Genomic DNA, 72,089 nt, shown 5'->3' with positions numbered 1-72,089 from the left:
GGGGCTGGAGCCTATCCCAGCTGACATCAGGCGAGAGGCAAGGTACACCCTGGACAGGTCACCAGACTATCACAGGGCTGACACATAGAGACAAACAACCATTCACACTCACATTCACACCTACGGACAATTTAGAGTTATCAATTAACCTGCATGTCTTTGGACTGTGGGAGGAAGCTGTCAGTTCACGAAGTCTGACCTCCTGTCCTTTCCCTGACCCAGTATATTTGAGCGTAACAGAGTGTCATTGTGCACGCAAGGCGTTGTCCTCTTCTCATTGGCAGTTCCACTTCCTCCTTCACCACACCACGCCCCTGCCTCGTGTTAATCTGACTCCTTCCCGCTGACAGTGGGGGCGTGGTTCCTGTTTTGAAAGACAAGAGAACAACACAACTCCCTACACGTGCTGTACCTTACTATCTGTACATCACTTTCTATTATTTTTACCATATATGAAACTAATTATCTAAGCATTGCGGTATGTGCTCCTCAGATTTCATGTCTCTTCCTCTCCTGTACTTCTCCGCTTCTGCAAAGCAAACACATTCAGATCAGCTGAAATCATCTTAGTATTCTCATTGTTCACACATCTAAAACTTATATAGTGAAACACAACTGATAGTAAAATGCATAAAATCATTCTATTCCCAACAAAGCCGGAGTGCCCGGAGAGAACCCACGATGACACGGGGAGAACATGCAAACTCCGCACAGAAGGGCTCCCGCACCCAGGATCGAACCGACAACCCTCTTGCTGTGAGGCGACAGTGCTAACCACCACACCACCATGCTGCCCCATGCAACAACTTATTTAAATAAATAAATACAAATTATAAAAAGAATTTATGATTTATGTAAATTTAACATTACTACTCTATTGTTAATATGGAGATACATTTGGTGAAGAATGCATTATTACTTGTTACTCAAAAGTCAAAGTGTAAGATTTAAGACGTGACTTAGCACTTGCCAGTATTGACTTGGGACCTGAATGTGAATGCAAAGACTAGAGACAAAGGGGAGAGTTGCCACTCAAAGACTGTTTTACCCACATATGTAATATTTTCAGGTAAATGTGTCTATTAAAAAAAACACATAAGGAATTAAACTTAAAGGGATAGTGCACCCAAAAATGAAAATTCAGGCATTATCTACTCACCCATATGCCGAGGGAGGCTCAGATGAAGTTTTAGAGTCCTCACATCCCTTGTGGAGATGTGTGTACGTTTGCGCGAGACCGTGAGACATGGGCACCGCCTTCATGTGTGTTCACGTGCTTTCACTGGTCCGAGCGCACACGTGAACTTGGTGTACAGAGAAGCAGTCAGAGCTACAGGCTGCAGTGAGGCTAAAAACAGAGTTCAAATGCCGTTTTTCCAAACAACTTCTTATGTCGGGGCTGCAGGACACTTGGATCACTACGGACAAGCAGTATGGAGATATTTTGTGGTGTCAGTTATGTGTTTTTGGATGTTTGAATCTGGGGCGCCGTAAGCCTCCATTAGGTGGAGTTGTGCTGCTACCCCCTCTCCCCTTGAATCTCCGCAAGGGATGTGAGGACTCTAAAACTTCACCTGAGCCTTCCTCGGCATATGGGTGAGTAGATAATGGCTGAATTTTCATTTTTGGGTGCACTATCCCTTTAAGGAAGGAATTAAAAAGAAAGTTACAAAAGATGTTACAATAGAAGCTCACGTGAGTCTTAATTGTAACAGTGTGAGTTATGATCATAACACGGCTAAAAAAAATGGCAAGAACAAAACGTTTTCATGACTAATCAACAATATTTCAGGAAAGCAACTGTTTCTATGTTGATTTCATATCAAGGATGTGATCAGGTAATCAGGTAAGTTGCTACAAACTAACTTAATAAAACTTACTGGATGCAGCAGTGTCAGCAAATACACTGATTACACCTACATATTTGGCAAATCTGACTGATGGAAATTGTAAAAACATTATACAACCCTAATCTGATTTAAAATATAATCGACTGACATCTGACTGAACAGTGTATGTGCTTTTTGGGGATGCCTGTGTGTAACTGTGCATTGACCCCTAGAGGGTCAGCAAAGCAACACTCCGCAGTCTATGCCATAGCTACACAGTCCACTTATATCTGTAAGTTTTATTGACAAGCAGCTGACATACCAGTTATACATATGAAATATTCTATGTATACACAAGTTAAGCAATCAAGCAGTGCTCACAAATCAAAGCAGATAAAAATGTAACAAGTGCTGCTGCTTTGGCGTTCCTTACAGACCAGAACTAGCATACATGACGTGAAAACTCTGCTAACCAATGACGTACAGATGCATGCAGACAACCATGGGGATTTTAGCTCCACAACATACAAATGCACTTTATATTAGAAAAATAACCCTGGGTCTCAATTTTCACTTTGTATGTGCTAAACTCATTTTCCGGCTGCCATTCCCTGCGGTGTGGACCGGTCCTGATGATACCTCTCAGGGATGTTGAGTCCTGTACCAACCCCATGTTCACATGGTGACGTTGCAGTAAGAGAAAATGTGTGTGTTACAACCATAATGCATTACATTCAATGCAACTCTCTGCCTTACCTTAACCTAAACCTTAAAACCAAGTCTTAACCCTCAAATAGGCCAAAATGTCCTCACTGTGTTGGTTAAAATCATGTTGCCGTCCCCATTATGTAGCAATTACAAGTACAGCTCCTCACACACACTGCATTTCACGGTTTGCTCTTTAAGAAACAAACACTACTATTCCCACTTCTGACACGTTTTCTGACCATGTTTATGCTAAAACACAAGGTCCCTTAAACTCAACTAAGATGGCTGCTGTAAAAACAAAGCCGGCAGGCCGCTGAGCTTCAGAGTCACTTAATGATTCATTTTTCTCTAAGCAGGGAAATGCATCAGAGAGAGGAGGCACGTTGAGTTGGATTTATTTGTAGTCAAGTGTTTGAGCCTCAGCCACCTGCTGCTGCTGTATCACTTACCACTGATCAGAGTTCAACGGAAGCGAGGCTGAGTATGAACAAACATTCATTTCTCTAAAAGGGAAATCAAACGTTTCACTGCGTTTACATGATGGATTACTATCCACGAGTCCTCCTCTCCTTCCCTTGGCTGTTTACTCATCACTCACACAGACAAGATCTGGTTCCTCGGAGTCCCGCCAGGATCTATCTTTGGCCCATGGTTTGTTCAGAAATCTCTGCAAGGGTTAACTTTGCAAATTTGCAGAGCTATATTAGGAGGAATTCTGGCCGTGGCTTTTCTGCAGGCCACAATCGAGCATATCAGAGCCCTATGAAACTTTATATGAAAGTTTATATCAAAAGCATCCCTGCTAATGCGGCCATACGGAGCTAACATGCAGGATTCATTACAGGGAAAACGACTTAGTGGTTATGTGATGCAGTGTTGAGGATCAGGGTGGTTGGGGTCAAGAAAAGCTTTGAACCACAGTGATTCAGGGTCTCCCCCCTCTGCCATAACAGTTCATTAGCAAACCATGGATTTGAGCAAGACAAGAGACATTTGATTGATCAGCAGACCCTCATTATAGGAGCAGCTCAAAACACATGTGGACTTGTAACACATCTGAAGCAAATCAAACTCCAAAAATGATCTTCTGTTGTTGTCTTTTCAGTTTAAATTGCCTCTGTTAATGCTATATGTCTTCAGTAAATGACAAGGCAAAGAGCTGTGGAGAACATGAGATGGAAAATACCATTTGTCACGGCTACCATCTCCAGCAACGGTGATGAGTTAAAACGTGAATTTACTGCTGTCATGGCACTCTGCCAAGTGGGTACAATGCCATTTACTGTGAGAGGGAAAGAGACGACTCCTACACATTTGTGCTGCGATGTATTGAATACTGCTGTAGCCTATTTTAAGGCAACCCCATTCACATGTACATTACATATAGTAGTTTGACCTATTTTAAATTGTTATTAGATGACAACAACTGTTTTATATCTGTCTGTCAATATAAAGCTGGAGCCTGGGGAGTGTTAGCTTAGCTTAAGGGTAGTCCCCCTCCACTCAAAAATATGTTTTCTTTTGTCCCCTTAAATGTCTGACCTTAGTTGTTTGTCCCTAGAAAGTTGTTTTCACATTCCTCTGCTGAAGGAGGTGATGCCTGTGCACTTGCCTGAAATCTGAGACTCAAACCTATGCCAGGCAAGCGAGATTAACTCTGTCACTAATATGAAAGTCAATAGTGTGCCCCAGGGATGATGCTTTTCTGTCGGCTGATGTGGGAGTTAGTATTGCACTGGTTCCCTTGTCAAAAAACCTATCGGATTTTTCCATTGAATTTTGGATTAAATGTTTATGACACTTACACGTTTTGATCAGCAAGATAATCTTCATTAATGAATACCATTTTTGATTATTGACGCTTAAATGCAATCGCCAGAAGTAAAAAGCTAACGTTAGGCTACAGATGGACTACACTGCAGTCGAATGACCTAACATCACCACCATATAAAGACTGTAAAGCTATGTTCGCGGGACTCTGCGTGATGACATTCTGAAGTCTCCTTTAGCCAACTGTTAGCAACTACCTCTTTTTAACTCTTTGAAACCTGGAGCAACATCACTTTTCTTGTGCTGCTTTCAGATGCCTTTCGCAAATAGCCTATCTAAACCCTTGAACCCTGAGCATGTTGGTGCAATTTCTTTCAAAACCATGAGGGAAAAGGCAATGAGCAACTTGGTAAGAAATGTTTCACGAATTGCACAAAAAAAACAAAACAAAACGTAAATTATTTTTTTAAAAAAAGCTACGGAAAAAAGCTAGAGAAGAACTATATTCATAATCATCATTGTTATTTATTTAAAATAATATTACAGAATTATTGTAATTTTTAAGCTCTTTCCCCAGGTGTTTGTTTATTTGTTTGTTCTTAACTTTTTTTTCTCCATCCTTTGTTTTTTTTTACTAATTTTCTTGTTTTTAATTAATTAAAAAAAAAATTACATTTCTTTCGTGTTTAAATTTTCTCTTTTTACCGGTTTCTTGCTCGTTTTTGGGGGGTATTATTGGTGCTCATTGCCTTCTCCCCATGTTTTTGAAAGATGCCAAGCCAGATTGCTCAGGTTTTAAAGGGTTAAGACAGGATGACATTTCTTGAGTTTTTGAGTGTTTTTATTTACAGGCATATTTTTGTCAGAAAACAAAATGTGAAAATCTCTTTCTTAAGCTTGTGTTAACCACAGACCTTATTTCACCCATTCAAAAACCTTCTGACTTCGAGACGAGGGAACTGTGACAAATGGAGAGGGACTTTAATGTTGTCAAAAATTCGAGACATTGTGAGAATGTAGCATTGGTTGTCTTCTACTATGACACACTACACGAGATGAAACAATGGACTATGGCACACAACACGATCTGAGCCGACACTGTACAACGCTACATCGGGCTATAATCACACTGATATTGTGTAGTACTAACCCAGCATTTGAGGTACAGGCCAACTTTATCCCCTTTGTTTCCTGTCTTTGTGCTAAGCTAAGCTAACCAACTGCTGGCTGTACCTTTGTAGCCTCTGTAAATACAGATATGTCAGCAATATCAATCTTCTTGTGTAAATCTCAACGAGAAGGCAACAGAATCATCCTAAATACTGAGGTATTCCTTAAATAAAAAAGTACTGATTGCTGGTATTTTACATTTCTGGAAACTACAGATTTGTTATATTTGTAGGGTATGTAGTGGATACATTGAAACCTAACATTTCAGCAACATAATATGTGGTTATGTTTAAGCACAGAAACACTTTAATACGGTTGGGAAAAGATCATGTTTTTGGTTTTAAAAACCCAGATTTGGGGCACAATCCCCTGTGGAACACTGTGACAGCACATTACAAACACCCATATTTGGTGTCTAAAAAGCTTCTGGAAACTCAGACTCACTAAATCACCAGTTTCATTGTTTCTTGGTCTCTAACAGTGGTCTGCAGGTCCATCTCCTCCACCTCTGGATGCCAAAGTCAGCTCATATACTACATCAATTTGAAAACCACAAATACGCCACATTTGCGTGTTTCATAGGTATTATATCAGAAACGTACAATGCTGCACTTTCTTCTGGCGACTGCGCTGTTGGTGCAGCTTTAAAACAACCTCCATGTAAATCTTCTTTGGAGACTGACTAAAAGACAGACAGTCTGTGAGATAAGACACCAGCACAATATATCACTCAGAACATGATCTACTCACAGCAGCGTTATCAATCACTCATACGCTGTCAATTAAAGACTTTCATGGGCTGTCTGAGGCTTCCCTCTGTGACTGCTCCACCTGCGGCTGCACTGCACCAAGCCAAATCAAATTTGGCACCCAGGGAGCTTTGCTTCTGCACACATACCACAGCTCCCATGTGAATCCTGCAGCACCTCACAACAATGTCCGATAAGAGTTTGGGAGGGAAAGAGAGTACTATCCTCAATCCCATGGCCTGCCAAAGTTCTCCCATCACCTTATCAAAGCCTCAGTTACACCCAGCAAATCAACTCGGTGTGAAATCTGAAAAGTATCCCACAGCTGGGATGGCTGCGATCGCCGCGTCGGCTTTTGTTAACATAAATCAACAAGGTATTGACAAAAACTCTCACTCTTGTATCAGGACAATAGGAATCCACACAACATATGTTTCTTCTGTTTTGTTCTTGCAGTGCGATTTCCCCCGATGGTCTCACAGCTGCTGTGGTGTTTTTGTGAAACACTGTGTTGATTCCTGGAAGCCAGAGAGAGAACGGGAGGCTGGTTTGATCAGGCTGCCTGCTCTTCACTCGCGCTGTGTAATTAGTTCTCCGACACAGCGAGGTACCCCACTCCCTGACTAATGCATCCCACCTCTGTCCACCCGTCTGTGCATCTATCCATCAGTCCATCCAACAGTTTCCCCCGGCTGGCACCGCCTCTCCTTGAGGCTCAGCTACGATTACACACACCACATTTGCCACATCAGAATAAAGAGGGCTGCAAAAATGACTGACCTGTTTCTAGAGTTGTGGTTTCAACTGATGAACTGCTATAATGCTAAATCCTTAGACTCATAACCTTAGAGGTCCAGTGTGTAGGATTTAGGTGGATGTATTAGAAGAAATGAAATGCAATATAATATAATGTTTTCTTTGGTGTATAATCACCTAAGAATAAGAGTCACTGTGTTTTCGTTACCTTAGAATGAGCCGTTTGTATCGACATAGGTTCTCGTTTATGTGTTTCTACAGTAGCCCAGAACAGACAAACCAAACACTGGCTCTAAAAAACGACAAAAAGCACTGGAAAAACAATGACTTTGACTGAAAATACTTCATTCAGACCTCTGCCAATAATTCGGCTCCTGGTAAAAACCTCCAGAACGTCTGGATCAAAAAAAGTTGAGCATACATTAGCAGGTGCAGGGCTCGTGGCCCATTTGTGGGGGCCAAACAGCGTTAGTGAAACACTGACTTGCAAGGTGAAACTGCTTTATACAGTAGCCCATTTTACACTGCCTCTTCAAAGCAGAATTTTCCCGCCATTATGTCACCTTGCCATTCTGTATAAAAAGGTACCATTGCGGAATGGGGACACAGAGATGTCTTGTCTTTAAGGTGGCATCAGAGGTAGTAACAGCACCAAAACGACGTCTGTATAAAAGGGACAGCCAAGAGGGTGGGTGTGATGTTTTGGTTACGTGTTATGTGTGCGATCCACTGCCAGAGCAACACATTCTCACTCCGATCTCGTCGCATCATGTCAACATTTGGTCATGGACTTTCCACGTACAGATACGACCTCAAATGTACCTTGGGTGCGTTGGTTGTTGACGTTCTGGGACAGCGTGTCAAGTTCTGCCTGTTACATGCATTGTCCGTTTTCAAAATACGCTTCTGTTTTCACAGGAAATTTACCATTTACACACAGTCTCCTTCACAATAAAAGCACTACGTTGGCAAATTTTTTGCCTTCAACAGCTAACGCATATGATTGGGTTTAGGAAAAAAAGAACAGGGTTTGGCTTTATAATCTTAGGGGACACAAACACCACTCTCTTGGGTGAAAGTTGTTTGTTGTTGGACCCATCCACCACCCCTCCCACTCACGCTGCTTGGACTTTTGTCGCCTTAACTTAAGTTCGTGTCCCACTGCGTTTCCCCCTGATGTCATTGAGCGTCATTAAAATATAACAGCCACCGGCTGCGCATCATGCTGACGTAAGAGCTTTTTTGTCAGTGTCTGACGCCACAAGTCACTGCCCGAGCACCAAATTTCGGAGTGAGAGCTGATTGGCCGGAGATTTTAAGAGCAGCTAATAGCAGTTAGTGGCTAACTAAAGAAGAACGGCGGCTAAAAGTGTCCACAAATTGGGAAAACAATGGAGGTCCGAGAGCTCCTTATGTTCCGAGCAGAGGCCGAGATAAGCCGCCATTTAACAGGGATGGTAAATGATTGTTACTGCCATTGTTGTTGTTTATATAGCACTGCCAACGCATATGTTATGTCACACTCCAGGTTGATGTTGTTGGGTTACACATCATGCTGTCCTGCCTCTTTTGCATCTGCAATGCTGACATACAATCTAAGAATCACACACTGGAGCAGCATGACGCCGCCGTTGTTTGGTTCTGTGTAAAAATGCAAAGGCAGCATGAAGAAGGGACTTTGTAGCAGCTCTACAGCGTGATCTTTGTTGGTTTTAAACCCCTGGCCTGTTTGTTACAGAGAGGAAAGGACCTCTACCGATAATTTGACTCCCAGTAAAAACCTCCATGACAATGAACACTAAAGGAATTCTAACTAGGAGGAGTTTCAACTTGCGACCATGTGCAATTCTCACAGCTAGATGCCACTAAATCTTACACAGCGTTCTTTTAAGATAGTCCTTTTTCTGCCCAAGCAGGGCGGTGTCAGATAATCTGGTATTAGTAGTGCAAAAAACCTGCAAAAATCAGCCGCCTGAGACACTGGCATGACACTGGCTGACAGGCACATGCTGATGACTTCACCCCGGTTGCGGCTGCGACTCATAAATCACCTCCCAACATGGAGCCTTACATCTGGAGCTTTTGAGTCACAGGTTTCGTTCTGTGTTTTATCCCGACATGGACTGACAGTGATTTGTCTAATATGAAAAACTCCTGAAAACTACATTTTCCACATGAACGTATCGTGTCGATGGATCTTCAAAGAGAAGAATGTGCCCTGTATGGGCTGCTGCTGATCTTTTGCCAGAGGAATGTTTTAAATGGTGTGGCCGGGGCGTTTGATGCCTGCTATCGAGTTCCTGAATTATTTTCTCATAATATCCGGGGAGACAACGCCAAGTTATACTGCGAGTCATCTGAGTGGCAGACAGGGGAAACAAATCCACCAGTCTCTGCAAGGTTTTATTATGGCAGGTTGCCGTGCGATCGTTTCATAAATGGATAAAGTTATTGAGTTGTTTAATTTGGAAAGTGCAGCGCGTACGTTGTGTGACACATTGTGATGTCTCATCGGTCCCTCTCTGCCAGCAGAGTGAGACTCGGAGCATGAAAATATGTCTGACAGCTGTGGGGAAAACATATGCAGCTGATAAGCTTGAGTTAAAACAACTGGGTGTTCAGCTGGAGGTGATCACAAAATATTCCTACCAGCAGAGACACATTCCAGTTTTGACAGGATTCGGCTCTAATTAAGCCCCTCGAACGCAAACAACCCAAAAAAAAAGAAAAAAAAGTAAATCAGAAATGCCACGTTGTGGATTTATTTCTGTCTCTGGCAGCAGCACACGTTTTGTGTCTGCATAACAAAAATACATTGTAATGAATTCAAGAGCTCTTAATGAAGCCGAGCCTCTCTGCACAGCATGGACTCAGGACAGAGAGTGAGACAAGAACATTACCTCTAATACATATTGTACTAGTACTTCAAGTCCAGTTGGCTCCTTATTCCTCATAACATCTGCACAAATTAATACCAAGTGACACAATCATGACTGATAACATGAGTGAGGGATCAGATTTGGAAATGCTGCCACCTAGTGAACATGTTCAGCTCATAACTGAGAACACTGACACAGATAAACATGTTTAAATACAAATCTTTGCTACAAATATACTACTGCTGTACTACTACTGCTGCTACACAGTTATGAAGGCAAGAATGACCATGGAAGCCATTTTTTCTCATTATCTAATAACCCAATCTTTTTATGCAAGAATAATGACTCCTTAAGTAAAGATTTTTTTTCCGTTATTCCTCTTTAGGTTTAAAAATAAAAAAAAAGCACGTTTTTTTTTTTTTAACCCTTTGAAAGCTGAGCAAATTGGTGTGATTTCTTTCAAAAGCACAGCAATAAGCAGCTTGGTTAGAAATGTCCTACAAATTGCAATCAAACAGTCAATCAATCAATAAAGATATTACTAATGGTGATAATAATAATAATAATAATAATAATAATAATAATAATAATAATAAATTTGGAAAATTATTTAAATTAAAAAAAGTAGGGAAAAAAGAAAAAGTTAGGGAAAAACTATATCGCTAACAATTATTAATGCATTTTGAAATTATGTTACAGAATTATTATAATTTTTAAGCATTCTTACTTGGTTATTTCCTTGATTTTCTTGTTTATTATTCTTTTTGATTTATCTCATGTACTATTTATCTATTTATTAACTGATTAATTTATTTATGTTTATTTATTTTAATTTTTGATTATATTTATTGTATTTATTTTAATTATTTTTATTTAATTTTTATCTATCCTGTTTTTAAATATTCTTGTTTTAAATTTTTTCTTTTTAATAATTTCTTGCAATTTCTTTTTGGGTCATTTTGTCTTTCGTTGCTCATTGTTGTCTTCCCATGTTTTTTTTTTTTAAAGAAATCAAGCCAATTTTCTCAGGTTTCAAAGGGTTAAACATGCATTTTCAAATAGTTTTCTACATACCTACCTGGGTGGACAGCATGTGCTGAAGTTTTCAACAGAAGAAACATAAACCAATGAAAAAAAAAACCATATTATTTGAAAGTGTAAAACTCTTTATTTAGTGCTGGTAAACTAGTGTGTTTGCATGTTGTAACATATTCTAATACTGTTCAATGGAAAAGCACTGAACCTTGCTCCCGACTTCTCACCGCTGCACCCAGGGTACCTTGCATGTTGTATGTGGAAGTCCATGACGAAACATCAATAAGTGACGAGGTCAGAGTGAGAATTTGTTGCCCAGCCCAACCCGAACAAGAACCGTGGCAGCAGTTTTGGGCCATAGGTTAATATCCACTCTTAAAAAGAAGTTAATCTTCATTCATTCATTTTCTGTAACTGCTTATCCTGTTAGGGAGGGCTGGAGCCTATCCCAGCTGACACTGGGTGAGAGGCAGGGTTCACCCTGGACAGGTCACCAGACTATCACAGGGCTGACACATAGAGACAGACAACCATTCACGCTCACATTCAGACCTACGGACAATTTAGAGTCACCAGTTAACCTGCATGTCTTTGGACTGTGGGAGGAAGCTGGAGTACCTGGAGGAAACCCACGCTGACACAGGGAGAACATGCAAACTCCACACTTAAGGGCTCCCCCACCCTGGGGTTCAAACCAGGAACCCTTTTGCTGTGAGGCAACAATGCTAACCACTGCAGCACTGTGCCGCCCTACATTCAATGTTTTAATATCAAAACATTTATTTCAAACCAAGGGCTGATGTGTTTCCTTGCACCATATCTTAGTAGTCTGTTGTCTCGTGCACGACATGTTCAGCAGAGCGGTGCGTCGAATGTGCACAATGGTCAATGGCGATGCGAAGCGATCATGATCACCTGCTTGTTATGCACATCTCTCCCACTGCTGGAGATGCAGAAGCAAACACTGCCAGCCGAGTTGCCCTTTACTCACTCTCTCGTTTTCTGTCCCTCTCACTCGTGTGCTATACGTCCATCCCCCGGTTCCCCATGATATCACGCTGTCATTCTCTCTTCCCTTCTCCCTCTTTTCCTCTTGGTTCAGTCCATTAAAACTTCCATTTCCACATGATAACTGCCTTATTTCATTAAAACAACACCAACATCGGTGAGAACCTGACCCGATTCAAGCCTGGGGTCAATAATGAGACACTGCAGTCCAGCCCGACCTGGACCTAGAGGGTCAGGTCGGGCCCTGTCGGGCTTGGGCAGAGAATCAGAGCTCTATATGCAGCTTGAGCACCAAAAACGATCCATATAGAGGAAAATGGCCTTTAAATATCACTGTAGTGACCATTACGTGTATTATTTGTGTGACAGATCTTTGTTTCAGAACTTGCAATGTAAAGATGTATAAGATTTGGCTATTTATAAAACAAAACACACAATATAATTACTCATTCTTATTTCATTTATAACAATACAACCATTTCATTGTATATATTTCAGATTGTCTACTTTACTATTTTATTAATTTTATTTTAATGTCTACTTTAATATTTTATTTTAATGTCTACTTTAATATTTTATTTTATTTATTTCATTGCCTATTTTAGTATCTTATTTATATCTTCATCTTTATCTCTTGTTTCCATTCATGCTGTATTTCTATTTCTACTTTGCACGGAGCATTGGAACAAAAACAATTTCCCCCTGGGGATTAATACAGTATTCTGAATCTTAATCTGAATCTGAAGAGGGTTATGTTCTTTTTTGACCCGTGTTTTTAATATTGCAGTGTTTTCCATTGGGCAATGTAGCTGAAGACATAAATGCTACTACCAGTAGTAAAAAGTAAGTACACAGTGCTCAGCCTTCAAGGCTCTTTACTTGAGCATTTCCATTTTGTGCCTCTGTGTAATTCTACTCCACTGTCGTGTTTTGGAGAGCAGGCAGCAGGACAAGACCCAAATGCAGACAAGAGATGAGCAAGCAGCTGGACGATTTCAAAGACTTAGGACAAAAAAGGCTTACAGGCAGGTGTCCCAAAATCAGGCAGGTGATAGCAGGCAGGCAGGAAGAAGGAAAACAGGCAGCAGAACTCCAAACAAGAGATGAAGACGAACTCAGTAAGAACAAAATGAGCTGCTCAGGTATAAGAAGGGAAACACTGATTAGGGGAGTGAGAGCAGGTGAGCCTGAGGTGAGCTGGCTGCAGGAATAATGAGGAACAGGTGAAACTAATCAGGGCGGAGCAGGTGATTGAAACTGGCAGGAAAACACATGCAAAAGAAAAACATGACCATTTTTGCTGGAACGTGACTTTTGTGTATTACTAATAATTTTGTGTATTGGTTATAATTTCATATCAAGTTTTAGAACTACTTAAGGCCCGAACATACTCGGGCGGAACGTACGCGGAGTGGACTCTGCAGAGGTCCGCGTGGACTCAAAGCGGACGTCTGTAAGCCCTGTGCGCGCAAAGCTAAGATTTTACGACTGCACGGACTCCGCTCCGCGCACCAGTGACTGCTCGGCATGTATTTTTCACATCGCGGGGGTTTTACACGGGCATTTTTACAGGAAACTACAACGCGGAAGTGCGCTCGACTATGGAAGCCCGAATGACTGCGGTCATTCCTCGTGGAGTCCGTTCCGCATACGTTCCGCCCGAGTATGTTCGGGCCTTTACCTTGTGTCCTCATACCAGGACATCACATTTTGGCTTTGCTGCACCTTATACTTCATTCTACTTAACTTAGACCTGTTGTCCTCATTTTTGTGCCATCTAGTGGCAGTAAGAGCACAATACACTAATCCATGTAAGAACAAGATGGCAGCCATCTCTGCCAAGTCAGTCTGCAGCTGATCCCGACACAAAAGTGGACAAGTTCCAAACCCTGATCACATTTTATGGTTGAAACTTGTTTATAAATGTTTTATAATATTTGTAGTTTGACATGGCAACAAATTTGACCAACTTTAGCAACAGTAACAAAATAAGGCACTGTTTATTAGGAAGTGCTCGTTTGAGGACACTGGGACTTTACTGTTGCAGTATTTCACACAGGCCAATGAGGTGTGACAAACTGTCCCTCCAGATGAAAAGGACGCTCCTAGCTTGGAGTATGGAGCAAGGAAAATTCATACAGAGTTACAAAATGAGCAAATCACAGTTTAGTTTTTGCACAGCCATGATCAGGCATTGAAACGAGCAGTTTGAGACTTGAGCAGTGACCTCTGACCCACAGAGTTACAAGACATTGAACAAATGTTGCATCGTTTGTGATTTGGTTTTGGTGGCACAAAAATGTTCAGACATTGACATAAACAATTTTACACTTTATTATGCACTTGTGGCGATTAAGAATGTACCCAGTGTTACCCAAACACCTGTCTAAAGAAGTGCATATTTAGCTGGCAGATTGTAAGGGAGCAGGCAGAGTAGTCCAAAATGAAGGTGCTACGGCCACAAAATCTTGATCACCACGTGTGTAAACGTGAGTGCGAGGGACAGACAACAAATGGGTGAAGTAATTCAGCTACACAGGAGGAAGCCTGACCGTGTAATGCTCTGTAAGTAAGACTGAGAATTTTGAACTGGATCCTAAACTCAACAGGAAGCCAGTGACGGGATTTTAGTATAGAGGTAACGTGAGAGCGTCTGCTTGATCTAGTTATTTGTCTGGCAGCAGCGTTCTAGATTGCTTGCAGTCGAACACAAGCAGACATATTCAGTGAGGAGAAAAGTGCAATGTGAGATGAGATAAAGGCTTATTAAAAGACAAACCATGGTCAGGTCCAATGTTCCATATGAGGACATCATTTAGTTCAAAAACTACTTTCTATTCAAAGACAGCACTTAGTTTTTTTATACTTATCAGGTCCTACTAATCCCAAATAGATAGGAGAAATTAAAAATGCGTACCAAACAAAGGCTCAAGTCTCAGGAGGATGTAGTCATTAAAAGTAGCGACATCTTTATCAGCCATGGGTGTAGGTTTCCTGACAACATTGGGGTGACAAATATGGAGCGAGGGCTTTGGAGGGGGGTCACCTGCCAGAAGACCCAATTTCTGACATTCTGGTGAATTTTGATGCATCAGTTTAAGGTCTTTAATTTTGTCAAAATAAAAGCCTTCTTCTATTTTAATGGTTTTATCGGGGTAAACAAATGCACATGTTCTAAATACTGAGGGGGACGTTTGCTCCCCATCCCTCGAAATCTACAACTATGTTACCAGACGCAACATTTAAGTGAAGTACACACATATATTATTATGAAATGGACCATTCTGCATAATGGTTGGTACTTTAAGTATATTTTGATGATAATACTACATGACATTAGAATTATACATATATATATATATATACATAATAAAGTTGATGTGAGCTTTAAAGGCATGAAGTTTCAGCTGCAGAGCTCTGCAAGGTCGCAGTTCCGTCTGCAGCCACTTGGTGCTGCTCTCTCAACATGCATCATGCTGCTGCAGGTCCTGCATGACATTTAGGGATAACACACTCAATGGATCAAATACTACAGAATCATTTTTTCATGAAGTACACTGATAAGTCAATAACTTGAGTAAAAGCCTCATATTTCTTATTAAATCTATGCCACACTCACAGAGGAGGAGATGGAGATAAAGAGAAGTAATTAAGGTGGACTTTATGCCAGGAGGGAATAAGAGTATGATCTAAAACTGTGAGGCACTGCAAGCTGGGAACTGTCGTATAAAACTTGGGACACAGTAGCTGTGAGTGTGGGAATGCCTTGATGAAACTGTCAGAGTGGATTCTGGGAACAATATCCTGAGCTGTTTGCTTCAATATCCCGGCTCCTTTACGCTCTGTCAAGTCGTGCCCAGCAACATCCCAGAATTCATCACTATTGTCAGAGCGGCGCAGGGAGCAAAGGCTGATCCTGCGTCTTGGAAGGAAATTCCACATTACAGTTTTCACCTCCTCATCAATCAGTCCTCACCGAGGCAGCGCCAAGCAGCTCGGGCATCAGATGAATGCTGACACCCCCTAAAAAGAAATCCTGTGATCATCATATACATTTGGAGGAATTAAATGCTTGTGGGGAGCGTGCAGCCCTGGTGGCAGGAAATGACAAACATTTCCAAGGCTGGATAAAAAGCTTGAATTGAACCCAAAAAAATGTAAGCAAATGTAAAACCAATCGAGTCAAGGAGGGAAAACAGCACGAGGCAGATATATATTTTCTACCCACTCCAAGACAAGCACGAAAGCCCATTACAGCAAGTACCTATTTCCCAAAACGAGTGGGGGAAATGGGTAGCTTTGAAGCAAACATCTATCAAACATTTTACAGATTGCTCAAATGAGCAATCAGGGGTATTGATGTATACAGACTCTTAAGTACAAATCTGTGGTTTTTCATTCAAAGGGCTTTTTACTGGCAAATCAAATGAGCTGAGCAATCTTTTTCCAGACGGAGCGGAGCATCGAATGCCATCTAAAGTTATTTGATGACATCAAACATATACACAGTCAGCGCAGGGGGGATGGAGGTCACTCTGCACCGAGTTGTCAAACTAACGCACTTCCTATGGTTTGATTTAGCATATTTCTAAAGTACGTCAAAGGTCAGAAAGGTCTGGAACGTCAGTGGATCTGTCACAATGCCAACACTATTTCTGAGTTGTCAACTTTTGTGACGCATTTCCACCACAGTGCCCGAGTGCCCGTTCAGACTGCAGGCATGTGGAAGTTTATTAGAGCTCACTGGGATGCACTTGATTAATGAGGCCGTCCTGTGGCTCGCACAAATACACAGAGCACAGATGCTTTGCTGGTTTTATTTTGTTTCTGCGTAATGAGCACATAAGGAGGATCAAACATAATGCATTACAGTTACGATCAGAATGGAAGTGCACAGTTATGAGCTGGGAGGAGTAATACAATTGATAAAGCAATTAAATCAGGGCGTCCATGGTGGCGTCCTCGCTTCGATTCCAGCTGAGGACCTTTGCTGCAAGTCAGTCCTTTCTCCCTCTGACTGTCTAATAAAGGCAAAACACCCCCAAACGGCAGCCAAATCATAATATTTAGAAGCACGTACATAAAGAAGAGATACTGTGATGTTATCTTGAGTGGTTTGTCTTTGCTTAAAGGAACAGTGTGTAAGATTTAGGTGGATTAAGGAGTGAGGATTGCAGATTTCAAACAGCTGAAACTTCTGCTAATGAGAATCCCTTCAGTGTTCAGCTGAAATATCCACAGAGGGCTCCTCTCCAAAACAAGCAGACCAGGTGATTTAAACTGGTAAACACACTGAATAAAGCAGTTTCATGTTACAAATAAGTGTTTTTCCAATGCTGCTTGGTATGTCGGAGTGGGGTTGTTAGCCTGATACCTGCCACTGAATGCTTACCTTTTTTCTCTTATAATTTGAGATCTAAGGAGGTTTTTACCAGGAGTGTTATTATCTGCAGAGGTCTCTTCGTTGGTAAAAACACTGAATACAGAAGTTTAACGTTGAAGGGAGTTCAAGTATCTTGGGTCACGAGTGAGGGTAGAATGGTGCGTGAGATAGATCAGACACTGCGCCAAACCGTCAGATAAAGAGGGAGCTGAACCAGGAGGCAAAGCTTTCGATTTACTGGTCCATACGTACGTCCCAACCCTCACCTATGGTCATGAGCTCTGGTTAATAACCAAGACAATGAGGTCGTGGATACAAGCGGCCGAAATGAGTTTCCTCCATGGGGTGAGGAGCTCGGACATCCGGAGAGAGCTCGGAGTAGAGCTGCTGCTCCTTCACGTCGAAAGGGGCCAGTTGAGGTGGTTCGGCATCTGATCAGGATGCCTCTTGGGCGCCTCCTCTTAGAGGTGTTCCAGGCACGTCCCACTGGTAGGAGGCCCCAGGCAGACCCAGAACACGCTGGAGGGATTACATATCTCATCTGGCCTGGGAACACCTTGGCCCCACAACCTGGCTTCAGAAAAGCGGCTGAAAATAGATGGATGGATATACACGAGAGAAAACATACTTATTATATTAAATTCAATTTCTGGAATATATATATGTTCATATCCCCCTAAATCATACACACTGGACCTTTAAGAGAAGGAACTTATTTTTCACAATGATCGACAAAAGTAAAATGAATGGATAACCAATTGAGGTTCTGCCATAACTACATATGTAATAATATTCAGGCTGGATTGAGCACAGCATAACTTCTGCATGTTTCACATGACACAGCAAATATTGTGAGCATAGCGCTGAATATACCACGTCAAAGTGGAAAAACATCTGTGAGCATCGAGTGTCTGCTAAGTGTACACCGCATTGTCATTTTTCAGACATGAGACCCACTTGCCTACCACTTGGGGTTGTGTAAACACACAGTGCCCAAGACTGCATGTTTGAGTACTGGGACAGCTGCTGAATGCACTTGGTGAGTGTGCTGCTGGTTGATATTTGTCCCACAAAGCATTGCATATTGCATAAAGGGCGCTCCCTTTGTGCGATGCTGCAGAATAAAGGTGCTGTGTGTAACTCTGGAGAAAGGTCGTCAAAAACTATCGCTTTGGGCTGGTAGTCGGATCAAACCCCACATCAAAGTGTCAGTATTTGACGACCTGAGATGAGACTGTTGTTCTCCAGAGTTAGTTACTGCACTTTTGAGTAAACTGTGGATAGTGCTGAGACCTATGGATGAGACAGTTTCAGGAAGATAATGGAAAACAAAGATGATGATTTCTTGTATACTGTATCAATTAGTACATACTGTATAGAAATAGTAGGCTATGTAGGCTATAAGGATGGGACAATGTAAGATCGAGTCACTATAATGAGCACAGCTTGCGATGTGGAGGATCCACCTGTTGGTTCCTGGTGTGCTGGTCAGCTACAGCAGCACCGGAGGGAGAGTTAGATAAGCATAAGAACAGGACTGTGTGCCGGTGTTGATCTGCAGTCGTAGGGGATGTGAATGGAAACACATCCAACATATACTAACATCAGCCACACATGTCGATCACCAGGATGTGGATCCTCATCCCACTGCTTTCAGGCAGCAGTAAGCAGGATTTATACTTCTGCGTCAAATTGACGCCGTACCTACGTACCTACCCCCCACACCCAGAAATGTATCTATACATCTTGGCGCACAGACCTCCTGTCTATCTTTGTAAGCTGAAACCATTTCCCTCAGTGGAAACAAAGCTTTTATTTACTTTAATTTCACAGATAAGAAACAATAAATTGTGAAGACAATAAAGCCTCCACAAAAATAGCATTTTAAGTCTTGTGTGTGATTTATCCTGGCTTCATATGAGCAGAGGAAATCTCCGCTTGTCACTAGGCTAATTTATACAATGTAAAATGCCATAGGCTTGTGCTAATAACGTTAGCATGTTATATTTGTTTGGAAAACGTGTTTAGTATAAGACAGTTGTTTTCTTGTCAGTGAACCTTTTGAGCTGTAATGCAGCCGAATTTTGTAAAATTACCTTTGTTAAATGTTGCTGTTGTCCCTGGCTTCATATGAGTAGAGGAAAAGTCCGCTAGCCGCTAAGCTAATTTATACAATGTAAGCATGTGGGGAAAATGTGTCCAGCAAGTGTTCTGTCTGTGAAACATGCGAGTAGTAGCTGCTGCTGTAACTGCAGAGTGACAGAGACACTTGGCACACAATGGCGTAGGCCACGTGCGTAGGCTACCGTGTAGGCTCTGTATAGAGCGTAACATTACATTACAGTAATGTTCCAAAAGTAATGCGTTACCCGCAACACTGCCTAACATTAAGTACGTACCTTTACGTCAAGTATGTAAAATGATGACACCATTTGCAAGGGGCAAATTCATTAGCTATTATATGGACCATGGTGTGAGGATACATTGATATATGATGCCATTTCACATAGTGAAGTGTGTCTTCTCTGTGATGCAATAAAATTTTTCTCATATTTACAAAATATAAGCTGAAGTGATTCCAGTATGTTTTATTTTCATTTTGAGAGTTATAAGCAGAATAATGTTGCAACAATATCATCAACTGGAATCATTTTGGCCAAAATAATCTTGACAGTTGTGTCTAGAGTGTGTATATAACTGCAAACACAGTCTGAGCGAAGAGCTGCAGGGTAAAAGTCAGATATGTGTGAACATGAGCAAGTGAAATCAACACAAAAATGTCTTTTTGGAAAAAAGATTCTTTCTCAAGACGGTCTGAGGTCCTTCTGAACGGCTCTGAACAGCTGTACCACAGCATCCATCCACGCCTCCCTCTGCTGCTGACTGCTGACTCGAACCACCGTCTGAGTGGCGTACACCAGGGTCAGCACCGTCCTCTCAAAGTCCTGCCAGCTCAGAGGCTGCCGGCGCTGGGCGAGCTCCGCCGTCAGACGACGAATGTCAGAGAGCCTCTTGGGCAGGATGTCCTCACAGATGACCTCCAGCTTCTCCACGCACCTCAGGGAGGCCAGCTCCTCGTCTGGGATCAGCATGTCAAGCTCTTCACCTTGGATCTGCATCCCAGCGAGCAGGATCTGAGAGACACAGGTCCATCAAGACAACTTTTTATTGACCTCTTTGTGAATATGAATACATGTTACTTTCATTGTCAGGAGAGGTTTGGGTAAACACATACTTCTCATCTCTGCACATGATTAGCAGGACAGCAGCGGTACATGGTGTTTTCATTTTTCCACAGAAAAAGATGTGACTTGGACCAGTCTTTTATAAATTCTTAACATATTTAAAGCAAAGCACTGAGCCTTTAACTATTTCAGCACCCACAGAATCCAAACTGACCTCAAACAGCAGGTTGACATCCTCCACAGAGCGCTGGAACGTGGGGTTGATCAGCGAATACGTTCCACGCTTTATCCTATATGCAGATGGATACAGAGCTAGAACACACAAGTACAGGAAATTGGATTAGAAGATCTTCCTCGTGCTCAAGAAATTAGGCACCGCATTATCCGACATTAATGCATGTGGGTGGCCCAGAGGTCGAGTAAACACAGATACATTACTGCTCAAATATTATGCAGGTGAGATGGAATCTGGATCCAGCTGGGCAGAGGGTAATTGGTCTTCAACCTGAGCCACGGACGCTCCGATATTTACAAGTGGTGGTGGCCGGTGCATCCAGAGGTGAGATATATTCGCGCTCACAGAGGGGGCAGGTGCTGCTGACCTCATTTGGTCAGATTTCAAAGTGTCGGGCCATATGTGTAGCAGAGCAGGAACCACGTAATCTGAGGAGTCCAGATAGGACTGGAATGAGAACCCTCGCTCTCAGCCAGTGTGCTGTGGCCACATCTCTATGATAAAATACCATGAAATCCATATTTTACCGGAGGTGATAACCAGAAGCAATTCCACATGGTCACACACCTCTGATCCAGGGGAAGTAACTAAATACATTTACTTAAGTATTTAGTGTGAGTATTCTGTGTTTTAACTCACTACATTTAATAGCTGTAGTTACTTTGCAAGAAAATAAACGTATTAATAAGAATATGATTCATTCAGATATGATTCATAGAGTTTAGTCTTAAAGCAGTATTAAAGGAATAGGTTGACAGTTCGGGAAATGTGCTTATTCGCTTACTTTCCAAGAGCTGAAAAGATTAATGTACCTCTCATATGTGTCCGATCAAGATGACACTACAGCCAGCAGACACTTAGCTTAGCACAAAGACTGGAAATGGAGAAACAGCTGGACTTCTTTTTGTTCTCTAATACTTCAACGGACAGTTCATCTCCAAATCCAAAATACATATTTTCAAGCAGGAACTAATTTCTTTTTACTGAACTACACCCACCAACCATATCACCACGCAGAAGGAAGTGCACGTGATATAACCACAACCTCTTAACATTACATTACATGGTGGCGCAACACATTTCATCATCAAATACATCATCGAATACCCATGCTTGGTCAATGGCCCTTCACATCAAATACGGTGCACTAGGTTCCCCTTCAGCGTCAGTTTTGGACGATCAGGGACAGCGTGTCAGTTTACGCTTGTTACTTCCATTTTCACAGGAATTATACCATTTTTGCTCATTAAATGCACACAGTGTCTTTTCAAATAAACTTAGAACAAAGGTTTAGGTTAACTTCCTAAGGTTTAGGTAACAAAAATACATCATGGTTTGGCTTATAATAATTACAGTTGTTACTAATATCATGCAAAATCACTGTAAAAGGTGAGTGTACCAGGAGGTAATGATCCACAGGTGAGAGGCATAAGCTTGATGAGGTGGGCATGGTGGACTGGCAGGAGTGGGAAGTGTGTGGACAGGTGATTGGCTGGCAGGTAGGTGTGGAAAACTACTGAATGAGCAGAGGAGATGGCCTATATGGCAGGTAAAAAGTGCCCACTGTGACAATCACTAGTGTAGTATAATACAAAAACTAGCATACTATGTTGATATTCTAATAACTCAACTGACATTTGGTGTCACAGAGCAGATGAACAGCAGGCTCCTGGGTGAAAGTCCGGTGTATGTGGACTTTCTTGCTCTTTCTACTATGGCAGTTGCCTGGAGCTTCAAAACTGCTGCCTCCGCATTTTGTAGTGCTGTTAAGGGTGCCTCTGTGCATCGGTATCTGACGCCAAGGGCTCACTGACCAAGCCTTAGTATGGATGAGACCGGGTTGGGTGGCAACATGGTTTGGTTCACACACTAACCCCCAAATTCCACCAGATGCGTGTTGTTTGCGTCTGTGCTCTGGAACGGCAGCGTAGCCGATACGTTTCAATTCTAGTCAATGTGTGTGCTTCCACCGGCTGCGGCTGTGCTGCGTTCCGGCTCCGTCACAGCTGTGGCGGGGTGGAGCCCTCCGCAACAGATACGCAGGACTTCTATTTTTGCTGGATGCCGGAGCACAACGCAGCAATTCAGCACAGAGCGGATCGTGCGGGGCAGGAAGTTGCGCAGAGAAACAAAATAAAACATCCGGTTAATTTTCAAAATAAAATACACAGTGTTCACGGCGGATCATGTTTCCCTGCACTACACCTTAAAAACTATATAATGGGCAGAGGCAGGCCTGAAGTCAACAGGTCAGAGGTTTTCAGACGTCATTTCACCCCGTTGACACCATGGACGAGGAGATATTAATCATGGAGGTGCACCAAGATGTCTTCCGGCGGAGCTGCACCGCTCCGCACAGCAGCCGGTGGGTGTTGACGGATGGTGGAGCATGCAGCGGATAACCAGCGTTGCTGTTCCGCAACGGACACGCATCCAGTGGAATTCCGGCGTAAAACTCTGGGTTAGGTTGATTAAAAAAAGTGTTTTTGGTTAAAACAACTATGTTTATACATAAGTATGTCATAAAGTGACATAAATGAGAGATTAGAGAGATTAGTGCTAGGTTAACTAGCAGCAGATGCATGCTTCCTTCTTCAAGGTGAAACGTTTGGCAGGTTTAGTTTGGTAGAAAGAAAATGTTTCTGGATTTCTGTAAAGAGACATTGCTGTTGAGTTTTTCAAATGTATTTTTTTGGCACTTTGAACACCACAGGCTGAGTGCCATCTAGTTCCATTATATTGGAGAGAAGGCAGACATCTCTACAGCTGATATCTCCAACACTCTGCAACTCACACCAAAGTAATCAAGACGATGATAACTTGCACTGCAGGTAAGAGGAAGAATGTGTTTTTGATTTTGAGGTGAACTGTCCCTTTAAAGGATTTAACTACATCACTCATCTTATCCCTGTAATCAAGTGGCATTGTCTCTGAAAATAACTGAAATTCAGTGCTGTAAACTCTAAAAATTAAACCTAAAGTTAGATTTTTTTGTAGCTTTGAGCTTCTCAAAGAGACGTCTTTTAGTTCACTGGCTAAATTCTCTAAATTCTTAATGAAATCTGGAGGGCATCGGCGTCCAAGGAATGATTTATGAACTAGCAACACCATATTTGCGTTCTCATTTTCTCTTAACAGCCCTGTGTGATAGTGAGCAGATATTCCCACTGGTAATGGAAGGTCTAAGAGAGGTCAAGTCTAAACAAGGCTGGAATAATAAAGCAGAGGGGGTCACACAAGGATGCAGAGTTACCCCATCTGCATTTTCCATACTGTTTATAATACTGCTGCCCAGACTCTTTAAATGTGTTCATATAACAACGCCCTCTATTGTAAGAGCCTCCAAGACCAACTTGATATCTGTGCTTCACGAGAGTGAAGTGAAAAGCAAAGCTGATTAAAACTGAAAGGGGATTCACAGCAAAATGAAGTAAGTTAAACCTTCCTTTGAGCTCCTCCAGACATCTCGCTCTTTTTTTCCACCGCTTCGCATATGCTGTTGCCATCCCTGGCTGGACGTGTAAGCCAACACACAGATCACACACACACAGATCTTAATGAGGTATACAGTATGAACACTGGGCTCCATTTGAATTCGGATCCAATCCTCCTCCTACCCTACAGCGGCATCTACGGTGCGCTGCCTCGCCAATTCTGCTGTAATGATCAGCCCCGCTGCCCGGAGCCTCGCTGGCCAGATACATTTAGGCTTTATAGCATTTGTGAGGCCAGCCAAAGCCACATGCACTGGCTGATCTCCACATGTACCTGCTTCCTGCTTGGGTGACTGCCAGTCTCAGCTCCGGCTTTGCTTTCAGCCACCATCCAGAATGTAAAGAATATCTGCAGCTCTGTGTTCCAGAGTTAAAATAATAAAACCAGCCAATTTGGCACATCTGTGCAATCCTCAACATATTGTCTCAAACCTTTCACCTCGCAAGTCTGCACTGGGGTCAAAAGTCCACGGTCTCCCAGTGCAATCCCCCAAAAACCAGCCAGCAAAACAAAGTCTGTAAATCCTTTTTCCCCCTGCATCGTCTACATGAATGGAATAGTTTGCTATTTGAGGAAATATGTTTATTTGCTGTTTTGCCAAAATTTAGATGAGTACATTGATTCCAGTCTCATGTCACAGCCAGTTAGCTTAGTCTAGCATTAACAAGGCTGAACAGCCAACCTGGCTCCGTCCAAGGTTGCAAAATACAGCAACCAGCACCTCAAAAGTTCATAAATTATCATATTAAATCTTGTTTGTTTAGTCCATACAAAATTAAAGAAAAGTAAAAATGACATGCTGCCATACTTTACTGCTTTCCCCGAATTACTATTTCTTGGCCTGGTGTATGGTTTGCCTGGAACAATATAATATAATATAATATAATATAGTATTAATTAGTGATTTTAGGTACTCATAAGCAATGTGATTTTCTTGCAACTTGTCACATTTTACCACTTGGGCAGAAGCCCTGGAGTCACTATAATGATGCTGGGGGCAGCCTTTTGGGTCGCTAAAAACACACCTAACTTTCAGTGGTAAAACATGGCTGGAAAGGTAGCAGCATGTCTGGAAAAAACACCCAGCTTTCAGTGATAAAAAAAATGTGGGTGGAACAGTAATGGTATGTCACGATAAAACACCTGGCTTTAAGGTGCACAAACACGGAAGGAAAGGCAGCAGCATATTGCTAAGAAAACACCTGGCTTTTACTGCTAAAAACATGGCTGGAAAAGCAGCGCATGTCAATAAAAAATGCCTCACTTGTAGTGCTAACAACATGGCTGGAAAAGCAGCTGCATGACGCTAAAAGCACCTAGCTTGTAGTGCTAACAACATTGCTGGAAAAGCAGCACATGTCATCAGAAAACACCTAGCTTGTAGTGCTAACAACATGGCTTGAAAAGCTGCATGATGCTAAAAAACACCTAGCTTGTAGTGCTAAAAATATGGCTGGAAAAGCAGCTGCATGTCGTTAGAAAACACCTAGCTTGTAGTGCTAACAACATGGCTTGAAAAGCTGCATGATGCTAAAAAACACCTAGCTTGTAGTGCTAAAAACATGGCTGGAAAAGCAGCACTTGTCACTTAAAAATACCTAGCTTGTAGTGCTAAAAATATGGCTGGAAAAGCAGCTGCATGTCGTTAGAAAACACCTAGCTTGCAGTGCTAACAACATGGCTGGAAAAGCAGCTGCATGACGCTAAAAAACATCCGGCCTTGAGGCGCATGAATGTGGCTGAAAACGCAGTGGTGTCACTAAAACAGCTAGTTTTAGTGATAAAAGCGCAGCTGGAAAAGCAGTGGTGTGTTACTAAAAAACACCTGACTTTGAGGTGCACAAAGTCGGCCAGAAAGGTAGTGGTGTGTCGATAAAAAACACCTCGGTTTAAGTGGCACAACTGATGGTTTTATTTTTTTTTTTTTGGACTCAAACATGAGTCTCCTGGGTCAAAGTCCTGTGCTTGTTGGACCCATCCACCTCCCCTTCTACCCACCCTAGATGGACTTACGTGCTGTTTAAACTAGGTTCTTTGCTCTGAGCATCTAATAATGACATGGATGGGTTTACATTGGAGTTGGTGGAAAGCCTGGTGCGTCCCACATAGATGCAACAGGGTGCCCCACTGCCCAAGTGATATAATTTATGCAGAGACTTGTCTGAGGAAATGAAACCACACGCTCTGTGGCAGAGGCCGCACAAGGTGCTTTCACACCTGTCCTGTTTGGTTTGGTTCAATTAAACGCAAGTTTGTTTGCCCCCTGAAGACACCCTTACTCTCATTTTCTTCATGTTATATCCATACAGTACTTGTTTCAAGACCTCCACAATGACTGTCAAATCTAAGGCTGCCTTCACAACTGTGGTTTGGTTTATTTGGTCCGCACCAGAGGGACAAAATAATACGTTGTGGCATTTTAAATGAAAACAAACCAAGAGGAGTGAACATGAAGTTCTACAGACTGACAGGTGACTCTTTGATTGGACAGTCAAAGCATTTGTCACCCTGCATCATCCACACCCACTGAGCAATCAAATTCCAGTGACCAACAGATGTTTATACAGCAGCACTTTAATGCTTCTTAAGTGATCAGATTTATGTTCTTTGGTGTCACAAAGAGCTCACAGGGTTACGAAAAATGACTAACATAGAGACAAGATGAAAAGAAGGCGTCTTGAACAATCATGTTTCAGGCTTCATACTGTAGGGATCATTGTCACACACTTTTTCAAGTACATGGACTCGAATACAAAGATGGCAGTTTGACTGATGTGTATATGTGTTACCATGGTTACAAGTATGCATTAGCATAACTGGTTCTATGGGATATACATGGCCTTTATCAGGATTATGAGATCGTGGACAGATTCTACCCTCAGCAGATGGATTTAATATTGGTTTAGCTGTTCTGCTGTCATAAAATCCTGTGGTCGGTTTGTTTTCTTTCACACCACAAATGAACCGCACTAGAGGCGGTTTAGAAGCGGACTGGGACCCGTTTCAAGTGGTCGTCTCGGTTCGGTTGTTTGGTCTGCACCATGAGTTTGATTGAACCCGTCCAAACAGTTTAGGTGTGAAAGCACCATCAGAAGAATGACACTTATGTAATTTGAGTGTTACTGCAGAATGTAAATCCTTCCTTAAATTGTTCTAACCCCCCCAACACCAAGGAACAGTACTGCGGATATTTCCCCAATCCCCACATGACGTGCAGCTGTGAGTGCATCACAACTTGTCGGTGAAAATTTACACTCCTCATTGAGTGAGTGACTCCCGAATGCACGATCAGCAGCGGAGGAGGAATGGCTGCACAGTCATATTAGATACTGAAGAGACACTCAAGCTTCAGTGGGGCATTGTCAATGTAAACAAAACAACACCCAGAGGAGAGTGTGCTCATTAGAACAAGGTTTATGTTGTTTAAGGATGGAGGAGCTGCGGGGAAATGACAGCTTGGAGGCCAAGCCCGATGCTGATTTCCATTTGAAATTAATAATCTGTAATTTACATAAAAGTTGCGCACTACTCTTTGTCACTGCTGTATCACAGTAGTGCTTTGGTGTGCAGGAATGTGTGTGTTTTATGCTTCCAGCAGCAGGAAACAGCAGTTTGCAATGAAATGTTATTGCTGGTTCATGCTCACATGGTTGGAGCAACACTGCTGCAGACACAGAAACAGGCGGTGGGTCTTATTACATTTATAAAACTACAAACTAAAAATCCCTGCAAGGAAAGGACAATCAATTCAGTGATGCACATTTATAAGTAAAACAGACATAAAGGATTCAGAGGCAGGCAGGGAGGCTAAAAGTAAAGTTTACTGTGTGATGGTCAGAAACAGGGTTCAGCAACAGGCAGGAATTCAGGGCAGAGAGGCAGAACACAAAGGGCAGAGCAGGCAGGCTGGAGGAAGGCTGAGCTGAGTTACATAACAGGCAAGCTGGCAGGGAACTGAGGGAAAGGGATATGCTGAGGAGCTGATGAGAGGATTGGGAGCAGGTGTGCAGCTGGGTGTGGAGGTCAGGTGATGATGAGGGTTGGGAAACGCTGAGGGCCACTGCAGAGCAGGAAGGAAATGAAGGAATGAGAGCTGAATTAAGCAATTGAAACGACTAAATTTCATCCCAAAATCTGTTTCAATTAAATTTCGAGTCAGTCTTTAGAGAGAGATTTTGTCAGTGGGTGATATTAAAGTTTTAACATGTTGGAGGGATAGTTTGGATCTTTTGAAGTGGGCTGTATGAGGTACTTATGCATAGTTAGTATATTACATACAGTAGAAGTGTGCTGGAGAAAGATAAAAGCTAACGTACTGCTGTGGATGAGAGGAAGGAGCAAAATGTATTTTAGTCATCTATAAAAAACAAGTTTAAGTGGACGCTATATTAAAAATATTTCCGCCACTTTAGGGAAGCTGTTAACAGCTTCAGTTTCCCATTAGGCCCTGACACACCAGGCTGACTGTAAGCCGTGGGTCAATGCTGCGCTGTTGGTGAGCGTCTGTCGACCTAGTTTTTCAGGAGTGCCTCGCACCGCTGGCACTAGTCGACGCCAGTGGACCCTAGTCGGCGGCTTTTTGGCCTATTAAGCATGTTGAATTGGAGGCGAAGAAGGTGGAACCCGTAGGTGAGAGAAATCCCTCTGATTGGCACTTCAGCTCAGTGCAACAGAAGAGAAATGGAAGTGAGGAAAGCACGTGACGCAGTGGAGAAAATGGCTGCCTAGCTGAGTCTCACACAGTGACATCTTTCACTTTTATCTGTCAGCCTCACTCGGAGTCGGTATCTTTTGCCTAATATTTGTCAGGCTGCAGGCAAAGCCACTGGGGAGCTATGTCGGGCAAGCAGAAAGGCACACACTGGACAAATTCTAAAAAAAAGACGGTGTGAGATCAAAACCAATGTTGAACTCTTTAGTAGAAATGGTTCGTAATGTTTGGGTTATTGTTTACCGGCGGTAAATATAACTTCTTCTTTCAACATCGGATTGTGCTAACTGGCTAATTAGTTTCCTGAATTCGTCCCATCGGTCTTCCAGTCTCCCTTTTGGAATGACGAATACAGACTGCCACTGCCTGCTGTAATAGAGAGAAGGATGTGCCAGTTGGCCGGTGGCTGTAGCCTTTGCGCTGTGTTCAAGTGCAACTATTTGACTGAGGATGCTTTCACACCTGCCTCGTTTGGTTTGGTTCAATCAAGTTTGTTTGCCCCCTAAGTGTGATTCATTTGGGCAGGTGTGAACCAAAACAACTGGACCGAGACCTTCTTGAAGAGGTGGTCTCAGTCCGGTTACAAATGATGCGGTTCATTTGTGGTGAGAACGTGTTCCGACCTGGATGTGAACCAACTGCAGTCACATGACACATTGTTTGGGTTAAACATGAGCATGTTACAGTCCTGGAGGATTATTAATGTGCACCTCCTCCTGTACTGCCTTAATATGCACATTCAGCACATCCAATGCATCAAAACATTGTTTTCTAGTTGGAGCCGCGCCTCGTTTTCAAACTGTATGCTTTGACTAAAATGAACAATGACAGCAATATAGTATAGAACATTCCTTAGCTTCCTTGTCAGCATTCCTTCCTGCTTCTGCTGGCTGACATGTACTGTATGTAACACACTGACTATGGAAGGTACCTCATACAACCCCACTACAAAAGATCCAAACTGTCCCTTTAATGCAGGAGAGCCAACAATATATTCCAGCTGACTGAATATCTAATGTATCTCCAGCTTTTCCTGTTGCTCATTCGAAGCCTGTTCATCCCTCATGCTTCCCCTCCCTCCTCCAGCGCTTCAAACAATCAGTGTTTGGACGGGCAGGCTTCCCCCAATGTTATTATGCACAGGCAGGGAACTTGTAATCTCCCGCTAACTGCTTGCAAGGAGATGAGGGAACAACAAAGATCCATTAATTAGCAGGGCTAAATGGTATTCCTGGCTGGAGGGATGTCTTGATGGGAGACAGAGAGAGAGAGCAGGGGGGGAAAACAAACACAAACAAAAAACAAAATGGACGCCTGGATCCCTCCGGCTTCGGTAAAAGGGGGTGAAAAGGACACGGGAGGGGAATAAAATCTTTGCCTCAAGAACACATCTTCTGCTTAGCATTTAAATTCACCTCCAAATGATGTTAAAATCCAAACAAGCTGCACTTTTCTCGCAGCTCACATGCAAAATCTACTATTTACAAAGTAAACACAGGCTTCCCATCAATATTCCTGCTGCAAGGCAAATCTATGAAGCTGCAATAAAGTCACTTAGTATCATCAGGGAAGATGGGATAAGGTTTGACACCATGGATATTACAATACTGGGGAGACTGGTGATGATTTCCACCCACCAAATCCTGTCCATCATAATGACACAGAGGGGATCACTGTGCTTTAGATGAGTTTAAAACTTTAACACCCACATGTCATTTGGGTCTCATCTGCACAAAAAGCTAAAACACATGAACTATTTTAGTCAAACTAAAACTGCTCTCTGCAGGTCAACAGGTTGAGGTTTTGCAATGACCAGAAATATCAACCGAAAAAATGTTGGCATTCTACGCCTCTGCACATTGATGACAAATCTGTGGTGAATGTGCGGTCAGGATTAGGCAAAAAAGCCATTTGGTTAAGGTTAGGAAAAGATGTTTGAGCTTAAAATAGCCCATCTCGTCACCACAACCACAGCTGGAGAAGTCACGAGTCATGTTGTGAAAAAAATGACTGGTCTCAAACAGTGCTGCTGGCAGTCATCTTGCCAAGGTGTCACATCACCAACCATCCCCTCCTGGTAATGATGAGAAACTCTGCTCATGTACATGTAATTTAAACTCCAACATTTCATTTCATTTATTTCATGTGGTTTGGGCAACACACACGTGGTTGTGTTTACAGGAAGGGAACACCAGCCTCCTGGGTAAAAGTCCATGGTAGTTGGACCCATCCACCACCCACCCGCCCTACTTAGACTTTCGCCAGGGTGTCTGCAGATATAACCAAGTTAAATTCAAGACTTTTTAGACCTTTTTAATACCATCTGCTATGAAATTTAAGATCAAACCTTCAATGGAAATAAATACACATTATAAATATATACAGTACAGGCCAAAAGTTTGGACACACCTTCTCATTCAATGCGTTTTCTTTATTTTCATGACTATTTACATTGTAGATTCTCACTGAAGGCATCAAAACTATGAATGAACACATATGGAGTTATGTACTTAACAAAAAAAGGTGAAATAACTGAAAACATGTTTTATATTCTAGTTTCTTCAAAATAGCCACCCTTTGCTCTGATTACTGCTTTGCACACTCTTGGCATTCTCTCCATGAGCTTCAAGAGGTAGTCACCTGAAATGGTTTTCCAACAGTCTTGAAGGAGTTCCCAGAGGTGTTTAGCACTTGTTGGCCCCTTTGCCTTCACTCTGCGGTCCAGCTCACCCCAAACCATCTCGATTGGGTTCAGGTCCGGTGACTGTGGAGGCCAGGTCATCTGCCGCAGCACTCCATCACTCTCCTTCTTGGTCAAATAGCCCTTACACAGCCTGGAGGTGTGTTTGGGGTCATTGTCCTGTTGAAAAATAAATGATCGTCCAACTAAACGCAAACCGGATGGGATGGCATGTCGCTGCAGGATGCTGTGGTAGCCATGCTGGTTCAGTGTGCCTTCAATTTTGAATAAATCCCCAACAGTGTCACCAGCAAAACACCCCCACACCATCACACCTCCTCCTCCATGCTTCACAGTGGGAACCAGGCATGTGGAATCCATCCGTTCACCTTTTCGTCTCACAAAGACACGGCGGTTGGAACCAAAGATCTCAAATTTGGACTCATCAGACCAAAGCACAGATTTCCACTGGTCTAATGTCCATTCCTTGTGTTTCTTGGCCCAAACAAATCTCTCCTGCTTGTTGCCTCTCCTTAGCAGTGGTTTCCTAGCAGCTATTTGACCATGAAGGCCTGATTCGCACAGTCTCCTCTTAACAGTTGTTCTAGAGATGGGTCTGCTGCTAGAACTCTGTGTGGCATTCATCTGGTCTCTGATCTGAGCTGCTGTTAACTTGCGATTTCTGAGGCTGGTGACTCGGATGAACTTATCCTCAGAAGCAGAGGTGACTCTTGGTCTTCCTTTCCTGGGTCGGTCCTCATGTGTGCCAGTTTCGTTGTAGCGCTTGATGGTTTTGCGACTCCACTTGGGGACACATTTAAAGTTTTTGCAATTTTCCGGACTGACTGACCTTCATTTCTTAAAGTAATGATGGCCACTCGTTTTTCTTTAGTTAGCTGATTGGTTCTTGCCATAATATGAATTTTAACAGTTGTCCAATAGGGCTGTTGGCTGTGTATTAACCTGACTTCTGCACAACACAACTGATGGTCCCAACCCCATTGATAAAGCAAAAAATTCCACTAATTAACCCTGATAAGGCACACCTGTGAAGTGGAAACCATTTCAGGTGACTACCTCTTGAAGCTCATGGAGAGAATGCCAAGAGTGTGCAAAGCAGTAATCAGAGCAAAGGGTGGCTATTTTGAAGAAACTAGAATATAAAACATGTTTTCAGTTATTTCACCTTTTTTGTTAAGTACATAACTCCACATGTGTTCATTCATAGTTTTGATGCCTTCAGTGAGAATCTACAATGTAAATAGTCATGAAAATAAAGAAAACGCATTGAATGAGAAGGTGTGTCCAAACTTTTGGCCTGTACTGTATATATATATATATATATATATATATATATATATAAATATATATATATATATAGATATATATCTGGGGGGAGTGGCTAGCATACCTAATGGCAGAGGGTGCCCCAGACTAACATCCAAGAACACAAAATTGAATCCACAGAGTATCTCCATACTGCTCATCCATAGTGATCCAAGTGTGCTGCAGCCCCGACATGAAAAGTTGTTTTAAAAAACATCATATGAACTCTGTTTTTAGCCTCACTGTAGCCTGTAGCTCTGACTGCTTCTCTGTGCTCCACACTCACGTGTGTGCTCCTGCGCAAGACCAACGAAAGTATGAGCTTTGCTTACCCGTGTTTGCATCACGTGACACATGCACCGCAGGGGGAGACAACAGTAACCACAGTAGCTAAAAGATAATTTGCACTACGGTCTTTTAGCAAAGGACAGCCCAACATGTCTGAAGACTCTGAAACTGAGGAGGAACAGCATTTCTTTGTTGAGCCGTATTTGTTTGAGCCCGAGTATACGGGCGGAACTCAGGCTACTGGATCAACCTACTGGAAACCTGGTGGTGTAGTTGTTTCAAACACAAAGCAATGCCAACGGATGAGGAAAGTCTTTGCTGCTCAGACTGGGAATTGGCGATGCCTGCACTTGAGAATCTGGACATCAGGACTGACTAGACTGCTGATCTTCAGAGACCGTGCATCACCGATCACCCTGAGCGCGCACACATGAACGCGGAGCACAGAGAAGCAGTCAGAGCTACAGGCTACAATGAGGCTAAAAACAGAGTTCATATGATGTTTTTCGAAACAACTTTTTATGTCGGGGCTTCAGGATACTTGGATCACTATGGATGACCAGTATGTAGATACTCTGTGGATTCAATTTTGTGTTCTTGGACGTTAGTCTGGGGCACCGTCTGCCATTAGGTGTGCTAGTCGCTCCACCCGCTGATCTCCGCAAGGGATGTGAGGACTCTAAAACTTCACCAGGGCCTCCGTCGGCATGAGGCTGAGTAGATAATGGCTGAATTTTCATTTTTGGGTGCACTATCCCTTTAAGTTTAATGCAAAAACAAAACAAAATCTCATTACTGTCATACATGCTATTGTCACTGGGTCTGTCAGGCTGGAGAAAATAATGTGATCGATAATATTCAAAACACATCGAATCTATACTGAAGACAATTTAAGACTTTGTTAGGCCTTACATTAAGAAAACTTAATTCAAGACATTTTAATACTTTTAAGGACCTGTAGACTAGGGATGGGAACCGAAAGCTGGTTCTTGTTGAGAACTGGCTCCCAGTGTTTTGATTTCTTGGAATTGTTTGCCAATTTTGCAAACGATTCCAGTGTGGTATTGTTTTGATTCTACAGGCAACATGGCACCCAGGCGACTGAAACGCTCAAGAGTTTGGTTGTATTTCACAAAAAAAGATGACAACAGGGCAACTTGCAATGCTTGCAAAGCATCTATTTCATCAAAGGGGGGACATACTAGCAAAATGCAGAAACATTTGTACACACAGCATGCGATTACTTTGCATGAATGTCACATTTTCGATCCGCTCCGGAGTGACCATAACGTGAGTGAATCTCAACCCAGCAGCAGCGGCAGCAGTAGAGTTACTACTAACGTTAACGTTAGCATGTCTTCTGCTGTTTATACTGAAGGTAAAACTCCCCCTGACGCTGCCTATCATGTTAGCGCCATTTGCTTCATTGTAAAACCTTCTATCACGAACCGTTACATGAATCCCTTTTCATGCATTACATTTAGATGACCATGATGAGAGACAGAGTCTGACTGGCTCAGAGGCTGGCAGTACTCCTTTGGCTCATGTCCACCTCTAGCTTCTCTTTTCACCGAGGCAGGGAAGAGTAAAATGACCCAGGCCAGAATAGACGAATGTCACCGAGCAGTGACTAGGTTTGTGGTGAAAGGCTTGCACCCATTTGCCACGGTAGATGCCCCTGATTTTTGGTCGGTGAATTTGTTCAGTTGTAAGTCAGAGAATGTCAGAGTTGCATGTTTTCCTCTAACCAGATTAGTTCTGTTTCATTCATTCCCATTACATATTTTAGATATATAGATTTTGAGATATAAAACAAAGTTGATGCTAATCGACCTGTTTGTTCTCCTTTCTTCCCAAATGAGAATCGATAAAGAACCCAAACGTTAAGCAGAATCGAAAATGGAATCGGAATCGGAAAAATCTTATCAATTCCCATCCCTACTGTAGACACCCTGTTTTGCCCCCTTAACTTATGTTGTTGTCCCACCGTGTTTCCCCCCGATGCCAATAACTGAAACTGGCTGCGTATAACGCCAAAGTGAAAGGGCAGCTTTTTTCACCTGTCTAATGCCGGGAGTCACTACACAAGCACTAGTAATCAACGTCTTTGTAATGAGACAGAGTTAATTAAACTGTTAGTCCAGGGAAGTCCTACATACAGTAATGCTGGGTGGTAACAGACAAAATTTTCCCCTGAAATTTGGGGACTGAAAATTTGTTTCAATTTAATACATAGTTTAAAGTTACACAGGACATTTTTTTTCAAAGACAACCTAAACCAAACCATTTTTTACATCTGAAAACCAATGCACATGTATGTAGTGTTGTTGATGGATTCAGGTCCAAATTTTGACATTTTAGTACAAGTATTTGAATTCTACATACTGTGTTATGAATATGGATAGCAGCTGGTTGCCTGTGTGGGTACTTTTTTCACCATTCAGAGGCATTTTTTTTTTATTTCCAGGGTAGAGACACTTCTGCCAAAACTCCAGAGTTTACATACTCTTTAAAGACTCATGCCATACCTGTTTTACTGACTCAGTGCCTTTTCACTGTTTTCAACAGGCCAAAAAATGTTTCAAAGCTGCCCTACTTAATATATGTCATGCATTTTATATGGATCAAATGACTTGTAATGTGTCAATGGTCACTTGTGGCAACAAACCCACTAAGAATTACCACCAGACATTGCAGTTTCTGCTCTTTGATCTAAGTTTTAACATCTTTCAGCTCTTTGTTTTGGTTCTGCTCCACTGTCAACACTGTTTTACCCCCGTGAGTTCCTTCTTCTCTAACAGTTATTTAACTTTTGTTCGCTTTACCCTCTTTCAATTGATAAGCGTCACAACAAGGAGTCATGAAGTAGTGACTGAGGAGAGTCAAATTGCTGTGGAGTTTCTGTTTGGAGCGCTTGCATATTTTTTAAATTTTTTTAATTTTTTATATACTTTATTAATCCCCCTGAGGGGAAATTCAATTTTTTTTCACTCTGTTGTCATTAACACACAGGTCTGAAATACACACACATGCACAAACAGGACCTATACATGCACAAAGTGGAGAGATGTCAGAGTGAGGGGGCTACTTTGGTCAGGTGCCCCGAGCAGTTGGGGGGTTCATTGCCTTGCTCAAGGGCACCCAGGCAGTGCCCAGAAGGTGAACTGGAACCTCTCCAGCCACCAGTCCACACCCCGCATTTGGTCCGAACAGGGACTTGAACTGGCGACCCTCCAGTTCCCAACCCAAGTCCCTATGGACTGAGCTACTATTTAATAAAAATACCAATATTTGGCGTCAGTATATCGTTAGTGTACCACAAGAGAAAGTAATGTGATATATAATCCTACCCCTGACGTCACTGTTGCGATTACAGCTTGTTTTGATGCCCCCAAGTGGCCAAAAAAATCAGACAAAGTGAATGGCAAACTCCCAGGCCAACACAAAAAGTGCCAAAAACTGCAATTCTTTGAATGGCCACTTGGGGCTGGCTCCAAAAGTGAGTCAATACCCATAAAGCCCCATGTTTAAATGTCCAACTTTACAGCAGAAATAAACATGTTTACAGCCTGGTACAAAAAACAGTTTTGGCCTCCATAGCTAATTTCCTCATTCATGACAATTGTACGGGGGGTGAATTTTTATATAACTCACCCGCTCACATTTTTTTAAGGCTTAAAGTCATGCATAATTATAATATAATTTGAGTCCTTGGCTTCTCGGTCAGATCCACCCCTCACACCTCCACAGTGCCAGCCTCCTGCTCAAATATGGTCACTTCTGGCTCCAAAAACCAAGATGGCGAAGACCGAAATGCTGAACTCAGGGCTTCAAAACAGGAGTCCGCAAACCAATGGGCAATGTCCATTATTTTTAAAGAGGTCAATATATATCCAAAAAACAGTTTTACCGTAAAACTCTGAGACATACAAACAAACAATAGAACTGTTAATAGTCAGAGGTTAATAAAACCCTGTCAGTGGCCCTGTCTCTCCTGCAGCATCATGTGACTTATCAAAAGATTTTAAGCTATGTGAGTGTTGAGAAAGGAATTTCCTCAGTGAGTGGATCCAGTAACAACAGACCAGTCACTTTTCACTGGAAAATGAACGGGTGATGTCCTACGTGTCGAAATGCTCCTGATAACTCCGGGACATAAACACATTCTTTCACAGACACACACACACAGAAGCAAAGATCAGGAATGTTTGTTTCCATTTTCTAACAGGCTGATAATAAATCCTAAATAAGGATGCAAATCACTGAGTCTACTGGATCATTCACGTCAGCTCTTTGCATGATGTTGACACAGTGGCCTGTGAAAGATGATAGAGATATAATGTATGCATGGAGTCTGTGAGTCCACCTACCTTTCCTGTGGTGCTGAGTGGCTGCCAGGTACATGGACAGGTAAACAGTGATGAGCAGCGCCCACCACTGCGTCATGTCGATCCTCACACACAGATCTACACACACACACAACTCTCTTCCCGTCTCGATGTGTCTCCCTCAGGGGATAAACATCACAACAGTGGATGAAAATGCTCCGACTGCTGAGTTTCGGCATTTCATGCGCACCAGTTTCATATGCACTTCCATCCACTGCCACCTCCCTCCATCCATCCTCTCTCCCTCTTTTTCTTTTTTTTTCTGTGTGTGTGAGTGTGTGTGTTCTCCGCTCAGGCCTGGCCGCCTGGGCTCTCATCTGGAAATCATCAGGATTTGGAGAACGCCTGCCCTCTTGGCTGGACTGTTCTCACAGCTACTGGCTGACTGCTTGACTGGCTGATTGGTTCAGTTACTGTGCGACTCTCCAACTGACTGGATAAATAGGTGACGGACTAACTGGGCTATTGATTGACTGAGCATATTGGCATCCTATGAGCCAGAACCAAAGCACTACAAGAGATGGATGGGCTCCTTAGAAAAGAGCTCTGGCTTGATCAAGCGTCACCATTATCTCAATAGATGATTCCGGTTTCTTTCAATTGGGAACATAGAAACATTGCTATGATGGCGTCAGACGAAACAAGAAACAAGCAGTCAGGTGATGTGACAGATTTACCTCTTTGATTGAAGGTAAAACTTAATGTGACTGCATCCGAAATGTCAGCAATAATTTCTCATTGCACTGGAAAACGGTCTTGTTCATGAGTGAGGGTAGAATAGAGCACGAGATGGATCGGCAGTTTGGTGCGGCTTCTGCAGTGATGCGGACACTGTGCCAGACCGTCGTGGTGAAGAGGGAGCTGAGCCAGAAGGCAAAGCTTTCGATTTACTGGTCCATCTATGTCCCAACCCTCACCTATGGTCATGAACTCTGGGTAGTGACCGAAAGAATGAGATGGCGGATACAAGCGGCCGAAATGAGTTTCCTCCGTGGGGTGTCTGGGCTCAGCCTTAGAGATAGGGTGAGGAGCTCGGGCATCTGGAGGGAGCTTGGAGTAGAGCTGCTGCTCGTTTGTGTCAAAAGGGGTCAGTTGAGGTGGTTCAGGCATCTGATCAGGATCCTCCTGGGTGCCTCCTGCTGGAGGTGTTTTGGGCACGTCCAACTTGTAAGAGGCCCCAGGGCAGACCCAGAACACACTGGAGGGGATTACATATCACATGTGGCCTGGGAACGCCTTGGGGTCCCCCAGGAGGAGCTGGAAAACATTGTTGGGGAGAGGGATGTCTGGGGTGCTTTGCTTGGCCTGCTGCCCCTGCGACTCCAGATAAGCAGATGAAAATGGATGGATGGATGGATGGACTGGGAAACTGTGAGCACACAACTTAAAGTATGGTAGTTGCCCAAGTTGGTCTGTAAACTGTGATGGATGTTACAAGGGACAGTTTGGGTAGTAATTTAAATGTTGACCTGTGTTTTCAATTCTATTTTTTTTTTTTTTATAATTTTCTGGGTGTTTTCTTGCCTTTACTGACAGGACAGCTGAAGACTGACAGGAGAGGTGGGGGAGAGAAGGGGATGACACACAATGAAGGGCCGTGGGCCACTGCAAATGACTCAGCCTATAATGAGGTGCACACTCTACTAGGTGAGCTAGAGCTTGCCCCAGTTCTAAATATTCTAATATCAGGAATGGTCAGCTCTAGGCATTGTCAGTTGGTTGGTCCTCCACTTTCGTCCAGACCACATACTTTATAAAACAATGGATGTGGTATCACTCATTGGTTTGACTTGCAGACCTGTCACTTAAAGTTAACATGACCTTAATTATACATGACCTCGAGCTGCCGTGCACTGGCTTTGGAAGCTGCTGTGGCCACTGAGAGCTGTAGGCATTTGATTCTGCGGTGAACTGAAACCAAACTAAAAGTTGGGGATAAACTGGGGACAAAGTGCAGCCAGGCAATTGGTAAACAGAGTCTTGTGACTCCTGTGACATGTTGATTGTTTGAGCTAGATTCCCTTCTTTGTGAAACACATGAACACACCTCCTGGCTGCAGAAAAATGTAAATACTGTGGTGAGCCACACATTAGCCCAGCCCGTTCTCACCCTCAACTCGTCAAATACAGCTGATTTGTCAGTGAACTCTGCATCAATACCTGACACAGATAAGTACCTTTCATGGTGGTATGATATGCACTGGGCACTGGCTATTTCTGACATTACCAGCAACAACTGAAGTTGTCAAATTCCACTGCTTTGTCACTGGATATTGGCGTTAGATACTGACGCACCGAGACACTTGTTGCGGTGGTGTGATACACATAAAGTTGCTGGCAACTACTGTAGTATATGCAAACAAGTGCCTATAAGGTGGGTGGGAGGGAAGATGGATGTAGGTGGATGGGTCTAAAAACTACAGATACAAAGACAATTTCTTTCTTTCTTTCTTTTCTTTCTTTCTTATTATGTAGTATTTATATTCTTACGTATTCTCTTGTGTCTTTTTGTGTGTGTTTTTACTTGCTGTGCAACTAATTGCTCTCCAGGGACAAAGTAAAGTTGAAATTGAAGACAGGACTTTCACCCAGGAGCCCACTGTTTGTTTCCCGTATGAAACCAAAAGTCAATGAAGTTATTTTAATAACTTAGTGTGATAGTATGTGTAGCATTTTACACAAGTAACATGTTACATGATGTGACATGTTAGCAAGAACCATACTTAACTTAAATCAAACTGTGGTGCTGTTTTCTGAATCTAACCATGGATTTTTGTTACTTAACCTGGTGGAAACAAACGTAAAATGAGGCGTTTTACCTGTGTTGTGAGGTCATTTTGAAAAAGACTGTACATTTAATGTGAAAACAGAAACGTATTTTGAAAAGACACAATGCATTTAATAAGCGTCCTTTCAGACACCGTCTAAGAATGTCTAAAACCGACAAGGTCCAGTGGCAAAGTGCTTCCTTTATGAGTACAATATTCATAAATCAATCGAGACCCTGCACTGCTTTATAAAGTGGTTTATTATATCACTGATTTATTGTGTCAAAAAAAAATGGAAATCATTTCCTCCCTCCCACACAAAACATTTCTTTTCATGTGTTTTGGTTTAAATTCTGGGTTAATTAGCTGAAATTCTCCACTGACAAAGAACAAAGTCCTGACTTAAAAGGCCCGTTTGATTGTAGGTAGCGCGGCGCCACCAGACAACGATGAAACGCACGCGGAGACAAACAGCTATACGTGTCAACAGTCAACATCAACACCGGCGTGAGGGCCACTTAGAGCATCTTGATTCAAGGCTGTCAAGACTCTTTCCCCGTCTTTATACTCCCTCTCTCCACAGCTGCTGCTGCTCTTTGTTGTCTCAGAATATGTGCAATAAACACACAGTCTCCATTCGAGTGCCACAGCACATAATAGACCGTGGAGGTGCTCTGTGTTTCACATGGTTTTCTTTCTGCGCTCAGCCTCTAATGCTGCATCTGCTAAAATTAAAACACAGATAATGTTCCAGTAATGGCCTTGTGTAAGAGAAAGACACTTATGTCCAATCAGTAGATTAGAGAGCAACAATTAATTTTTCAAACACAGGCAGCAGATATCAAACTTAAATGTTTATTCTAGCAATGTAACGCTGATAAGAGCGCACTACTCCTTATCGACGTCGTGCCATTGGAATAAACAATGAAGTCTGGTATCTGTGCAGCTGCTTTTTGAAGCCACTGCAGTTTCTCAGCTAAATATCCCCTGTTGACAAAAGCATCAGCAGCCGAAGTCACAATCACAAAGCACAAGACGAGTGACGCTCCCATTTCATTTCAGCGGCGATAAAAATATTGAGTGGACACGTGGGAGCCGTGACTGCGTTTATCTGGATGCTTCAGAAGTGATTTGATGTCTCTGTGTGGGGAGAAAAGAAGTCGTCAACAACTCATTTTAGCTGCATTTTAATGCTCCCTAAATATGATGGTGAAGTGAGGAGCAGGGGCGGAGGGATTTTACAACGCAACAAAAATGTCCTCTGCCTGCTTGATGAGGAGACATAAAGCATAATCTTGTTAATCATTCAGAGGTTTGATTAATCTACACAGAACTGGGTAGTTTATGTTGGTTTTGCCAGCTCCGCCATATGTTTGATTGAATATTTGCTCGCAGCAGATGGGCAAGTATGATCCCCTGCTCTTTTTTTCTTAAGCCTGCAGAACGTAAAACACATTTACATGGATGAGGAAGCGGTAAGAGAGCGCCTCAGTACACAAGCTGTAACTCTGCATGTGATACACATGAGTAACACATAAGGCGAAGGCAGATGGTGCACAGCAAAAGCCGAAAAGGCTCTCCGCTGCGGCTCATGTCTTCTGTTTGCCTGCAGGTGCGAGACAAGAAAAACGGCGCTGACCCCTGAATGTTTGGGGTCGTAAACACACAAACACCACACAGGATGCACTGGGAAAAACTTTTTCGGGTATGACCATGAGGGGGCAGTATTACGACACTGAGAGATCCAAAACTTTCCCCCAAGATCCTGCAGTGATTGCTGCTGCTGCTGCTCCCCAACTCTTTTGGCTGCATGAATCCAGAAATAATTGAATTTTTTTCAGATGAGGTCTGACAATATGAATGCAGCCACTTAAAGAGAGATCAAAGGGTTGTTTGGGTTCAAACCAGGTGGGGACCCTCGAGACATCCTTTAGTTTAATTGCTTCGGTGCTGTAAATCACCGGAATGCCTCAAATATGCAAAGTGATCCGAGGCCTCCGTGCATCTGAACTTGCAAGAGGCTTGGCTTGATCGTCGAAATGCTGCCGAGCACAAAAAGTCTGCAGCTGCATCTCACAAAGCTGTGAGTCAGGATAATAGGTAAACACCTGACCTGATTGTGCAAATATAGAAAACGCTGAGACGGTGACTCACAGGGAGTGTTTTTGAGAAATGGCTCAAAAGTTGTGTTATAATACACGGAATATTGTTTCTGACAGATTGCAGGAACTGAAGCCTGGAGGCCACAGCAGGAGGCTGCATGTACTGGATGTAAAACACACTCGCTTCCTGGAGGAGAGCCTGCAGCTATTAACTGAGCTGTGTGCGTACATTGTTACTATATTGCGGTTGTGCTGTGTTCACAGTCTGTGTAAAACCAAGCCAAAGCCTATAAGAGGTTATGAGCTAGAATTTTTAATTATTTTTAATCCCCGACCAAAGCTCTGCTGAAAAGCTTTTTGCCTTCGTCAGGCTTTCACTGTAAATGAGACTTTGTTCTTGCTCGATCCGAAAGGTTGAAAAGAGGTAAGAAATAAAAGGAAAACACAGAGGCGAAGTCAGGAAACCTTTCTTTCTTTGGAAGGTCACATTCACTTAAATGAGTAAGAGAGGAAAATGTGAGAAAAAGCAGCAACCGGGGCAAGAGAGAGGTGAATCATGACGATAATTACAACTTTTTTGTCTCTGAGAGAGCTGGACCAAGAGGGAAAAAGTTTGAGAACAGTTGGATATGAACTCCTCGGAAGTTTAAAACCACGGTCTATTGACTGACCATAGTTAGTGGCAGCATGGCGGCCGTCAAAACAAGTGAGGCCGGCGTGTGAATAGGCTGTCTCGCACATCTCTCTACCTGGCTGGCAGGAGGCGCATCACGCATCAAAACAACTCGACGAAACACTGAGCGTGTGAGTGTTCAACCACAATGCCTAATCATCGTGCCTCGAGCAGAATAATTACTTCAACTGTCCATCACATCCTCTGCAAAACAATTTCATCAAGGCTCATCTGAATAGAGGCGCCATCGCAGCTCAGCGTCGAGTCTTTAAATGGAGCTGGCATGTCTTAGACAGCTTGCATTATCATGGTTGGCCCTGGTGGGTGTCTCCTAACCCCAAAAAAGTGGCTACCTGTCTCCCTGAGATACACTAAACACCGGAGAGGCGACAGCTACAGCAGCATCCCAGTCTAAACAGACCACCTGTCTCATTATTGTGGCATCCACTGTTTATTACCACACGGTATCATAATTAGTCATCAGAGTAAATAAAGCTTTATAACTGTCGTGAAAATAACGTCTTGGTGAGGTTCACATCGCTAATTTCCTCCTTTGTTCTCCTGCTTGTAATTCTTGACCAATTAATTTATAATGACCTGATTTATGATCCAGATGGCGGCCGATGTGTAAGTGTGCACTGCAAAACAACTTGTCCGGCTGCTCGTCGGTGTTGGTTTAACAGTTGAGCTTGACAGTTCATTCTTGACCTGTGAAGCAGCTGGTGACAAAATAATCAGCAACTGGGCAAAGCTGGCAATCGCTCCAGGGCTCTTGAATCTCATGGGCCCCGAAGGCCACAAGGTTGACGATACACAACCCAGTCGCCAGAATAAATGCTGGCACTGTATGTTTCTGCAAACCACGTATATGTCGCCTAAAATTTGTTTTATTATCTAGTGGATGTGTTGAAACTTTACATTTCTTTTTGTTTGAACAGTGCTGTGGTTAACATGGTGATGTTTAGGCGTAAAAAACATTTTATTATGGTTGGGAAAAGATCATGTTTTGGCTTAAAATACCTGGTTTTGGTGTCACAATCTCAGCTGAAAATGCTGCCAATGTCTTGCTAAAAAACACCCAGTTTTAGTGGTATAGTTGTCACTAGAAATGCCACCGTCCCACTGAAAATCAGTCTGCTGAAAAACACGCAGTTTAAGAGGCATGAACGCAACTGGAAATGCCACCAATACGTGCGTTTACATAGAGCCACGTATTCCTTTTGCATTCAGGTTGGAAGCCCTACCCGAATAGAAATGCTCCTTGTAAACACCTCAACCCGAATGAAAACAGCCAACCCAAAATAAAATCTAATCGGGCGCACAGGGGTGGAATATTACTTTTCAGAACCCGAATGGAAGAATTTTTCTGTCTTGTATACACCTCCTACCTGATTCCAGCCATTCCGTTCTTTCTGCGCATGCTCGTTTCCTTGCCCTTCTGGCGCGATGACGTATATAGCGCACATAGCAACGGGCTGAGATAGAGCAGTCGGACTCCCGGATGCACTCACCGGTTTCCATACGCCAAAGCACGTAACATCCGCCCCGCCCCCTATCCAATCAGAAACCTTCCCTGCCCCAAACCTTGCACAGACCTGAATAAAGGCGATTAAACTGATCTCCCATGTAAACCCTCATTCAGAATGAATATTTCTCATGTAAACTACCTGGAAACACTTTAATTCCGAATGATTTCATTCAGATTTATTTCATTCTGAATGAGAAGCCATCATGTAACCGTAGCCAATGTCTTCCTAAAATGGTGATACAGTTGCAGCTCAAAATACTGCCAATGTCTCACTAAAAAACAATCACTTCTGTTAGCACAATCCCTGCTGGAAAGGTGTCTGTTGTCTCGCTAGAAAACCTGCCCATCTCAGTGGCACAATGACAGCTGGAAATTCTGCCAATCTCACTGAAAAACACCTAGATTTTGTGACATAATGGCTGCTAAACAACAACAACAAAAAAGGCCACCATCATCCTGCTGGTGGTGGCACAATGGCTACTGGAAATGCCAACAATGTCTTCTTTGGTTGCACAATTGTGGCTGGAAATGTGGCCATTGTCTTACTCACACGCAATCAGATTTAATACAATCCCTGCTGGAAATGCAGCCGTTCTCTCATTTAAACACAACCAGTTCTGGTGGCACAATTCCTGCTGGATATGCCACCATTGTTACATCCAGATTTAGTACAGCTGCCACTGGAAATGCGGCTGATGTCTCGCTAAGAAAACACCCAGGTTTAGTGACACAATTTCCGCTGGAAATACAGCCATGTTTTGTTTGTTTGTTTTTGTTGTTTGTCGGTGTCAAACATTGTTCTGCAGCTTGGCAGCTACCTCACTTAGATGTGACTTCATCGACCATCCCCTCCACCTCTCAATGACCAGGTCTGTCCATGTAATCAAAGCTCTGTCACTTTAGAAATGCTGATATAATTCGTATAAAATGTACAGATATAACTTATCTGTGGTTTACATTTCCTTCTAGCGTCAAATTACTTTGATTCATTTTGTTGGAAAAAAATAAAACACTATAAAAACTGAACAGGTAGATTAAGGTGGGTCCTGCATTTTTACTTACTCTCAAGGCTGTGTCTCTATTTTAATACCTTAAATATTTCAGTTGATGTCATACTTACATGATGCACATTCTTGGCTTAAAGGGATAGTGCACCCAAAAATGAAAATTCAGCCATTATCTACTCAGCCTCATGCTGAGGAAGGCTCTGGTGAAGTTTTAGAGTCCTCACATCCCTTGCGGAGATCAGCGGGGGAGCGGCTAACACACCTAATGGCTGACAGCGCCCCAGACTAACGTCCAAGAACACAAAACTGAAACCACAAAATATCTCCAACATGCTCATCCATAGTGATCCAAGTGTCCTGAAGCCCCGACATAAAAAGTTGTTTAGAAAAACGTCATTTGAACTCTGTTTTTAGCCTCATTGTAGCCTGTAGCTCTGACTGCTTCTCTGTGCTCCATGCTCACATATGTGCGCTCAGGGTGATCGGTGATGCACAGTCTCTGAAGAGCAGCAGTCTCGTCAGTACTGATGTCCAGATTCTCAGGTGCAGGCATCGCCAATTCCCAGTCTGAGCAGCAAAGACTTTCCTCATCCGTTGGCATTGCTTTGCATTTGAAACAACTACACCACCAGGTTTCCAGTGCTCGACTCCGGTATTCTGCGGCTGGCTGAGGGTTAGGCTCATGAGCTGTGGCGGCTGCTTCGTCCAGTAGCCTGAGTTCCGCATCCGTGTACTCGGGCTCAAACAAATACGGCTCAACAAAGAAATGCTGTTCCTCCTCAGTTTCAAAGTCTTCAGACATGTTGGGCTGTCCTTTGCTAAAAGACCGTAGTGCAAATGATCTTTTAGCTCTGTGGTTACTGTTGTCTCCCCCTGCGGTGCATGTGTCACGTGATGTAAACACGGGTAAGCAAAGCTCATGTTTTCGCTGGTCTTGCAACTTTTTTATGTCGGGGCTGCAGCACACTTGGTTCACTACGGATGAGCATGTTGGAGATAATTTGTGGTTTCAATTTTGTGTTTTTGGACGTTAGTCTGGGGCGCCGTCAGCCATTAGGTGTGTTAGCCACTCCCCCCGCCGATCTCCGCGGGGGGAGTGGCGGAGCCCGCAGATCAGTCTCTGCCACTAAAGTGCTCTGCATGGCTCTAATTCATGGAAAATTAGGTTTGTGGATAAAATGTTGCTATACACTGAAAAAAACTTCTTTGTAAACAAGAAAATTGTTGGAGACAAGAAAATAAATAGAACAAAACAAACAAAAGAGCTGAGCACAAACTTTGTAGTGTGACTAAGCATTGGACCTGGAGTCTCTAAATAAATAAAGAAGACATGGTTGCAAACCTGTTAAGGCAAAATTAAAGTAGAATATTCTGACAACAAATGTCAAAACATTTATAAAATATACTTTTTATAAATATATAAATATATAAATATATATAAATATATAAATATACTTTTTTTTTTCAAATTAACCAAATTAGAAGGTTAACTTCAGTACTTAAAGTATGAAGTGTGAATACCAATAAAATCAGTAGTGTGTGATGTGCATGAGTGGAGGATGTGAATGTGAGTGTAGTAAAAGTGCATAAAAGCAAAGCGCAGAACTAAAGCAACAGCCAAACAGGAGCAAAGCTGCAGCAGAGTGGGGAGCCAGCCACAGAGGGACATCTGCCAGCTGGATCCAGACTTTAATAACCAACTGGGAACACCAGAGGGTGTTTCCACTTCCTCTAATGATCACCTGCAGAGAGAGCACACACAGGTGAACCCACCAGAAAACTCAAGATGGCCATCAGAGGTCATCACAGTGAATTAGGTGCCACATTAAAACTAGTAGACAAACACTGTTCATTCTAAACTTCAGATGCTATAATCGCATCAGCTATAAAACTCATGACCCCTATACAAAATATATAATATAAGATAAAGCTAAGTATCAAGATAAGCAAAAGCAATGCCGGCCTTATATCAAAGGTGTTTTCAAGGTGTCTTCTAATATAAGCTAAAAATCATTACCTCAGTTTGTGCACGCTCCCGTGATCCTGATTGTTTGATGTAAGGTGGTCATAAAACTTAGTCTGTGCTGTCTTTAGTCAGTCTTCTTCTTGTCTTGATGTTCTGACAAAATCAAGCATTAATTCAGCCATCCATTTTCAACTGGTTATCTGAAGCTGAGTCGCAGGGGCAACAGGTTGAGCAAGGTACTCCAGACGTCCGTCTCCCTAGCAACGCTTTCCAGCTCCTCCTGGGGGACCCCAAGGCATTCCCAGGCCAGATGAGATATGTAATCCCTCCAGCGTGTTCTGGGTCTGCCCCGGGGCCTCCTACCAGTGGGACGTGCCTGGAACAACTCCTTCCTTTCAAGAATCGCCACCTTGAAGTGTTGGAGGGGTTTGCGTGTCCCCATGATCCTGGGAGCTGTGTTGTCCGGGGCTAATAGCCCCTGGTAGGGTCTCCCAATGCAAAGAGGTCCCAGGGGAGGGGCCAGACTAAGAGGAGTTCAAGCAGACCTTGATGAAACAGCACATTTGGGGAAAGAGTACCTCACCCGGTATGGGGACACTGGGGCCCCCCTCGGCCAGACCCGGCCCCAATTTTTGACTGCAATGTGATTTCAGTTGGACCTTAAATGAAGGACTGTCATAAGAGAGCTTTAAGTTGCAAAAATGAGTCTTTATTGTGCTGTATGAGTAGCTGATGTTTGTCCATATGGTACACATTGTGGTGAGTTGTTATGCTATGTGTCTGGAGCCAACAGCCACAGGGACTGGCACTGGGGCTGGGTGCATCGTGTGCCAGGCAGCAGGCGGAGCTCATGACCATAGGTGAGGGTTGGGATGTCGATGGACCAGTTAATCGAAAGCTTTGCCCTCTGGCTCAGCTCCCTCTTCACCTGACAGGAGTAGTGCCTGCATCACTGCAGATGCTGAAGCAAACTGCCGATGCATCTCAGGGTCTGTTCTACCCTCACTCATGAACAAGACCCCAAGAACTCCCTTGCTTGGGGCAATAACTCACTCCCAACCCAGAGGAGGAGATCCACCGGTTTCCGGCAGCTGATGAGAACTGCCGATATTTGACACATCTTATCTCTTAAAGGGAGTCTGGAGTAATATTTTCCACCAGGAGCAGGATGGGAAATAATCTCAAAAGGAATCTAGTGACCCTGCAAGATCCCCAGTCTCCAAATCTTATAGGGTGGGACTTAACACTCTCATTGTCTTCAGATGTGAGAGGGTGTCAGACTTTAGACTCTTTGTAAAGTCTTCTAGTGTATGGTAGGTGTTATAAATACTGTTTCACCTCTTAAATGTTCTCATTAAATGCCCCTCTTGGGCTTTGTAAAGTTTTTTTTTTCTCTGGTTAAGGTAAAGCAAAACTGAAAAGGTTCTCACACAGGTCTAAAGCTATTCAGGGACACCTCAGCAGGGTATATACCCTACTGACTTTTTTACTCTGGATTGGAAAGGCTCTTCTCCCTTGTGTCACCCAGCTGCCAGCAACTGCTGCTTAATAACTAGAATAATGATGGATACGTATACTTCATTTCCTGTGTAATCACTGCACCACTCATGCTTGAGTGTGCGTCAGCAGGCTTCTGCATGTTAATGAAAAGAGCTTATGGAGTCGTGGTGAGAGGCAAACACATGGGCAGAGCAAAAACATCTGTCACCGTGATCATGACCGATGCATTAATCGGACACACGATTTCCAGTTACCATCATCCGCTAGTCATTATTAATAAGGATGTGGTTGCTGGGCTTGATCATCAGCGCCTCCGTATTAACACACCCCAGAGGGGGAGTTGTCACGAAGCGAACCAGAGGAGGCGAATCAGACCGGGCCAAGAGTTGTGCACATATAACGAGGTAATGAAAAAGCTTTGGCGCTATGAAATATGTTTTTCTCCAAGAAGTGTTTGTGTGATTTTATTCCAGGAAATTTTAAAGAAGTTGGCCGAAGAAGAAGAAGAAAAAGATGGTTTCGACTTTTCTCCCTGTTTTTCCTGCTTTGCGGGATCTTTAAGAGTTTGTGGTTATCTGTACCTTTTCACTTGGGTATAATGCACTTTGATCTTCACTGTAACTTCAAGTACCAGAAATATATTGGGAACCATAGAGGGCATTCATGAAGACCAATGTTCTCTTCATCCCGATTCAGTTTCATGACATATGACTAACTTAAAATACTTTTTGACTGAGTTGAAAAGTTTTGATGGAAAAACTTTCAAACTCAGTTTGCCCTGCCTCAGTTTGAAGCTTTCTCTAGACTCTACCTCCATGTGATCGAAGGAACATATAGGAAAATATTATTGATCGATATACACCCAGGTCACCTGGTGATGCAAGAAACTTCTCGAAGTAGTTTTATACAGGAACTTAAATGTGCTCTAGCAGCAACAAAGTCAGGTATGCGCCTCAGCCAACTTTTTTTTTATACCTTAAATGTATTTATTATATAAATCCAAACAAGTTAGTCAATATACACCAGACTAAAGGGATTTTTTTTTTTACCGTTGTGGTCAGACCTCAATAACCTGAATAATGTTGGTAGTTATCTGCATCTCATGGATAGCTTGCATTTACGCGTAACAATGCAGTAAACGTTTCAACAATGCTCTTGTTAACTTTAGTTTTCTGTGAATATATTTGTGCGTGCTTCCCTTTGTTCCTTGTCAGTTCGTACTGTCAGGAATCAGTTTAGGAAGGACCCAAATGCAGAGCAGCAGGCAGGTTGAAGTTCTGACAAAAAGTGAGCTTTACTGTAGCTGATAAAAAACATTAAGAGCAAGCAGGTAAGTGAAAGCAGAACGAAAACTAAAGAGGAAACCAACCAGGATAATACGATGAACTCGATTTAAAAAGTCAAACAGAACACCAGGCAGGATATGGAGCATGAAACAACACCAAGAACATGAATGGATGCATGACGAACTGACCAGAAACAAAAGGAAATACAGGTATATATACACACAGAAAGCTAATCACAAGAACAAGACACAGCTGGAGTAGGAAGACACAAGCAAAGGAGGGAGATGGGGATTGGCTAACAACAAGGGTGTGGTTGAGGACACTAGGGTGGAGCAAACAAGACTAATACAGAACAGGTGTGAAGGGAAGACTCTGGGAACAGGGAAGGACTAACGAGACAGGTGTGACAGAAAACAGGCAGGAAAACACACAAAGACAGGAAGTAAAACCAGACACGACACATGAGGAGAGAATGTACAAAATAAAACAGGAAACAGATCAAATCAGGTCAGAATAAACACAACAATAGGTGACGTTATTGCAAAAATATACAACAACAATGAAACAAGAACAACAGTAGAGGCCTACACCTAAAGAGTTTGTCAGAGGAAAACACGTTTTCGCCCTTCTACGGAGTGGATTTGGCAAAATTTATCAACTGGCTGATTGGCTGAATAGGTTTGTCTGTCAAGGCCAGTACTCCTGCCTAATGAAAATGTTTGGGGCGGCATTGAATCCAGATTAATACCGAGGGTGAAGCAGAATGTTGAGCTCACATCATCAGGATGGTCTTAACAGGCTAGCAATGTCTTGGTAAGAAACAACAATTTCATGCCTAAAAAGCTGCTGGATACACAATCGACAGGTTGCTAGAAAGCCACTAGAAAAACACCTGTCACTGTTTCCCATCCGAGAAGCTGGAAAACTGTTTTTCTAGCAGCTTTTTTAGCAACTAGTTGCTGTTTTTCCAGCAGCTTATCAGGCACCAACCAATGGTGATTTTGTTGCAACCTGCCGATCGTGTTTGCCGAACTGGTTTTACTGTTTGTTTGTCTCAAACAGTGGTCTGCAGCTTGGCAGGCATCTTGACTCAGTGACACACCATCTCCACTTCCTGATGACAAAGTCAGCTCATATACTACAAAATGTCCAAATGTACGTGGTTTGCAGAAAGGTACAGTGCAACATTTTCTTCTGGTGACTGAGCTCATCGGACTGGACAAGAAGAAAATTTTGTGGGTGGCAATAAAGTCAGTGCAACTATATGGACCCAAAAAGACAAAGTTTCCTGGGGTGAGGCGAGGACGTATCTGTGCGAGTTTAAAAGTTCACTTAAACAAACAATTTCGCACTGAACTTAAAGCTGTGCGTCTTCACAAATGCCCAGAGATGAAAAAAGAAGACTGAAGGGAAATAAGTGGATGAACTGAAGTTCTTGGTGAGTTCTGAGATCAGTCGGAGGCCGAGCTGTTGAGCTGTTCAGGCAAATAAATAAAGTTTTTGATTTTATTTTGGTTTTGATCTTGTTGTTCTGCTGGTCGACCTCCAGCAAAATATGTCTCAGCATCACACAAAAGTTCTCTTTGAATTATGGCAAACGTCATAAAAATGTATAGCGGTATTAAATTTCCCTTTATGTTATTTTCAAAGCTCTGCCTGCATGACATGAAACATAAAACCTGCACTTTACTTCAGCCAACTTTAAAGCACACGACTTAAAGCTCTGCATCACCCCCTGCCTGACACCTGTGCCTCCTGTGGCAGCTTCTTCAACCTCAGCGGACTGAAACTTTGCCGCACCTGGTTCACAGAACAAAGCCGCTGCTCTGTGAGACATCATGCGGATGAATGAAAGATGGAGAGCAGAAGACCTGGGCTGAGCCCGGCGAATGAGGTCAGCACCAGGTCTGGGGGGCCTGTGTGTGTATTATTATTTGTGTGTGAGGTAGCAGGCAGAGGTGGGAGGTGAGTTTGGAGAGGAGGGCTGAGGTGTTTGCTTTTGGCCCTGAAATGGAGAGCTGTGAAACACATCAAAGCTTCTGCAGCCACTGACCCCAGATGGCTAATAGCAGGATCAGACTGGAGCCTTCTGCTGATGGTGTAGCGGTGGAAACAGGTAGAGGGGCGGCTTCAACCAAATAGGACGTACAAGACATTAAATAGGCATGACTAAAAAGAGGAAAGAGAAAATGTAATTTGGCATGGTTTGCTGCTAAAACGGTGATATTATCATGTGATAACGATATGAATGAGTACATACAATAGCAGCACCTCCTATAGACCTTTGTGTAGAAAGACACTGACACAGCTTAGATGGACAGAAATGTGGAATGATTTCTAATCAGTGGGAACGTGGAAACAGCCAGGAGAAAGAGCCAAAAGGAGAAAAAGCATGAAATTTACTAAAAGTACTTGGAACAAGGCTTTACTTAAACCCACAATGGTGGCCAGAGTGCATGATTGTGCTGGTACCATCGCTACTTAACACAAGCAAGAAGAAAATCTGTGTTCAAACTGTCATTTTTAAGTGTTTGCTGAGAGTTTATTGTGTATATATTTCATGAAGGCCACCTACAACAGCAGTGTAAAATATCTGGAATTTCAGTACCAGTACCTACAACAGTGACAATATCACCAGCTGGACTAAATAACCCACATAAGTCCAAAAAAAGGGCAGCAAAATGGCTGCAAAGCCACCATGACTGGTAGTTCAATTAAATAAAATCCAGCATTCACACCAACACAATATATTGAGTTAATTAAAACAGTTTGTTACACTGTTTGAACTGACAAGCCCCTGGGATCAGCGCCAGGCTTTGAGGCAAATTTTACATTGGCCAAATGTGCAATTACAACTTCTGGGTTTGTCATGTGATGCAGTGTGGCCCCAAAAACTGCTTCCCATAGACTTACATTGTAAAAGACACGTCTGTAAATTAGTAGAAGCCTTTGTTGAGAGTCACAACCCCTGCAAAATGACTCATTTCACCTCTGGGAGTTGATCAATTTGGTCTAAAAACATTTTGAAAGTCAAGAAGAGCATTATGATTAAATCATTTTTATCCCCATTCAAGTTAGCTGAGCGCTAAACAGGAAGTTAGCCACTCTGCTGCATTTGTTGCTGTAAGTCTCTAGTGTACTTACTCTATGGGCCAATATGTGGAATCCAGGTCATTCCTGGAAATTGTGCATCTTTGGTTTCATGCACCACTGAGCAACTTTCACAGGAATGAATGGGAGCCTGCCCTCAACACTGTATCCAGTTCACATTATACATCTATGGGAACATTACATTTGTTGTAATGGAGAAGCTCATACCTTAGCATGCTAACTAAGCTAACCGCCGGCACAAATCTTCATCCTCTCATTCAGTGCTCACCAGTCAACTTCACTCTCATTTTGGAGCGAACTTTGTCCGCTGTATTTGTAATTTTCCGAGTCAACCAATAGTTGTCAATTAGGCCCATAGTAGGTACTCAGAACGGCCCCGAGAAATTCCTGGCTGGGGCTTGGGTTTTACTTGGTGCTGATTGGATATACTCAAGGCGGGATGTGACGTTTTGTAAATAACAAAATGGTTATCGTAGATTAGCTGGGCTAACCGTTAGCTGTTAGCGGTGTCTGTAATAACTCAATAAACGGTCCGTGAAAAAAATATTTTTTCCAGCGGGTATCTTAGTTACAACATGATTGAGCTAGCAAAGCAGTTTTGTGTTGCTATGTGTGGTATTTATTCAGTTTTGGGAAATCACAATGTCTAGAAAGCATCAGCTGACAGGGACAGCTAACAGCAGCAGTAAAGCTAACATCAGGACGTCATCTGTTAAAAGCCTCCTGTTGTCGGATACGACATGAAACTACTCCAGTTAGCTCAGTCATGTTGTAACTAAGACATCCGCTGGAAAAAATATTTTTTTTCACGGACCGTGACCGGAGTTATTACAGACACCGCTAAAGACTAACAGCGCCCCTACGCCCCTATGTCGCCCCGGTCAAAATGGTCGCGCAATGATTACGTCACATACAGAGCCCGGTAATTTTACAGGAACCTTCCTCCTACTCCGCTCTCTCAGTGGAGACGCAGCGGTTGAGAGGGCCGAGTGAGAGGACGTTCCTGTAGTAGTTCCTGCCCCCCAAATAGTACCAGGAACTTCTTCAGTGGAAATGGGCCTACTGACACTGTCGCCTAATGGGCATGTAGCTACTTCCATGTTTCAGATGATATTTCATGTTTGTAGTCGACCAATGAAGATGAGTTTACATATCACCTTGGGTTCGTCCTTCACCTTCTCAAAATGATCCCACACTTTGGATTTGTTACACATGTTACACATGTTATTAACTAGCCTGTGGAATAACCACAGGTACCAGCCCTGGAAATTAACCTGACTCCTGTCTGACTGCTGAGCTTGGACATTTCCTGTGCCTGTCCTTTCAAATTAAATCCCCACATGGTCCAGTCATATAGGTACTGATTTATTTTGACAAGGCACAGCTTCTAAAAGAGTTGAACATTTTTTTTTGTTTTTCTGCGATGAAGCAACCAATAAAATCTTGCCAACTAATGACCTTTCTGGTTGACTAACGTTTAGTTTACTTTTAGACGGCGGCCCTAGTCTATACAATATTTTGTAGAAAATCCTGCATAGTATAGGCTACCTTTAAGTTGTTGACTGGAACTATATTTTAGGTGTGTTTTCATGTTTCGAGTTTTGATACTCGATATCAAATTTGTGGCATCACATCAGTGCTAAGCTACACAAGGGGGTGTGGAAGCACGATGCAGCAAACAGCTGAGAATGAGAAAAACATCTTTCAGAAACATTTTACCTCTCATCTCGTGACTGGATTTGGGCTTCTTCTTTTCAGCCACTGACAATGTTCAAGCTTTGACTTTCTGTATCCGATTTCAAAACAACATCTGGAGGGAGGGAGCTCAGCTTGAACCTGCCTTTCTCTCTTCATTGTGCGTGCGTCTTTGTGACTGTCAAGCATTCACAAAGCCCAACCAAATCCAAATCTCTCCCTTGTTAAAATCGCACACTTCCTCCCCCCTCCCCACCAATCCTCTCAAAGCTGTCTACTGCGGAGCAAAGTGCCTTGTTAGATCAGATCTGTCGCTGGTTCCTCCTGCAATATCCTCACAAAGTCTGGATTATACAATTAAACTCCACATCTTAGCATTTCAAAGCTTAAGCCCTCATCAAGTGACAAACATACGCACTCAGATTTATGAAAATGAGCCAGGAAACTTAAAGAACGCCTACACAGGACGAGCACATGTGAAGGAACATATGTCCTAATTAGAGTTGCAAACAGTTGGTAATTAGTTTGTCAGAGTTTTGTGTCTGTAAGTGATTCCTCTCTTGTCTCTGTTTTCCCTTTTCAGGTTATTTACTGTGATTGTGGTCCTTCCCTCTCCTCCGCCGCCCGCCTCATTCATTCGTCTCATTAGTTAGCTGTAAAGTCAGCTCTCAAAGCTTCCTCCATCAAGGCTTTTCCTCCGCAGCAGACTCGCTCTGGTTGCTTTGCTCATTCCCTCACATCCTCAGGACCAGTCAGTGACAGCAAATAGCCTGAGATCTGCCTCGCTACTCAGCCACAGCTCCGCCGCAGAAAGCAAGAGCTCGGTTGTTATGTCCAAAAGTTAAGCCGTGATTTCCTTCTCTGTGAACGCTTTTCTCTTTCTGCTGGCTTGTTATGGGGAAACAGGGACCACCCAATGGAGTGGTAACAAGTCCACATGTCATGAACTAACAGTTACATCTTTAGTCACACAGATTTTGTCAATGAATCGGTGCCTTAGAGAGCTGCCCTGGCTGTTCTGGGTGCAGTTTATTTGCTGAGATAGTTTTGACTTGGCTTGTAAGGACAAAGGAAAGTGTTCGCAGGAGTAGGGAAGAGCTGCATCGGCTCTTTGAGTCTCAAGGAGTCAGTATGCCTCAAACAAACTCTGGTATGATGTTTTAAACTCCCACTTCCCCAAATCTTTACGGTAAGGAGTTGTAGGGACTACTATTGACAGTTTTTGTTACTGTTTGAAACTGACAGAATCAGACTGAAGGTTCTCAAATGGTCTTTGGGAGTTTTCAGACGCCACTTCTTCTTCTTATGAACTAGTGCATTTAAAGTATACTGACACCTTAAATATCGAGATTCACTGTGTAGTCTTGAGGAAAAGTGAAAAACTGATTGGATTGGAAGCTTGTTAGATGACATGTGCTCCTTTACGACTAATAAAATGATCGCTATATCCCGTAGACTGTATAAAATAATGGACATAACCACTATATTGTCACCCATTGGTTTATGGACTTCTGTTTTGAAGCCTTGAGTCTGGCATTTTGGCCATCGCCATCTTTTTTTGGAGCCATGAGTGACCATTTGACGAGAGGCTGCAGCTAACCCTAATGTTAGCCGCTAGCCTGGTTAGCACGGTGTGTTTACAGACTATGGTAGCCTGAGTGTCAGACTGAAGCTCCCAGAACCTTCAGTCTGACATCGCCTCCATTGAAGACGATTTACAAGGGGGAGGGAATTTGATTTTTCCCTAACCAATCAGTAGAGATCAATGACTCACCCAGAATCTGACGTCATTAGTATCCATGCCTCGGGGGTGCCGAAAACAAGCGAGCATTGCCCGTTTAAAATGTCTCCGTTGTTGTGCACGCCCAGCTGCATCACCGTTAAATCCAGTTTAGCAGCTTCCTTAATTTGGTCCTCCATTAACGCGAGTAGTGGCGAAATACCTCGATAGCATCGTTAATGTGGTCTGTAGGATCTGTAGCGGTTGCCATTGTTGCTATCCTCACCAGTTACCCACCAGCGGACAGCTTGACATCAGCGTGGCGCTGATTGGCTAATCGCTAGACCCGCCCCCACCCCCGGCGTTCATTGGTCCATCCATCTTTTGGATGTGATAAATCGCAAATTCATTGCAGTATGCCAGACCAGAGATGCGAGCCTACTCAGTTGAGTGGGTGGGATCTATGGTCTGGAACCAGGCTAAGACTATGGTTGACTGTGATAATACTAATATTTAATAATATAATATTTGCCAGCAAATAACAAGCTTAAAACCACTGAAACAAAATGTAGTCAACGAAAAACTGAACATGCGACTCCTTAAGAGCAGAATCTATACCAAAAAAAAAAAAAGTTTGGGTTTTACTGCGGGTTGGACGAGCCTATTTCTTGGCGAGGAGCAGTGACTTCCTGGAGTGTTGTTTTCAAGGTGAGGTGCCCTGCTTTGGCTCTGATTGGCTTACCCTGACATTCTTACCTTAACTCTAACCAATCTAACTCCTCTTGCCTAAACTTAACCAATCCAACCAATGACGGCAACAAGTGCGAGCCAATCAGAGGGAAAGTAGGATGGATCATGCCTTCGCTATCCTTGGAAATACAAATTTGCTTCCTGTGCTTCCCCAAGCCCCCAGGAAGTGCGCTACGCATCACAACCCCCACAAAATGTCTGAGTTCACAACTAGTAATTAATCCATTCGGTCCGATAACATTTGGAAAGTCTAGAGGAGCTGCACAATTCAATTGTTTTGTTCCCATTTGAATGGCCAAAGTGCTCAACCAGCAGCAGCTGGCTTGGCCGGTGTAGTGTATTATCATTTACTCTGAAGTTTTGGAAGAGATGACCAGTAAGGGGCCCAGGGTCAAAAGCATATATGATCAGGGTCAAGAAGATATTTATGGCCCAGGGTTAAGGTTTGGTGAAGTCCAACTAGGGTGACTCTCTGTTGTCTGTTTGACTTTGTCTCACATTTCACAGAAACAGCGAGTCTATATAATGGGAGTAATTTGGGGCTGTTTTTCAGAGCAGTTCACATTGGCTTCGAACCCTCTCCAAGCATACTAGATGCTTCATAGATGCTGTACTTCTTGTAATAAACCTTTTCTTTATGCAAGCAAGACGGTGTCATCGGCGTCTCCTTCATCACCTTCACATCATTGCTATTTAATAAACAACAATTTTGGCGTCACGAACAGGATGAGAAGAAGGCACAACACCGGCTAAAGTGCAGTGCCAATAATCCGGGTTATTTTATAGATGGCAGTTGAATGATTTTGGGGTCATGTCCCACTGAGCAACTTTTATTGGAAACAATGGGGTCCCACCTCCAACACTGTATCCAGTTCTCATTATACATCCATGGTGCTTCCAGTCTTTATGCTAAGCTAAGCTAACCATCTTCTGGCTGTAGCTTGGTATTCAATATACAGACATTATTCTCATCTCAACTCTTGGCAAGAGAGTGAAAAAGCTTTTTCCCCCAAAAATGTTGAACCAAGTCTTTGTTCTCGACTCATCCCCACCGGCACAGGATGTAAACACACAATAGAAGTGGGGATGTGTCGACCACTTTTGTGTTTTGGGTATAATTACAAAGGCTACTGTATTTATAAGACACTATAAAGGCTTTTTTGGGGGGTTTCTCTGCCATGTCAGCAAAGTGATAGGAAGGAAGGATAAAGTGCTGGAGATCAGGGTGTCCTCATGTCCACTCTGCTGCCTTCACATCTCCCCTTCTCCTAAAAGACAAAGTTTTTCCCCCTCTGATGATGCCAATGATTTCAGGATTTGAGGAGAAAATGGCAACACAATAAAAGATGGGACTTAACAGAAAAATTTAGAATTTATTCAGTTGAAATCCAAGCCACATTTTTTTTTCTCAGGATAATCTTTTGGCTTCGTTTTAATCTTTCCGTGCCCCAACTTTGCGTACTGACGCAGACTGTGAAAAAGCACTGCCCTAGATGTGTCTCTCCTCCCCAGCAGTCATTTCTGTTATTTATCTCCCCTGCTCTCTATCTGTCCATCTTGCCTACTCATAACTTATTCCATTATGTCTCTCCAATTCCTTCTCGCTCTAACTCCCCGAGCCCCTCCCTCCCCTCTCTACTGTCTTTGTCTTTGCTTCATTTTCTGTCAATTTCCCTCACTTTAATCCTCCCTCTTGGTGTTAGGATGCACCGTTTCTCGCTCGCAGCCTCAAGGTCAATTTTCTGTTATAATCAACGCAGATATAATAACAGTGGCAGTGACCCAGCCTTGAGCACAGCGGCGTCAGGAAAAACCCTGCAGATGCTCACGCAGGTCAGGATTCTGCCTCGGCTTTTGTCGAGGTTACGTAGGGTCATCCCGCCGCTTTGACCGCGCTGCTTGTGTGTTTGTTTGTTTATCATCATTTGTCCTCTACTTGTCACTCCTCCTGCTTGACCCCTGAGGTTGCGTTCGGGGCCCCTTCTGGCAATGACTGTTCTGACCCCAGCAACCAGGCGCAGACACGCATACTCATTCCTCATCTACATGTGTGTGCTCGCGCCGCACACGAGGGTTCTGCTCGCCTGCATAGAATTTTCCATGAATTCATGAGAGCGTGTATGTTTGTGAATAGAGACAATGAGGCCACCAGTGAGGTTGTATAGATTTTTTTTTTGCTCTGCTGATGTGCTCAGGGGAACACTGACCCTGGCAGTTTGCTGGCAAGCCGGGGCCCCCATTGATCACTTCTCACACAGTAAACAAACAGAGGCCTCCATGCTGCCTCCCCATCCCATCATCCCTCACAGCGTCTCCGAGCCGGCGCCAGACTCCAGGGCACAGTCGGGCGACACTTGGCCCATAATCCTGTAATACCCAGCTGAGGTTTGCTTTGCACTGATAAAACTTTACTACAATATATAAAATAAATCACATAAAGAATATTTATTAAATCTGAAGGTGTTATCAGCACTGAGCACACAGCCTCAGAATCCCAATAGAATTTTTTTTTTCTTTGCAATAGATGAGAAAAGATATTAGGTTCACAGTAGAGTAGACCTTATTGTATTTTAAAGAAATCTGCTCTGACCAGTGACATCAATAGGTGATGTTTCTGAAGTTATGAGCAGTGGTACCCTCAGAAAGTTTTCATAGTGGTGGCCAGACGGGGCCACTGAAGATCCTGGGGTGGCACACATGGGCGAGACAATGGGCCCCTGGGCAAAGATATGAAAAAGGCCCCATCACCACTCCTACACAGGAGCAAGACACACTAACTTTGTGGTGGTTTGGCCTCATTTTTTTTGTACTTGGTAAGCATTGTATTGTGGTTCCATGTCTCCTTGTGGGTGTTTTGTGTGTCTTTGAGTTAATTTTGTGGATTATTTTGGTCATTTTGTGTCTCTAAGTGGTTGTTATGTCCATTTTTATTGTTATTTTGTGTCTCTTTGTGTTTATTTTGAGTTTCTTCCTAATTGGTATGTGTTAATCTGCACATTTTGCAGGTGAAGGCCAGGAGAGGCACAGCAAACCAAAAGCGGTGACTAAATTTCAGGGATTCGATTATGCTGTCGAAGTGTATAGGGGTTGCCACGTGGGGCAACTAAAAATCTTGGGGTTGTACACATGGGCGAATTATGAAACAGTGGACCCCTGGGCACAGATATGCAAAGGGCCCCATCACCTTTTCTACACAGAAGCAAGGCACACTAAATTTGTGGTGGTTTTTCCTTAAAAAGACAAATATATAGTTAAATTTGAAGGAGGTCATTGATTGTAAGGAACAAAACATTTACTGGGAACAAGCCTAGTTAAAGTATTTCAATGCTGGAAAGATGGCCTTCTAATAAAACCAGGATGTCTATGCAGTAGAAAGACACAAATACTTCTGAAACTGTTGCTACAGAACCAGAGAAAAACAGAAAAAAGATGCCTTTGCTCAAGAGGGAGAAAACCTACAACTACCAGACCAATCAACACTCTTGCTGGTGGGTGACGTCATGCAAACACGCCAGTTTGAAACTATAGCAGCAAGAAACGACCTCAATCTCATATATGATCAGCGCTGCCTCGTTTTACCATCTGATCAGATTTTGCTCTGACTTTAAAAAGAGGGGTGAGTCTGTCTCCTGATTTGCTTCTATACTCTTTGTGTCTGTGGTGGCAGCATGGATGGCCGGCAATATGAAAATGCAGAAGTACAGCCTGAAGTTCGAGCAGCTGCCTGAGAGCCAGAAACTAAGCTGGATGATTTTTTGCTGGGAGGCGAGGAGTTATATCTGGGCACTGGTTAGATGCAGGGGAGTTTGCCACAGTTCATTCACACAAACTACACACATTGTTAAGATACAAAGCCATTTGAAAATTAGCAAAGTACCTTTTAAATTCAGGGGAGACTTGTGGGTGCCCATGGAACCCATTTTCATTTAATTATCTTGAGATGAAAGTTTGAGGGACCCTTTTGAAAATCGTCACACCATCACCATTGCCAAAATTTAGTCTAACTTTACAGTATTATTTAGCCCCTTTCCCAAGAGGCTATGCTGACATGGTTGGTGTCAGTGGATGCCTTCGGTTGTTAAGTTTCATAAGATACTGCTACCTCAAGAAATAAGTGTGCCACAGCCTCCTTAAAGGACAACTTCAGTATTTTTCAACCTGGGCTCTATTTCCACGTGTGTATGTGTGTGTATGATTCATGGGTACCACTTGTTCTAAAATTGGCTCAGTATTGAGCCGCGAAACGAGCTAAAACAGTAATGGGGGCAAATGCGTCCTGTATAAAAGTGCTTTTTTTCGCCACTGACCGGTTCAGATTGCCAGTGTTATCTCTGTAGATAGCATATTGTAGCGGCCCTGGGGCAGTGGTGAGTGTGAATGAGTGGAGTCAGCTGTCAGTCAGTGTTGGAGCAGAGAGGCGGATGGCGTCCCCGCTTGGTACTGTAAATGAGTATGTGTGTGTAAGTGTACGCTTGTGAACCGCATCTCATTGCCGTCGCCGTCAAAGACAACAAGTTAAAGTGCCACTGAAGTTAAGGCTTTTGGCTCAGAATATGAGAAAAGGATAACGGTCTTTTTACCATCTTTACCAAGAGTGTCTCTCCGTTAGTTTGGTGCTACAGTATTTACACTGAATCATTCAGCGTAACGTTTGCCAACCTTTGTTATCTCTGCCATTACAGATAAGTTAATGAAACTAAGCTCCAGAAGTTAACGTTAGCTTAACTAGAGCCCTTTGGACAACAGCTAACAATGATGTACGATCACCAAAGTACAAAACTAGAACAAAATAGGCTAATGAACTCCCAGCAAACAAGGTGACGTGATGAACAACGCAGCTAGGAGCTAACGTTAGGCTAACTTTAGCTAACGTTAGCTAGAGATGTTAAAGATAACTTTATATTTCTTTCCAGCAAAGTGACAATATGTTGCCTCAAACATGATGTTGTCTTACCTTAGAACAGATGTAGACATCATTGTTAATCTTATTCACGTTGAGTTGATGTTGTGGTCTAACGTTACCACACAACTTTATCCAAAGGAGACACTTTTCTCGGTTGAGATGTGGTTTAAAGTGTAAAAAATACACCTCATTGCCCAGCCTCTCAGGATACCTTGTGTCAAAGTTGCATGTACCCCATGCACACCGTTTGACCATTTTTAAACTTCAAATCTCTGAAAAAGCTCATAAAACCAAACGAAACTGACTTTCTGTAATGCATTTCAATGGACGTCCAGGCAGAGAATGTCTGAGTGTATGGGAATGGCTACACACACTGTGATTGGATCATCGCGTTTGAGGGCGGGACTTAGCCATAGGTCAATTCTGATTTTCAGGGTAATAAAACATGTATTATATTATATTCCATTTCTGCCAATATATCCCCCTAAATCCTACACAATGGACCTTCAAGAGTTCTGCTTACCTTCCCCCGTGAGGTTAAAGATTGGATTTCATGCCAGTTTCAAGAGAATAACTGAATGATTTTTACCCAGGTATGATGAAAACCCTTGAATACTGAGAGATTGCATGGACACGCCTGTGGAGAGAGCTCCTGATGACATCACAAGTCAGTTTTGCGATACAGTGCTGTATGACTGACCTTGCAGCTTCTCCTCCGAGGGGCTCCCATTGTTCAAGAAACCACCAGCCATTGATGCGAGTCTCCAACCTACAGGTAGGCAAACGCCTCCCTGAAGACACCACACTTTGTCCAACGCATAAATATTTAATTGTGTTTAGCACAAAGGCAGAAACTCCAACACGGCTCCGTATTTAGAACACGTCTACCCATGAGGACGAATTAGCATTAAAGTTTTGTTAAACTTTCTCAAAGATTGGAGAAGAGCTCCAGATAAACACAACACTCTGTATAATTAAACTCCAAGCAGCTACACCGTAATTAAGACCCGTGCTATCAGTTTTCCTTGACAACATGATACAAACCTTTTATTTTATAAAACTAAACAATACAGGAGCTTCATTCTCTTTGTGCGGCTCTATTTCAGGCACGGAGAAAAATATAGTTTCTTTATTTTCCGCAGTTTCCTGATTGCAAATGAGGTGACAATGTTCTTTGTATGCTCAATTGCTTCCTGGGTTTCTTTTTTCCCTCCTCTCACAGCGATGTCTCCCTGCCATCAAGACGAATCAGCCTCTCAGGGAGAGACCAGCCGCTGTACCATTCACATTATTTGCACTCGATACTCTTTTGCGTTTGACAACATAATTACCAAAGCCGAGGCTCTTAGCAATTAAAAGCCAGTGACTGCTGACAGCGAGGGCTTGAGTAGCGGGAACACGCCAGGGATGAGACAGGATCTCAACAAAAGTGTTCTTAGAGAGGAACTGTCTCCGGTGTTTCCATGACGCTGACAGGAGGGTGAGGAACATTGGGTAAAGTTTTGCCATCTCAGCAGGATTTACAAGAATGACATGATGATCTAGATGCTCCGGGAATGATCCCTTCGACCATGAATCTCTTCATGTGAGAGAGCAGCAGAAGGGAGGGCGGTGAGAAGTGGTTTGTGGGAGATATTGGAAAAGTTTTATTTTTGTATGTGTACGTGAAAGTACTCAGAATAAGGGGTCAAGTTTACCTGTCTGGGATTGTTGGTGTGTTTGTGTTCTGGATGCCGTCCAAGTTTATGGCCCACAAACGTGGGTCCTTCACAGGGCCGGGGCCAGACTGAAGGACTCGAGCCAGATGGTCAAACCTCACAGAGAATTAAGCTAATGATGCATTCAGGTGGACCTCATTAATGTGTAAAGCTCAACATCTCCATGGTTTTCACTGGGGCACTGCCCTCAAACAGCTGATGAAATGTAAATGCAGACAAGTTCAATGGCAGCTGATATTTCCTGAGTATCACCTGAGAGCTTATGTTTATTTTATCATTTTCATTTTTCTTCCATTTTCTTTTTAAATGGTGAATAATTTGACCTGACCAGACCCCGGAAAAAAGTATTCAATTAAACAATGTGGTTGAATTGGTAAAACTTCGGTAACTGAAGCCTTAAGGCGGATTTATAGGCCTACCTGTGCGTCAACACACCCAAAACACACATTAAACATGGCTTAATAGCAACAATTTCAAACACAAATCATCTTCACTATAACTCGCAGCATTCACAGACAAACACTTGTCTTTATCTGGACACATTTTCCCCACAAATACAACATGTTTTTAGCAAAAGCCTATGGCATTTTACATTGTATAAATTAGCCTAGCAGCTAGCAGACGTTTCCTCTACTCATATGAAGCCAAGGACAACAGCAACATTTAACAATGGTAATGTTGCAAAATTCGGTTCCATTACAACTCACACAGACTGACGAAACAGCTGTCTTATACTAAACATGTTTTCCAAAAGAATATTATATGCTAATGTTATTAGCACAAGCCTATGTTATTTTACATTGTATAAATTAGCCTAGCAGCTAGCAGTCTTTTCCTCTACTCACATGAAGCCAGGAACAACAGCAACATTTAACAAAGGTAATGTTACAAAATTCGGCTCCATTACAACTCACAAGGCTCACTGACAAAACAAGTGTCTCATACTTAACACGTTTTTCAAACAAATGTAACATGCTAACGTTATTAGCACAAGCCTATGGCATTTTACACTGTATAAATTAAACTTGCAACGAGCAGAGATTTCCTCTGCTCATATGAAGCCAGGATAAATCACACACAATAATTAAAATGCTATTTTTGTGCAGGCTTTATTGTCTTCACAATTTATTATTTCTCATCTGTGAAGTTAAAGTAAAGAATAAAATAATAAAGAGTCATTCAGGAAATTGAAGAAAGACTCAGTGGTGTTCTCCTTTTCCCGTACCACACTGGCACCGGCCATCTGGCAAAGTCAACTTCACTGCACACCTTCTGTTCACTGTGATAGGTAAATAAATACTTAATACTGGTCTAGGAGGACTGACTGGATTGGACAGACCCTCGCCATAATATATTCAGTTTAGAAATGCACACATTAGAGCATCCAGACGTTGAACCTAGTCATTAGGAAACTACTGTATAGTCCTGTGTTACAGTCCTGGATAAAAGAGCAGCAGGACGGTCTACAAGTCTACAGGTCACATGACTCACTTACCAACTGATAGAGATGCCTCTTGGGCGAGGAGCTCTCTAAATAAACACACACATGCACCATACACTGAGGCACACACTCACTATGGTTTTATGTGAGTGTATGAATACATGACCAGAGGGAAACAACTGTCACGTACACTGTGTGTTGGGTCTGAATAATTGTCTCCCTGCATCTATTTTTACGGTAATATGTGCAACCCTTCTGTGCATTCAACATAAATCAAAAATGCAATTTTTCCTCTTTTAATGAAGAAAAATTACCAACTTGTGGCCACGCAGCTTGTTAGACAAACACAGTGACCGGAGTTCCCGTTGGGCAACATGGCTCCAACCTTTCCAAATGAGCTCTCCATCACGTGTAATCAATAATTGTCAACCCTAATTCCACTCAGAGTGCAGCGGCTTTCGACTAGTCCAAACTTTGCATCGCTCTGCCAAGCCTGCCACTGCTGCGGCCACAGAGTAATCAGATCTCCTGTGCCAACAGGATCGGCCTTTACAAATTATTTAAGTGCCAGCTCTTTTGTTTTCCAGGTGGAGGGACAATGAAACAAAAAGGAAGCATTTGTAAAACACCTGCTCCATACAGCACCAACCAAGATCACACTGACACTGCCCAGCTCTAATTAGAAAGCATAAGATTGCAAAGCCCAAAGGGGGGACTCGAGTTACATGACTTGGATTTGAGTCAGATTTGAGTCACAAATGTGATGACTTACAGTCCAGTTCAGGTTTATAGATTCAAAGATTCATGAGATGAGTTGAAACCTGCAACTACTTGTAGGATTTTTGTACACAGTCTTCTATATGTCAATGTCACGATGTGTCTAAGCTGGTCTTTGTAATCATGTGTAGTTGCTGTTTTTTTGCATTTATATGGTTCACTTCCTGTATGTATTAACAAACTTTTTAGCTTTTCTTTGTAGTAATTGTATTTTGTGTTTTATATTGCTTTTTTTCCAGAGCTTTACATTTTTATTATGTATTTTTGTTTCCTGTTGTCCATCTGTAACTTTTGGTTTTTAACTCATACTACGCAGTACACAGTCAGCCCTCCTCCCGCCAAGCACTGAACGATTCAGTGAACAAATCTTTTGAACAAATCTTTTTAATGAACTGATTCTAGTGATTCAGTAACATCTAAAGAACTGCTTTGCCCATCACTACTTGGGACTTGACTCAGGACTTGATGGCAAAGACTTGAAACTTACTTGTGACTTGGGAAACAATGAATTGGTCCCACCTCCTCCAGAAACTTTGTATCAGAGGATTAGCTGTGATATTTTCATACAGTTCATTTACTTCAGAGTACATTCACATTTCTACAGTGTCACATCAACACGAAACAATCAGCCCTGAAATAATATAAATTGCAATATTTCACCCCTTGAGCACTGGCTTATGGTGGGAATGTAATAGCATTTTCATTAGTGAGTTTATTTGTTTATTGGCAGTTTTTGAAGAGATAGGATGTTTGTTTAATTATGAAAAAGCAGAGAATGGCACTTTGGGTTGTAAAACAGCTCAAGAAATGAAAAGGAAAGCAGCGAGGCATTAAAAATTAAATGTTGCCGCTGCCACGGTGCTAAATCATCCTCACTTGAGTCAACAGAGCAACTTTCTTTGAGACTAAGTGTTGTCAGTAGTCTTTTTTTTCTGAACATGACTTTTCTGTCATGACTTTCCAAACTTGCACATAATAAAAAAACTCTTTGTTTTCTCCATACTTAGAGCAGAATGTGGTAAACAAGGCCACAGATGATGTGCTCAACTTACTTTCCAAACTAAAATCCCCATAGAGATCCAAAACTCCACAACACTTCAGACACAGCGACGATAAGAACTACTTGTTTTTAACCAGTGGGTGACTCCAGCTAGATATCTGTAAAAAAGCATTAACCACAAAGTAACACTGAAGACCCGGCGGTCAGCAGCAGTTCAGTCTGGAAGATGATGCCCGTTGCTGCTTGGAGAAAAGTTTGTGTTCACTCCAGAAGTTGTGATAAACAACCAGTGACCTGCCCGGCAGAGTTAATAGAAATAGTTTGAGAGGTGAACGCAGTCCGCCGAGCACTACACAAAGGATTAATTGAAAATGATGAAATGTCAAACAGGAACAGGGACATATACATAATGATATAAAAGAACACGTTGACTATGTTAAATCTGACCTGGACTCAATTACTTCAGTTCACAGCTGTTTATGCCGTACTGTAACTGCCAAAAATCATACACCTGCCCTTTATTTACCCTTTCTTTATTCAGGGAGGTTTTGCTGCAGGAGCATCCTGAACACACTCACACAGTTATATAAACAGTCCCACCTGGAAGCTGCCCAGTACTACCAGTCTAAAATACTGGTCTCTTAAGCCCCGTTTTCACCAAGCAGTTCAGTTCAGTTCAGTACACTTTTAGCACTTCACTGTGTAAAGTTGTGGATGGTACCAGTGGAACCGTTCTGCACTGTCCTCATTTTTGGTCCCCCCTCTGTTGAGGTACCTAGCACACAGATCTGGTACTAAAAAGGTGCTCTGTGTTCTGCACATTTCATGAATGAGACTCTAAGTACCTCTCTGTCAGTTTTAGACATGTCAGTTTCTTGAAGTGAAATGAAGTTGTATGTTCACAGGATACATACAGTTTCCACTTGTAACATGAACAGCGTCTTTTCAAAATAAACTTCCGGTGGATGGGGTGGAGGAAGGTCGCATCTGTTTGACGTATACAGACAACTGACGGCAGCAGAAATAATCGTTTTTAAAAACATGACAGCAACAACATGATTGACTTCGAGAGATCATGGCAAAATCTGGTTGGATTCATTTAGGGTGACGCCCATGGTCAGCTGATAGTAGAATCTGGAGAAGAGCAGAGAAAACTGTGAAGGAAATAGGAATGTAAAGAGAGTCTTCCTGACTGAACTTTCGCTATGCTTCATTAGCAATGGTCATTACCAGAAACTTTCAGCACTAATTTGTGGGTTTACAGTTTGGGTTGGAGTCACTGATTAACACACGTTCACGGTTTGGGCGGAGAACGGTTATGGCATCTGCTAATGCAGTAAACGTTAAACATTGCACAGTGTTTTCAAGCAGCTGTCTCTTCTAATAGTACACAGTCTCCACCATATCGCCCGTGTCCGAAAGTCCCACAAGGCTATGCGTTGCTCCCTACTGCTCATGTCACGGTCCCATTCTCTATATAACGTCAGGTAACATACAATACATAGTTAAAATAACTCAACATTGACTTATGTTTCAGACAGGACATGAACAGCAGCCTCCTGGTTGAAAGTCCTGTGTTTGTTTGACCCATCTATCCACCCCAACCTCCTCTCCATGCAGACTCTCCTGCTCTTTATAATATGTCAGTAGCTCTGAGTGTCTAATATTGCTGTGGGTGGGTTTACATTAGAATTAGTCTCTATATACAGACTCTACATTCAGTGAATGTAGAGTCTATAGGCAAACCCCGGAGATCTTGCCTCCGGAAGAAGAGTGGAAGAACCCTGGTTTCCGGCTGTAGGCTGTTTGTAGTCCGCGTGATATTGACCAATCACGTTTGAGCCGGCTGCAGTTGTTGCCAGGTTAAACGCTCCGTGCGGTGAACTAACGAGGTGGAACATAATTGGCATCACTGCAAACTCTGAATCCATCGCAATGGTTCAGCATATTTACTTATATATAAACGGAAGTCGGAAACGGAAATTCGCCTCCTCTGCCCAAATCAAACCGGAATGCCAAAAAATTGGGGGTCTGCCCCCAGAGGCTGTATCGCCGTCTGCCGGGAGTCAGACGCCGAATCCAGCTGATGGGTTCCGAGAATGCATTGGAGTTAGCTGAAAGCCCAGTGTGTCTCATACAGAGGGGGGCTTGTGCATTGGTATCAGACGCCACAAATTATTGCTATTTGACGAGTTGGGAACAAGATTAGGTTAAATTATAATAACAGTCCATCCAGCAGATTTTGAAATATTTCAGTCAAAGTGGTGGACCAACCAGCCAAATGAAGCTCTAGGGAAAGTTCAGTCAAGAAGACAAGGGACCCTAATGCAAAGCTGCAGGGAGGTTTGAGGTTAATCAAAAAGTGAGCTTTAATAAAGCTGATGAAAAACATCCAGAACAGGCAGGTAACAGAAAGTCCAAATGACAGAAGAACCAAAACTAACTAAAAACCAGCTGGGATAACAATGAACTAGGGTAAAAAATATCAAACAGAATACAAGACACCAGGCAGGAACTGGAGCAGGAAACAACATCAAGAACATAGTGCTAGGAAGGGTACAAGGTCCAAAGGGAAACACTCAGGTATATATACACAGAAAATTAATCACAAGAACAAGACACAGCTGGAGTAGGAAGACACGGGCAAAAGAAAGGAAATGGGGATTGGCTGACAACAAGGGTGTGGAGGGGGACACTAGGGTGGAGCAAACAAGACGAATACAGAACAGGTGTGAGGGGAAGACTCAGGGGGTCTGTCCCAAGTATCTTAAATTACTGCTAGTTATCTTACCTAGCCGACTTTGCTAGCTGTTTAGCCCCTCCCACCTAGGAAAAAATGCGAGTAGCTAGTGCTAGGAGCGATGAGCAAGCATTGTCAGTTTGAGAGACATGAGATGTCCTTTCCACTGAAGTGTCACGTGAAGCGACGTCCATTCCTGATGACGGCGGCACCGCTGGATCTACTCCGTAAAGCAGCCAGCGTCTGGCGTTACTATGGGTACATCCCAAGTCTCATTATATTCGCTGACCAAAACAGTAGCCCCCACCCCCCGCCGTCATGACTCTGGTCACACACTTTTGCATGTATTACCATTGTTATTGAGTCATTTGTCGAAGTTTGTGCAATTACAGAACGGTCTGTAGCCCTGCTATTCCGCTGTCACTGTGATGAAATATCATTAATTTTTGAAGTAGGTACGTGAATTACAGCATTCATTGCAAAGAATGCATGTAACGGGTACTTACTCTTGTACTGTTTCTCTGCCATCTCGTTCAAATGTGCCAGATGTAGAGAGCGGGTATTTATACGTCATGGCGTTCAGCTGAAAAACTCTTCCAGATAGGAAGCTCTCGACCATCCTAGCTCGTAGCTGCTTAAAGCTTGCTGCTAGCTCCTAGCGCTAGCTCCTCGCTGCACAAACAAGAGACTTAGGACCATAGACATATATACGTAGACGCCGCATCGACTGCCTGAGCGGGTCCTGCGCCGCCGCCATCTTGGATGGGTCTCGCTTCGCCTCTACAGTGCATTCACTTCTATTGAGGAAGGAGCTGTATGCACAAGTAAAATAGAATAACTCACTGAATTTTCAACTGATTTTCACGCGGTTTGGTTTGTTACAAACGGCACACATGTAGTTATGATACAGGATGCTTTGTGGGATTTCATGCTTTAATACTTTCTGTAGATAGCAACAGCATGTTATTTAGGTCACAACACAGTTCTTTTATTCACCTCAACCCCAGAGTGATATATATATATATATATATATATATATATATATATACACATGTATATATACACACACACACACACACACAGTATATATATATATATATATATATATATATATATACACACACACACACAGTATATATATGCTGTATATACTGTATAAACATACTGTATAAACACAATATACACAATACAAAACATAGTATAGCGTATTAATAAATTTATTAATATATTTTAATAAAGAAAAAGCTTGATTGTTCATTGAGTTTATTTCTCACACACACTCACTCTCGTTTATACCCACAGCCATCAGACTTCATAGTTCTTTGTTAAATAGATGATCTTACAGACTTCTTTGAAATTTCCTTTGGGGATTAATAAAGTTCTTATTCTTATTACACTGACTGCTGTGATCCCTCAAAAGTAGTAAAAAACATTTTCAATATTTACATAAACACTGAAAATCTATGAAAATAGGACTGTGGTCAAGATAATTTGAAAAAAAGATAAAGAAGGATAAGCAGCAGGGGATATTTGCAGCACAGCTGGTGGAACAGTGAATATGTGCATAAAGGTGTGCTATACATAATATGCTATGCTATGTTTTGTGTATATTGTGTTTATACTGTATGTTTATACAGTATATACTGTGTGTGTGTGTGTGTGTGTGTGTGTGTGTGTATATATATATATATATATGAGGTGAATAAAAGAACTGTTGTGACCTAAATAACATGCTGTTGCTATCTACAGAAAGTATTAAAGCATGAAATCCCACAAAGCATCCTGTATCATAACTACATGTGTGCCGTT

General features: G+C 42.7%; 1 protein-coding gene across 1 annotated transcript; it reads right to left on the bottom strand.

Moving 5' to 3' along the window:
• Positions 1-18,680: 18,680 nt before the first annotated feature.
• LOC125882924 (protein FAM180A) lies at positions 18,681-37,794 on the bottom strand. Its single transcript, XM_049566920.1, has 3 exons — positions 37,578-37,794; positions 20,687-20,784; positions 18,681-20,421 (listed from the first exon to the last, which is right to left on the bottom strand). Exons 1-3 carry the CDS (start codon positions 37,651-37,653, stop codon positions 20,092-20,094), a joined length of 504 nt encoding a protein of 167 aa, XP_049422877.1. The 5' UTR covers positions 37,654-37,794; the 3' UTR covers positions 18,681-20,091.
• Positions 37,795-72,089: the final 34,295 nt, after the last annotated feature.

Source organism: Epinephelus fuscoguttatus, linkage group LG22, assembly GCF_011397635.1.
Source record: "Epinephelus fuscoguttatus linkage group LG22, E.fuscoguttatus.final_Chr_v1".
NCBI lineage: Eukaryota > Metazoa > Chordata > Actinopteri > Perciformes > Serranidae > Epinephelus > Epinephelus fuscoguttatus.
This window is presented reverse-complemented; position numbering and strand designations above follow the sequence as displayed.

Excerpts from the sequence above, each read along its gene's own strand:
- LOC125882924 (XM_049566920.1), bottom strand. The coding sequence starts at position 37,653 with ATGACGCAGTGGTGGGCGCTGCTCATCACTGTTTACCTGTCCATGTAC. Across the intron at positions 20,785-37,577 it reads CACTCAGCACCACAGGAAAG|CTCTGTATCCATCTGCATAT; the intron begins GTAGGTGGACTC and ends TGTGTGTTCTAG. Across the intron at positions 20,422-20,686 it reads ATGTCAACCTGCTGTTTGAG|ATCCTGCTCGCTGGGATGCA; the intron begins GTCAGTTTGGAT and ends TGTGTCTCTCAG.